Here is a 68,800-nt window from a genome sequence, read left to right on the forward strand (position 1 = left end):
TGTCCAATCCGGTCAAGATCCGCCGTCCTCCTTCCGTGCCACGTGACAGATATGGATCGGTCAATCAACCAACGACGCCAGCAAGATTTCCACCGCCGTCGAATGCCGTTCCGCATGAACGCAAACTGGCACACTCTTGGACCAATTCGACAAATGCTTCTGCCACACGATCATGTCCGTCAACTTCAACGTCGTAATCGTCCCCCTTCTGTGCCAACTCCTTAACCGGCTAGAACGCGGCACGATCAAGGATCGACGGAGTCGTGTTTGGTATCGCCGTCGATGAAGCGGGGTAGTTTGACGATGGTCCGCGAGGACATACAGCCGGTGTGGTTCTTCATGACGGGGACCCTTCCGATACGGCTCATGTCCTCCACCAGCAGCTTGGTTCACTTGACGTCCGTTACGAGGGGATCAAGTAATCGACGGCCAATCTGAAATAGATAAGGAAGGTCTCGCATAGGTTTCCGGAGCATAGAAGTACCACGCGATTTAATTTAGAAATATATTAAAATAGAGTTCAACAAAATTGAAAAAAATGAATTTTTGTGTTTGTAAACATTAATTTTCAAATGTAAATATTGCAGTTCGATCAGTGTTGCAAGTTGATTTTATTTTGTGGGAAAACCGAGGGGTCTCTCGATTTACCGTGAATTTGGTGGCTCACGGTGATTTCACGGGATTCACGGCGGGACCAATTTTTAATCAGATTTTTCCTCCGAGTGTCTTGTCGTGTCGTCGATATAACATTCGTCAAATTATGCATGGAACAGAGCTACTTCCAGTTCAGGGATTGCATCTACCAACAGAGGATGGGAGCATCGATGGGTAACCCACTGTCACCGTTCCTGAGCGATGTTTATATGGCTGCTTTGTGTTGGAAGTCAACCCTAAGTGCGGCCCTGGTGATTAGATTTAGTTAGCTTTAGGCGCAGTAGGCTTTGCCACGCGCATCTTTTATATAAACACCACCCACTCTGTGTTAACCCTCTTTCCCCGAATAAACGCCAACTCGTCAGGTTATGGGCCCAGCAAATCGCGTGGCGCGTCGCCAAGGAAACCGCGAACGGAAGGAAAAAGTTTTTTCCATGTGCGCGAACGTCCGGGAAGGTGACGCAGTTTTTCGCGAACGAAAAGTGAGTTAAGTTTTTCGGGAGTAAGACGCGAAAAGAACAGTGCGATGGAAAACGAGTTTGTGTCGCACGTGTTCGACGGGACGAATTTCTCGTGCTGGAGTTTCCGGATCGAAGCGGATTTGAAGGCGCAGAAACTCCACCACTGTATCGAGCGAACGCTGGAGGAGGAATCGTTTTTCACGGTGGTTGCGGAGGAAGGCGTGGCGGAGCGGGTGCGGAAGGAAGCACTGCAGAAGTCCCGGAAGGTAGAGGACGAAAAGTGCAAGTTGTTCCTGCTCAAGACGATCGCCGAGCCGCAACGGGAGGTCGTACGTGGAATGTCATCGCCGATGTTGATGTGGGAAGCCCTGAAGGAATTATCAGACCGGAAAGCAGCGCGTGCCAGAAGTAACGGAACGTTTCCGTCCAAGTGTCGCATCTGCGAGAAACCGGGGCACAAGAAGGTGGACTGCCCGCTGAAGAAGGCGAAACACGCTGCCGGAAGTGTGCAGCAACCGAAAAAGAGGAAGGCGCATGCGGCGGAAAGCAGTGCCGGTGCCAAGAAAGACGTGCTGTTCGTGCAAGCAGAAGAAACCAAATGTGTGGAAGCAGACGGAAAGTTCCGGTGGGTGCTGGACAATGATGTTTCCGAGCACATGATTGGTGATCGGAATCTGCTAGTGAATGTGCGTCGGATGGAAACCCCGAAGGTGGTCAACGTGGCCGAAGTAGTAGTGCCGCTCGAAAGTCGCTACGTCGGAGAAGTGAAAATGAAGGCCGTCGTCGGAAGAAGGACGTTGAACTGCACGGTTCACGACGTCCTGTACGTGCCGGGATTGACGTCGAACCTGTTCTCCGTGGAGAAGGTGGCTGAGCGCGGAATGGAAGTCTCGTTTGGCCGGAATCATGCTCGAATCTCGAAGGACGGAGACGTCAAGTGCACTGCAACGTGGAACGGAAGTTTGTACGTGCTTGACGTGGAGCTCGAGATTTGTGGATCAGCCGTGGATGCTGAGCAAGACAAAGTGCCGGAAGAAAAGGTGCAACAGGAAGATAAAGTGTGCACGGACGATGAACTCGCCGGTAATGATTCTATTCCGGAAGAAGACGAAGTGGACTTGGAGGAAAAATCTGATCCAGACGACAAAGTGTTTGACCAAGAAGTGCCCGAAGAAGAAGACCAAGTGCCTGAAGAAAACCCAGTGTCAGTGCCAGTAGAGAACGCAGTACCAGAACTGGAGGAAGCTGCGGGAAAAACAAGAGGTCGCATGAAGAAGCATCCGGCTGGGTTCCCCGAACTCGAGTTGGAGCGGAAGTGGCCGGCAAAGCCCGACCACGAGTTGAAGTGGCCGGCAAGGCTCGTGGACGAGATTCCCAACACCAATGAAGCGCTGCAGAAACGCGACGACTCGCCGCTGTGGAAGCGCGCTATCGACGACGAGTCGCTAGAGAAGAACCGCACGTGGGACCTCGTCGAGGCTCGCCGAATTTTGTGCTACAAGTGGGTGTTGAGGATCAAGAAGGAAGAAGATGGTACCGCTGCCAGGTACAAAACTCGTCTCGTCGTGAGGGGCTCGCAACGTGCGGGGTACGACTACAAAGAAACGTACGCTCGAAACGTCGTTCGTGAGCTGCCGGCAGAAGCGGTGGAACAGCTGCACCAGACAGAAGAACGGAAGCCTCCAGGATTTGAGAGGGGGATTAAGGTGCGCAAGATGAACAAATCGCTGGTTGGTGCGAAGGCGCTGCAGAACCGGAAAAAGCGGTATAGGCGTCGAATGCTGTTCAAGAAGATCTCGAAGCTTGAAGGAGCGCAAACGGAACGAGACCGTCGATCCGCTGCTAGGAGTTGCGGACGGAGGCCGGGGAAGCGACGTCGTCGATCGCCGCTCAACATTCGTTTTTGCCTGCGAACCGATCGGAACCGCCATCAACTTTCCGGTGGCAAGTCAAGAGGAGAGCAAGTACACTACGAAGAAGATCTACAAGATCGGAAGCGGATGAACCTCGGAGCATCCGCAACATCAACATCCGTGATAGCTGGCCAGGAAGAACTCACCAAGTTACCATTTCCTCCTGACAAGTGACCAGCTCGCCGATGTGTTCACCAAGGGCCCAAGCTGTTTCGACCGAGAAACATCGAAGCACTTTAGGTTTGAGAGGGGGTGTTGGAAGTCAACCCTAAGTGCGGCCCTGGTGATTAGATTTAGTTAGCTTTAGGCGCAGTAGGCTTTGCCACGCGCATCTTTTATATAAACACCACCCACTCTGTGTTAACCCTCTTTCTTTGGAACACGAACTACAGACCAAATACCTACTACCAGAACGTTGGTGGAGATACGTGGATGACGTCTTCTGCATCATCAAAAGGGATTCACTAACAACGGTACTGGACACCATAAACAGTGCACGCAGAAGCATCAAGTTCACTTACGAAATAGAAGTCGAAGGAAAGTTACCTTTCTTAGACATCCTGATCCTAAGAGAACCAGGTTGCCCATCTTCGTTTTCTTTCGAGATCTACAGGAAGCCAACAAACACCAGAAGAACAATCCCAGCCACGTCAAACCATTCATTCCAACATAAGATGGCAGCATACCATTATTTCATACATAGGATGACAACTTTACCCCTCAGCGAAGCAGGAAAACAAAAAGAATTGGAGTACATTTTTGAAACAGCGGAAATCAACGGTTACAGCAGAACAACTATCCAAGCAATCATCGATAAGAAGGAAAGAAAACTCCACAGAACGTCACTCACAACCCTTACACCACCATCAGAGCCACTACGAAGAGCAGCAGTAGAATTCGACTACGGGATAACACGCCCATTACGACAAAAACTGGCTAAATTTGGCATCTTTTTAGTGTTCAGCAGTAGAAACAACCAGTTGAAATCCATCTTAGGTTCAACGAAAGACCCCATACCGACTTTAGGCAAACCCGGCATTTACGAGGTATCCTGCGGCCACTGTGATATGAGCTACATTGGACAAACTAAGAGATTGCTGCAAACCAGGTTGGGCGAACATATAGACACCGATGTCAGAATTGCCAAGGAGGAAATACGGAAAGGATTTGTCCCCCATTTCAAGTCAGCAGTAGCCGAACACATCATCAAGGAGAAACATAACATCACAACTAGCGACGCGGTCATCTTAAGACACATCAAGGACCCATCAAAGCTTGCTGTCGCCGAAAGTTTGGAAATCTTCAAGGCAGGCAACAAACGTTTACTCAACAAGGATTCAGGTAACGGCTCAACGTGGCTGTTTAAGCTGTTACCTATACAGGCACCAAAGAAGAACAAGGAGGTAGTACCTACAGTAACTACAAATACGGATACACCAGCGATGAACCTTCAGTCGAGAACAGAACACTGATGAAGGCTGCAAGTAGTAGACGAAATACGTATCTGTCAAGATATTTAAAAAATATATAGCGGAATTAAAAGGAACAACTCGTCTCTTTGTATTCATAGTAATGCTAAATGTTATAATTAATTATTGCATAAGACAATTTGAGAAATCATGCGTAATCGGGCGATACTACATTCGACAACTCGAATGTAGATTACGCAAGTGATAGTTTGCTTCAGAAAATTTGTTCCTAACACATTTACTTATTCCAATCCGTTAGTCCGTGATTGGAATAAGTAAATGTGTAGAACAGTTTGGAAGCTCCAAATCAGATTTTCATGTAGACTTTGGAAAAGACGGGTATTTAGTGAATAATATTGAATGGATCCCAACTACACACACAAGCTTTTCGGATTATTATTTTATGTTTGACAGGAAGGAGTAATAGGCTTCATAAAAAATAACTCACCTTCTTATAGAAAGCACCTAATAATGTTGGTAGCCAACGACTTTCTCTCGAATCAGTCAAAAGAAAAATTACATCATGTTGTTTTACAAGTTCTTTAAGCTGATTTATCGAAGAGTTTGTTTCAACTTCTTGTAATTTACCAACTGGATGTCCAGGCATTGGTATTTTTATGTTATAACCTGATGAAATCTAGAAATATGCATATTAATAAATACTATGGAATCGTGATGTATCTTGCCCGCACGTTTCAACGATTTTCCCGATCAGGCGATAATAACATCAATAAAATTTATTCAGATGGTCGGATGGGTAAAAATAACATAGACTAATAACAGAGTTTTTTAGATAAGAAAATAACAAGCTTTGATATTACAATAACAAATTTGTAACAAAAAAATAATAATTTGTTATTCCAAGATCAAAATAAGTTATTTTCTGATATTTTATATTATTTAAAAAGCTGAGACCAATCTCAATAACAACAATCATGCATTATATTGTTGAAATGTTACTGCCGTTTTACGGCGATATGATGTATACGCCATTTTGGACATTTTCAATTTTATTGTACAGTCTGATAAAGAATCTTAAAAGCTACCTCCTGACGAAAGAATTTTTCAAAAAACTGCTCTGGGCCCATTTTATTAAGCAAACAAACAACGTGACGTACTTAATGGATGACACCTTATCCACATCCACGTAGACACTTTTTTGAAAATTCTGGACCCAACCACCTCCCTTGCGGACAATTGTTCATGCAAGAAATGTGTTTATGGAGCGTGGACAATCGCTAAGGGAGCGTTCTTTTATTACGTAACGCAAAAAAATTGGATTTCTAGACCCCCCCTCCCTCGTAACAAAATTTGCATACCAATTTTATATTTTTTTATGGAGCGTAACACGACCTCCGAACCCCCCTCCTCCCCCCCAACTTCGTTACGTAATAAAAGAACGTTCCCTAATACCCTCCCCCCTTAAAGTATCCACGTGGACAATAGAGTTATTTACGTGCGCATATTGTTCCTTGACCTATTTTAGAACTTTGGGCCAAATATGCGCAAAATCGGCCATAATTTACCCATTGATACTCGGAGGTGAAGTTTGCATGGGAAAAATCAAAAAAATGTATGGAAAGCCCAAGTTTTTTACGGTTTGGTCTCCACGATGCGCTACTTCCATCCAAATATTCTAGAAAGAGTGAGATTCTTATTGAAAATTCAATGCTCTACAACTTTGTAGAACACACCAAAGCTGTAAAACTCGATCCTGAAAAGTTATTAGCGATTTAAAAAATTCATTTTTGTATGAAAAACATTTTTTTCGCCAACTTTAGGCTCGGGTATCAATGGGTTAATCTCATCCATTTTCGCTAAAATTTTACACAGATGCTTAAAATAACCCAAAAAACCGTTTTCCGCTTGTGGAGCAGGGGGTCATTTTTTCTGGGCACCCTAGTATACATACATCATTGGGAAGGAAAAGTAGTGATTTTTATTACTATTTTTTTGGCCAAATGATGTTTGTGGTTTAAAATCGTAGAGAATAGGAAAAAACAAGAAATTTTGTAGGGGTCACATTATTATTGTACTTTTTAACAGTTTCTACAGAACAGACCTTAAATTAGTCATTTAAAATTGAAAAAATGAACCAAATCAGAAAATCGTGTCTACAGCAAAGTCACCACAATGGCGTATACATCATGTCGCCGTAAAACGGCAGGGTTATTCTCGTCTGAGGGTACGTACATATAATCGAGTGGCAAGGTAGTATAATCATGATGATGTGTTAAAAAAAAACAATTTACAATGTTAGGATGAATCTGTCGTAATCTTTCTCCGGCCGTGGCTGCTTTCGGTTTCCGGTGAATTGCATCTTCATACAAATATAAGTTTTGGCGAACTGGATTTGAAAGGGACACATTACCATAATCGACAAATGTTATATGCTGAGCACCCCACGCCTAGAAGAAATGTTTGTTAGTCAGAATAACTATATCTATAAACTAATCTCCACGAACAGCACAATTTGAAAAAAAAAAGTAGTCCGGTCTGGCTCAAAATCGGTATTATTTTATTTGGCCATTAGAGAACAGTACGTGCTAACCATCCGGAACCTGTCAAATCCCATACTACGCGTTTTGTTTTTGTTGATCTTCTTCTTCGAATCGCATGGCATTGTTGCCGGGTATGTTTTTTATTGCACCAAAAGTGCAGAAAATCGCTGGCAACAATGTCTGCGGCACATTCTGAAATGCCGCGTGGCGTGTACCTTCGAGAGAAACGGACAATATAAGTGGATTAAGTGAAGGTGTCGATGTTGTATTTTCCAAAGGGCCTCTTTTGCCAAATTTTCACCTGATGGCTCACTTTGATCGATGGCAAATCGTTTGACAACTTGTTTTGTTGTTGATGTCAGAAAAAAAAAACGGAATGAGGGTTTCAACGTCTGTGGAACTATTTAATTAGCTTTCTTCCGTCTTTTTCAGGTTCCAGCAGGATATGAGCGCTTGGCCAGCATTGAGCAACACTTGGACTCGATCTGTGAAACACGACAGATTCAAGGATATTTGTTCAGCAGCTTAATTGGGTCTCCTGTTTAGTGAGGAAGGTGTGTTTCGTGGTGGTTTGTTGAGGTGCTTACATATCGTCACAAGCTCAACCGATGTTCGCGCTCCGGCGATGTACGGGCCGCTAGAGGAGCTTCAATTCCACGCTTCCGCTTCCACCCACTGGGTGGGGGAAAAGCGGGGGGAGGTCGGTTGGCTGATTACACAGCAAAAAAAGTAGTAAAACGCCTGCATGTTAAGATGAGTTGTGTAGTTATTGTTGTGTGATATTACACAATTTAGTAGTACTCTGCTTCACAATTTTGTCTAACACTATTTACACCCCAAATGTGTAAAATTATACACATTTTTCGTTAATATTGCATTCGCGTGTTGTTTGCTTTCCAGCTGTCAAAATATCCCAACAAAACTCAACTCGCGCGAATCAAAAAAGTTCAGAAAATCGAGAGTAAATATTTTGATTGGAAATATAAATCATTAATTTCTATTTTAATATACGCAGGTGAGTGTTTTGCTTCTACTGTTATAAAAAATACAAAAAAAAACACTTCTCCCAGGTTTTGATTAGTCTGGCCATGTCAAGGTACACAGTAAAAAATAATGTAAATTTGGAAGCTGTAATTTTGGAAGGTTGAATATTACCTCTTTTATGATGTAATTTTACCTCAATTTAGACTGAAAAAGTGACATTACACCAGAAAAGTGGTAAAATTACACATTTCCAGAGGTAAAATTACTCCTTTTTTCTGACATAAAAGACGTACCCCTTCCCAGATGTAATATTACCATGATTTTTTTTTCTTTGTAGAAGGAGAATACGCAGCAGTCAAGTTCCCGTCCCTGACCACTCCGGAGATACCTCGAAGGGGGTGGCATTGGCGCTGGTAAGTGAGGTTGTAGAAAGAACAAGTTTGACGACACGGAAGGACGATCTGCAGGTGATCAAGTTGATTAAGACGTCGTGGTTGCCGCACTGTTTTTAGAAGATAACGCGCCGAGTCGCACAGATTCCACATCTGCCCAATGAGAGAATTTACGTGATCATGAGGACCGGAAGCAAGCTGCGCCATTGCTTGTTCAATTTAAACACCGGCAGAAAGGAGCAGGACAGCATGTTTCCCACGGATATTGTCTCGTTCATGGTGACTTCACCGTCGAAAGTGTCGCTGATTTGCGCCGGAAACTGCTCGGGCAGTGTTGTGCTATGGACGCGATTCTTGATTCGAGCTGGCTGACGTTGCCATCGGTTGGGGTGCAACAGCTGGGTGGTTTCGAAGGATTTAGATCGGTATCCAACACCAAAAGCGGCTCCAGCTCGATTTTTTCAGAACAAAAAGCATCAACGTGACCACCAACACCATGATGAGAAATCGCCCGGTGAGTATTCGAGAAGTTATACGACTCAGCGTGAACCGGAAGATTGATGCTTAGAACGCTATAGTGCTCCCTCTCGTCGGGAAGTGACGGAATGCGCTTCAAAAATCTGTCAACGAGACATACATTTCCAACCCGCACGAATGTCGTGCGAATGCTCTGCAAATCGTATAACTTCTATACGAAATCCCATTCTTCAACCCTTTAGGAGGAACCACACTCGGGTCGTTTGCGATCATTGTCATCTCGACCACGCAACAAAGGTTGGCCGTGAAGAAGACACGCACCTTGTCCACACCTGGGCCGTTCGCGGTCATCCGCACCTCGACCACGGAACAACCGATTCGGAAGGAAAGTTGTCCACTCACTAACCGTCTAAACAACAGTAGTTCTGCCTTAAAGTTAGTTCATCTTTCAATTTTTTAAACAACACGTATGGTTTCGTATAAAATTATACATATTTTTTAAATTGCCCTTCACAGATCTGGTGCAATCTTCACGAATCAACTCCTGGTTTTTGAGCTGGCTGCGGTATTCAGGCCGGGTCATTCCTCGAACCGATTCGGAAGGAATGTCGACGGCGACGAAAAATCTAACCTTGTCCATACGCGTGCCGTTCATGCACATCCGCACTCTGGCCGCGGAACAACGATTCCGAACGGAAGTTGGCCGCGAAGAAGAATCGCACCTTTTCCACACCCAGGCCGGTTACGGTCATCCACACCTCGACCGCGGAACATCGATTTGACAGGAAAGTTGGCCGCGAAAAGGATACACACCGTTTCCAATCTCGGGCCGGTAAAGGTCATCCACACCTCGGCCGCAGACCAATTGATTCGAGGGGTAAATTGACCTCAAGGAAAAAAACGCACTTCCGGACCGGTCACGATCCTTCGCAGCTGGACATCTCACTTTCCTTTTCCTTTTTCTTACAGATCTCGTGTGATCATCACGAGACAAGGCCGGGTGTTCGAGCTTGCAGCGGAGTTTAGCCTGGACATTGCTTGGCCGCGGTAAAACCGATTCCGGAAGAATGTTGGCCACGATGAGGAAACGCATCGAGTCCACAATCGGGCCGTTCTCGAGCATCCGCAGCTCGGCAATGGAAATAACGTTGGCCGTAAATAAGAAGCGTATCTTGTCCACACCCGGGCAGTTCGCGATCATCTCGTTCACACCCGAGCATCCACAGGATGCTGCTCGACGAATTATTGGTAATTACACCGTGTGCCGACACCCCGGCCTCAGCAGCGAGATGACACTACCACAACGACAACGCTCGAGCGAGCGCACGCAAGGCATGCTGCGCCTTATTGTTTTCTCATTCCCAAACGAACGCTCAAAGTGTAAAGACGCGAGAAATATGTTTTACCTTTGTTTGATTATCTAAACTAATTTCGCCTTTTATTCCACTTGGACGAAAAGTCCCAAGAGGTTGTGAGCACCAGTGCACTATGGGGTATTTCCATATAAGCGAGCGGCCAAAAATATTTTTTTGCTTTTTTGTGACTTTTTTTGTGTTGATTGTACTTAGTATAATGAAAACAAATGAATTTTGATATTTTTCAAAAAAAAAGTTTAATTTTCGATTTTTTCATATATTTGAGGCCACATGCATTAAAGTGGTGAATTTTAAATATTCTTGCTCTGTCTATTTGATGCACGGAATGGCGGTTTATGCTATGTTAAAGTTTCTGATTTACACAGTAAAAAAAAACATGGTAAAATTACATCTAAAAAGGAGTACATCTTTTATGTCAGAAAAAAGCTTTAATTTTACCTCTTATAATGTGTAAATTTACATCTGGCAGACGCTAGGAAAAAATATCTGTAATCCTAACAAAATATCAAACCGGCGATAGTTATATCTAGATTACTAAGTCCGCGCCCCAACCCGCACGGCTAACTCGTCACTGTGAAAACTGGACGATCAAAGCCAATGTACCTCTATGTACCGTATATGCAGTAAATACAGTATACAATGTACGGAGCACATAGAGCTACATTGGCTTTGATCATCCAGTTTTCACAGCGGCGAGTTAGCCGTGCGGGTTGGGGACACCCTGCTCGGCATCCACGATATTGAGTCCATGAACACGATGATGACGGTGATGCGGAAGATGTGTTCCATGAAGCTGCCGGAAGACGGCAATCTCCCGGAACACCTGAAGCAACTGACGGCGATGCACAACCGGTTGGAAGTGGCGGATGAGGGGCTAAAGCCTCGTCAGTTTGTGGCGGTGATTCTTTCAAGTCTCCCGATGTCCTACGGAACGTTGATCAACGTCATCGAGGGGTACCCGAGAGAACAAATCACAGTGGACTTCGTGAAGAGCAAGTTGCGCGACGAGTGGCGTCGCCGGCAAGAGTGTCAGGAGTTCCAAAGTGGCCCAAGCGACGAGAAGGCCCTGAAGATCAGTGCTAAAAGTGGTTCGCGTGCGAAGCCTAAGGCGGCAGAATTGAAGAAGAAGAAAAGTGGTGTGTGTCATTCCTGCCAAGAAGAGGGCCATTTCATTCGTGACTGTCCAGTGATGGCTGAAAAGCGGAAGGAAGTAATGAAAAGTGACGCAAAGAGGGACAGTGCGAAAGTGAATTTGGCAGCGGAAGTGCACTCCGAAAAGGAGGTGTGCTTGATGGCGACGACGGCGTGCGAGACGAACCGGTGGTACCTGGACTCCGGGGCGACGTCGCAAATGAGGAGCGACCGGGCGGTGCTAAGCAACTGGAATCCGTCCAAACAACCGGAAATTTGCTTGGCGGACGGAACGAAGATAGTGTGCAGCGGTACCGGAAGTGGAAAGCTCGTGTTCGTCGACGAAGGTGGTGCTCGGGTGAAGGTGACGCTGAACGACATCATCCACGTCCCGTCGCTGGCAGGGAACTTGCTCTCGGTGAGTAAAATTTGCGATCTTGGACTGAAAGTGCTATTCGACCGAGACGGGTTCGAGATCCTACGGGGCCGCTTGAAGCAGTTCGTGGAGAAGGCGATGCTTGCGAAGCCGGAGCACCCACAACTGTGCGAACATCTGTGGCACCGACGATTGGGGCACCGTGACCCTGATGCAATCTTTGCGATCGTCCGAGAGGAGCTTGGATTTGGCCTGCAAATGAAGAAGTGCGATATTCAGTGTGTCTGCGGGGTGTGCTGCGAGGGCAAGATGAGTCGCCTACCGTTCCCGAAGGAGTCCCTGAGCGAGTCACGAGAAGTTGGAGATCTGGTCCACTCTGACCTCGGGGGCCCCATGGAAGTTGCGACGCTGGCAGGGAACCGATACTTCATGACGATGTTGGACGATTTCAGCGGGTACACAGTGGTCTACCTGCTGAAGGCGAAGTCAGAGGCCGAGTCCAAGATGCGGGAGTACTTCAACTTGGTGAAGAACCAGTTCAGTCGTCCTCCCAGAGTCCTTCGCACAGATGGCGGCGGCGAGTATTCCGGATCGTCGTTGAAGAAGTTTCTGGCCGAAAGCGGGACGATCCACCAGATGACGGCTCCGTACTCACCCCAGCAGAACGGAAAAGCGGAGTGGAAGAACCGGTACGCTGTGGAGATGGTGAGGTGAATGCTCGCCGAGTCTGGCCTTGGCTACCAGTACTGGGGCGAGGCGATAACAGCTGCGAACTACCTGCAGAATCGCCTACCTTCGTCGTCCGTCGAGAAGACTCCGCACGAGGTGTGGTACAACAAGAAGCCATCGTACAGCCACATCCGATTCTTCGGCTCGGAGGCATTCGTGCACGTGCCGAAAGAAAAGCGCCTGAAACTCGACATGAAGGCGGAGAAGATGGTCTTCGTGGGGTACGCTAAAGGGCGGAAGGCCTACCGTTTCTTGGTCCCAGACACCAACCGGATCGTGAACAGCAGAGACGCCAAGTTCATCGAACAGAAAGGTGTCACGGAGTTGCAGAGGAATCGGCCCGAACCGGCTGAAAAAGCCGACGCCGTCGAGATGGTGCAGCTACCATCTTATAGCGCCGCGCGGAACGAAGGATCCACAAGCAGAGAGGTCCAGACGGAACCGGTGGCTGAGGTCGAAGAGCCGGAGACCACTGACACCGAAGAACCGGAAGACACCGCAAGCGAGGAACAGAACGAGTCGGTCTACGAGAACGCGTCCGAGGGCGAACTGTCCTTCCACGGGTTCCCACTGGACGAGATCGCGCGGCGGTCGCTGCGACCGAACCTTGGAGTTCCACCGGCTGATCGAGGAGATCTTCGTCGCCAGAGAGGAGGAGATGGAACCGATAACGTTGAAGGATGCGCTGAGCTGTGACGACAGTTCGGAGTGGAAGCGAGCTATGTTGGAGGAGCTCAAATCACACGCGACGAACGGTACCTGAGACTTGGTGGAACTACCTGCAGGCCGCAAACCAGTCGGCTGTCGGTGGATCTACATGCGGAAGCGAAACGCAGCCGGAGAGATTCTCAAGCACAAAGCGCGCCTGGTGGCACAGGGGTACTGCCAGAAGTACGGCGAGGATTACGACGAAGTCTTTGCCCCTGTAACGAAGCAGACCACGCTCCGCGCGTTGCTGGCCGTCGCAAGCAAGAAGAAGATGATCCTCAAGCACTTCGACGTGAAGACGGCTTACCTGTATGGCAAACTCGAGGAGGAGCTGTACATGAAGCAACCAGCCGGTTTCGAGAAGAAAGGAGCCGAGAAGCTGGTATGCAGACTCAGGAGGAGCATCTACGGGCTGAAGCAGTCCGCCCGGTGCTGGAACCACCGACTGCACGCCGTCCTGGTTGGAATGGAGTTCGTCCAAAGTGGTGCAGATCCCTGTCTGTACACAAAGGACGTCGACGGCGAACGGACGTACATCTTGGTGTATGTTGACGATATCCTCGTCGGCACCGCGCAGAGACGAACATCCAAGAAATCTACGGCTGCCTGAAGAAGGAGTTCGAAAAGACGGATCTCGGAGACCTGAACTACTTTCTGGGTCTGGAGATTCATCGAGAGGACGGCAAGTACAGTGTATCGCTGGAGGTACATCGAACGAGTGGCCGAACGCTTTGGACTTCGTGACGCGAAGGTCGCCAAGACTCCGATGGATGAAGCGTTCGTCAAGGTGGAACCCGAAAGTGTCGCACTGCAAGAATCGACCACGTACAGGAGTCTCATTGGAGCACTTTTGTACATCGCAGTATGTGCAAGACCGGACATCGCGGTGAGTACATCACTGCTTGGTCGCCGAGTGGCCTCGCCAACCGAGGCAGACTGGACAGCCGCGAAGCGCGTCGTGCGCTACTTGAAAGGGACAAAGCACTGGCGGCTGCACTACGGCGACACTGAAGCTGGTCTGGTCGCGTATTCTGATGCCGACTGGGCCGGAGACCTGAAGACACGAAAGTCCACGTCCGGAATGGTGTTCTGCTAGCTGGGGGCGCTATTTCCTGGGCAAGCCGGTTGCAGAACTCTGTAACCTTGTCTTCGATGGAGTCGGAGTTTGTGGCGTTGAGCGAAACGAGCCAAGAAACTGTTTGGCTACTACACCTGCTGGACGATCTTGGCGGACTTTGCCGCTGTTAGGGCATATCCAAGCTATGTTAGTTCCACTAACAATAACGTGAACTAAACAACTAATTTTAAACAAAACACCTCCTCAGCACAAAAAAAATCGAGTCGTAGGGTCAAAAACAAACAAAATCAGAACAAATAATGATCGATTAAGCATCTATCTCTTTCTTACTTAGGCAAATAAAACACAAAGCGAATAAAAATTGTCGTATCGTCTAAATAGAACAATAGAGTAGTATCGTATCGTATCGTAACGCAAAATCTAGAGCAGACACAAACACAAAAACAAATTCAATAGTCCGAACAACTGCAGTAAATCAAATCTCCGGATAAAACACTGAAACTGTTTGCCAATGGAATTGGAGGATTGACCTCACTTTCAGAATCAGAATCAGACCTCGGATGAGGCTGTTTTCTTTTTCTGTTTCCGTTAGCCGATTTAGCGTTCAAACGCTTCACCGACGTAACGACCAAATCTTCAGAAGATTTGCGTTTACCTTTGTTTTGACGCATTTTGCAAGCAAAACTCTCTTAAAAAGATGGCTTCGTTTGTAAAATACAAAAAAAATCAGGTGGGGTTAGTCTTGAAAAGACTGTTTAGAATTTTGGAAAATAACTCAGGTAGTCTTTAAAAAGACTGTGAATTTTGTTTGAAATAACTCTGAGCTTAAGTAGTAAAAAATACCGCAGCTCTAGTGTCCGTTCACCTCGAAGGTTCGCAAGACACTAAGTCGCAAGTTTAGTTTTACCCCCGATCACCGTCGTCGCGAGTAAGGAGTGTAACTGCCAAAGCATCCCGTCAGCTCGGTCTGGTGATCCGTATGACACGCCACTTCACCGACATCCACTGCTTGAAAACGCTCTTCTGCTCGTTGGTCCGGTCCTCGCTCGAATATTGCTCGTCGGTTTGGACTCCGCACTACAACAACGCCGTTTATCAGCTAGAGAGAATTCAACGCAGGTTTGTCCGATACGCCCTGAGACTGCTGCCCTGGAGAAATCCCCAGCAGCTGCCGCCATACGAAGACCGCTGCCAGCTCATGCATCTCGACACTCTCCAGCTGCGTCGTGACCTGGCCCGTGCGTTGACAGTTTCGGACGTTTTGACCGACAGGATCGATTGCCCCTCTCTTCGAGAAAAGATCACCCTGACTGCACCTGCCCGCCAGCTACGCCACACGCCAATCATGCAGATCCCTTTCCGCCGTACCAATTACAGCGCCAACGGAGCCATCGTCGGACTGAAGCGAGCCTTCCATAAAGTGTCCTCTGTTTTGACGTCAGTTTGTCCCGTGATGTGTTAAAGTCCAAGTTTTTATCAGTGTTAAGACGAATGTTCTAGTTTTAGTCTTAGTTTTTAAGTTCATTTGGGCAATAAGTGCCTGTTGAGAAATAAACAAACAAACAAACGATACTAAACGTAAGTTTGTACTCGCTAGGTGTTCGCGATCTAATCCGCTTCCCCACCTCAGGCCCAGAATCGTCCCTGGTTCGCCGCGTGCTACGGCACGGTCAAAAGCGTGATTAAGCCAAAATTATCGTAAGTGATTAAGCGCTAAAACAGTTAAATCGTAGTTAAAGTTGAACCAACCCATTAAACAGGTGCGGACGTCACCATCGCACTAAACCAGCAAGTCGCCGTCGGCGACTTCGCCGCTGTTAGGGCATATCCAAGCAGTAAGTTCACTTAAATGGTAGAATTGATTCGAAATTAACTGTAGACACGACTTTAAAGGTTTTTTTATTAGACGGTGATCGAAAGTGCGAAAGATTGTGAAAGTTCTCCCCAGAAGCCAACTAAGAAGAAGGTAACTTGCGACCAGGTAGAATTGCGGTTAAGTAAGTGCTAAGATAACCCTCTCATTCAAAGGTTGACGTGCGGGGCTCAAAGAGCGCGGCGCGCACGCGCACGTGGTAACGCGACAATTTCGCACCCGGGCTGACTAAGCCCGCGCACAGCACGTGCCGGCAAGTACGACTCGTGCCATCTAGCCATCAGCTTCCAGCAACCTGACCACGTGTAGCACCACTAACAGCATCGATTAAGCCCCCCGCGAGGTTAAGGCAATAACGCGTCGTTCACAGTGCAGCGCCGGTTCCCGTAGGAGTCCACACTGCCGACTCTGAGCCAAAGGGCCACGGCGCACGTGAGTTTTGCTCTCCGTAGGAGGCCGAGCCAAACCCTCTGAGCAAAAGGAAGCAACAACTCGCACGAACGGCAACAGCGTTATCCTTAACCACCTCGCCAAGCAACGTCAACGCGCACGATCGAGACGGCCAGACAGCCGCCGGCCAAGGCCCGCGATACGTGATCGCCTCGTGAAGGAATTGTTTATCTGCCAACTGTACGTGAAGCACCATTGGGTCCAGCGCGTCGTCACACGTGCCTGGCGTCAGACCTGTAGGAGTCCACGCCACCAGCTCTGAGCAAAAGGGTCTCGACGCAATTGAGCACATCTCTCCGTAGGGGCCCCTGTCAACCGCCCTGAGCAACTGGAATTTGTAGCTCGCACGACGACAACAGCGCTCGACACAATCACTTCACCCCGAGCGCAACCTTCGGTCCAGTGCCACCCTTTCGTTCCCCAAGTGTCCTGCGTTGAATCCCGTAGGAGTGCACCGTCCGCACCTCCTAGCAATTGGGGCAGCGCGCCAAGATTCTGCAACCTGTAGGGCCCACCCGCAACCGGGCCCGAGTCAGTGGGTAGCAGCGATCGACACGAACGAAGTACGTGGGTGTACAACACGATCGACGGTTTGACTAGGTAGCAGCACAAGCAACACCGCGCTCGACGAGTGCGCCAAACCAGCCCGCCACTCAGACGTGGGCGTATCAACTAAGCCACGAACGATTCCACGAGCAGCAAACCGTTCACGGGACGGCATTCAGGACCTGCCGGCCAAGCCGGCGAAGGCGGCCCTGTAGAGTACGAGGAGCAGAAGCACCGATCAGCAGCGCGCAGCAGAGCGAGAATCAACGCGAGCAGCAGTCACCACCGCAGACCAGCCAGGACACCGACGTAACCTAGGTTACCACCACAAGGTAAGATCTTTCCTTTATGTGTACACATAACTAACCCATTCATGCGCATTAGTATTAAGGCCCCTTGTATTTAATAAATAAGCCGGAAGAAAAGTAAGCTCTAAGTCAAGGTGTCCAATTTGTAAGCGTGGACTGAGCTGACTTATGACTATTTCCCTCGCCTAATCTCTCATCCTTTCATGGCAATAAATTACAGGGTTGTTACGGACGGCGCGGATCGCGCGGATGGCGCGTTTCGCGCGGATAGCGCGGATCTGGCGCGGATTTGCTGGCTAATTTTGCTCAGGCGCGGATTTCGCGCTGATGGCAATTTTGATAAAGAAATTAATTGAGAGAGATAGAATCAGGAATAACGATGATTTGTTTTTTCCTTTGAGTGCAATATATTTTTTATTAATTGAATTTTCTTCTGTTTGTTTGTATTTAATTAGTACGAAACGTCGAAAAATTAAGATGAAGATTATGTAGAAATTATTTTTTATATGTTTCTAGTCATTTCTTAACATCTCCGGCTCTGAATGTTTAATTTCTTTTGAGTTTTGAGTAATGATTTTTAACCTTATTTATTTTTAATTTTATACTGGATTTATTCAATTTTTAATGTTGTAAATCAAATATTAAAAACTTTTCCCGAAGATATAGACATTAGAATGTGTAACAAAAACTATTATTGGGGCTTTTTCTGGTGGACGCCAAATATGAGCTTGATTGAACGTAACAGAAGCTGGCCTCCACTTTCGAATTTTAGATGGAATTAAACGTAGAATATTTTTCTTAATTTAAACATTCTTGGCGAAAATAAAAAGATCACAACATTCCAAATTCAAAGCTTCAGAAATTCAAAAATTTGAAACTTTTTTTTTCAAATAGTTGTTTTAACAACAAAAATCAAAATACATATTAAAATTCAAAAATTGTAATTAAAAAAATCTAAAATTTCAAAATTCAAATTTTAGAAATCTGAAATTCAAAATATCTAAATTTTGAAGATTAAATTATTAATTTCCAAAATTTTATAATTTTTAAATCCTTAAATTCTTAAATTCTAAAAATCTTAAATTCTTAAATTCTTAAATTCTTAAATTCTTAAATTCTTAAATTCTTAAATTCTTAAATTCTTAAATTCTTAAATTCTTAAATTCTTAAATTCTTAAATTCTTAAATTCTTAAATTCTTAAATTCTTAAATTCTTAAATTCTTAAATTCTTAAATTCTTAAATTCTTAAATTCTTAAATTCTTAAATTCTTAAATTCTTAAATTCTTAAATTCTTAAATTCTTAAATTCTTAAATTCTTAAATTCTTAAATTCTTAAATTCTTAAATTCTTAAATTCTTAAATTCTTAAATTCTTAAATTCTTAAATTCTTAAATTCTTAAATTCTTAAATTCTTAAATTCTTAAATTCTTAAATTCTTAAATTCTTAAATTCTTAAATTCTTAAATTCTTAAATTCTTAAATTCTTAAATTCTTAAATTCTTAAATTCTTAAATTCTTAAATTCTTAAATTCTTAAATTCTTAAATTCTTAAATTCTTAAATTCTTAAATTCTTAAATTCTTAAATTCTTAAATTCTTAAATTCTTAAATTCTTAAATTCTTAAATTCTTAAATTCTTAAATTCTTAAATTCTTAAATTCTTAAATTCTTAAATTCTTAAATTCTTAAATTCTTAAATTCTTAAATTCTTAAATTCTTAAATTCTTAAATTCTTAAATTCTTAAATTCTTAAATTCTTAAATTCTTAAATTCTTAAATTCTTAAATTCTTAAATTCTTAAATTCTTAAATTCTTAAATTCTTAAATTCTTAAATTCTTAAATTCTTAAATTCTTAAATTCTTAAATTCTTAAATTCTTAAATTCTTAAATTCTTAAATTCTTAAATTCTTAAATTCTTAAATTCTTAAATTCTTAAATTCTTAAATTCTTAAATTCTTAAATTCTTAAATTCTTAAATTCTTAAATTCTTAAATTCTTAAATTCTTAAATTCTTAAATTCTTAAATTCTTAAATTCTTAAATTCTTAAATTCTTAAATTCTTAAATTCTTAAATTCTTAAATTCTTAAATTCTTAAATTCTTAAATTCTTAAATTCTTAAATTCTTAAATTCTTAAATTCTTAAATTCTTAAATTCTTAAATTCTTAAATTCTTAAATTCTTAAATTCTTAAATTCTTAAATTCTTAAATTCTTAAATCCTTAAATTTTTAAATTCTTGAATGCCAGATTTTGAAATTATGAAAAGACAATATTTTAAATATCGGAAATTAAATATCTTTCGTAGTGATATTTTAGCGAGAATTCTAGATTAAAAACTGTATATAAAATCGTAGATTTTGAATTTTTGGACTTTCTAAATTTAAAATTTTATAATATTAAAATTTTAAATTTTGATTTAATTTTGAGCCTATATTTTTGAAGTTAAATTTTTAGGTTTTTAATATATTGTATTTTTTATTTTGATGTTTTTTTTTCATGACCCTTGCCTTGACCGTCTCTTGATGTATTTTTAAAAATTGATTTATTGCTTTCATTCTTTTGGAGCCATAGAACGAGTTTTTTTTTATCAAATTCTTTCTGTATAAGTTTTTCTTCATAAAAAAATTTAATTTCTTAAATAATGGTCGCGATATTTTTTTATATAGCGCGGATTTCGCGCGGTTTTGGAATTTAGGTCGGCGCGGATTTGGCGCGGATTTTTTTTCGACTCTCCCGTAACAACCCTGAAATTAGTATGGACTTAACCACTTGTTTTCGTCAGATCTGAGTTAAATTGAGTTGGGTCGCTTGCAGTCAGACCCGCCCTGAGCGAGCTAGTCCGGGCAGGCTTCATCTCGCGACTTCGTACGCGTCGTGTTGTTTCATTCTTACAGTTCGATAAGGGTCGCGGTCAAGCCGACCTTGTAGCATAATTGTTCCCACGGTGTATTTTTTAGAACAAACAAATCATAAAAATTTCGGTATGTCTGATATTTGGCACCGTGAAAGAAGGGCTCTTTTCCGACATTTTGCGGGGTATACCGAAATATTTCGTCGGGGGGTCTAGTGCAACTTTTTTTTTTGAAGATTATTTTTCGATTTTATGGGATATTTGTTCAAAAAAGTCACAGAAAATCGGTGCATTCATGTTGATATCACTCAAACTTCTTATGAATAAGCCTTAAAGACTCTAACCAACTATATTTGACCAATATTTGACCTCCAATAATAAAAAAATCGAACTAAATTTACCAGATTTCTAGCTTTCTTTGAAATAACCACAAAATCCAAGCTGGAAACCCCGATACTACCGAAAGAAAACCTTTTCTTTGTACAATTTGTCATGAAATAACAGCAATATTGCCAGGATACAAATTTGAGCATTAAACAATGCAAAACATAGATTATTTATTTAATAAGCTGTTTATTACCCAATAGGATCCGAAAATTATTTTTTTCAATCCTCTGCCACATAACGCCATTACATTTTAAAACATTTTCGAATCAATCACATTGTGGAGAACAGTCTTCTGAACAAGTTCCATGAAAAAGTATCAGTATTGGTTCAATATAAGCAGAGATATGCCCAATTTCCTGAAATAAATAGTGCCTTTCTCCAAAATTTCTTAATTTAATTACCTTTCACATGATGGGCACTGCCTACTGAGTTTTGTAATGAATGCTATAGAATAATTTTCATGAATTTCGTCAAAACTTGTTATAATTTTTATGTTTTAATAACATATTATCATCATAAAAAAATATCTTAGTAGGCAGTGCCCATCATGTGAAAGGTAATTAAATTAAGAAAATTTTGGAGAAAGGCACTATTTATTTCAGAAAATCCAGGTTTTTAAGCGAAGATGGCGTTCGAATGTTGAACGTCCGATATGTCAAAATTGCGCAGTAGCACCAACATTAGACAAAAAATGTGGCTGTCATGCCATGGGACACTTTTTTCGCAATGTTGGTACCACTGCGCGATTTTGACATTTCGGGCGTTCACCATTCGAACGCCATTTTCGCTTAAAAAAGCTGGATTGGGCATATCTCTGCTTATATTGAACCAATACTGATACTTTTTTATGGAACTTGTTCAGAAAACTATTTTCTACAATGTGATTGATTTGTGATTGATTCTAAAATGTTTAAAAATGTAATGGTGTTATGTGGCAGAAGATTGAAAAAATAATTTTCGGATCCTATTGGGTATTATTAAATAAATAATCTATGTTTTGCATTGTTTAATGCTCAAATTTGTATCCGGGCAATATTTTGCTGTTATTTCATGACAAATTGTACAAAGAAAAGATTTACTTTCGGTAGTATCGGGGTTTCCAGCTTGGATTTTGTGGTAATTTCAAAGAAAGCTAGAAATCTGGTAAATTTGGTTCGATTTTTTTTATTATTGGAGGTCAAATATTGGTCAAATATAGTTGGTTAGAGTCTTTAAGGCAGGGGTGACCAAAGTATGGCCCGCGGGCCAAATGTGGCCCGCGAGGTTATTTTTTGTGGCCCGCGGACCCATGTTGGATAGTCATCTAAAATTCGTAATTTGGACAAAAAAGTTATAATTCTTAAAATTAAGGTTTAGTGAATATTTTTAGTTAATATGAACCAATGATTTATCCATACTTTGATCCTGAATATATGAAACAGATATTTTGTAAAAAAAAACCCAACTTATTGAAACAATTTCACACGTGTTAATGTGATTGAAAACAGTAAATTTTGTCATAAATTTCATCAAACATTTTTGGAAATGAGTTATAAAACGGTCAAATTTGACTAAAGTGAAAAACTGTAAAGACAGTAAAAATAAAGGTATTCAATGTTAATTGAGGATTCATGACGCAATATTTTTATAGGCTGAGCACCAAACTTTTTTGCACCTATAAACTGCCCACCTCGGGATCCGAACTCATTTCATTTGGTTTACGAATTGTGACTAAGTACGTAACATCTGATTCCGGCTGACCAAAATTTATTGAGATATTATTGAAATTGGAGGAATTATTGTTGAAAAATCTCTTTGCAACGATCTTTAATTTTAGTAGCAATTTATTTGAAAATAAAATTACTCCACTTTTCAAGAATGAATCATCTCTCTTAAAATTTGTTTATAGAACAAATGTGAAAATACATGTTAAAGATTATTTAGTTTATTTTGTGAAATATTATTTTTACAAAGTTATTGTATAACCTGATCTGTTAGTTGAGGTATAAAAATAGCAAAATTTATGCATATTTTTTTTATAAAAAAATGAACCAATTGAATAAAACTGCTGGAAAAATTACTTTTTTTGTACTCTTAAGACAAAAATTACCAAAAAATACCTGGAAACTTATTGTATTTTTAATTTTATAGTTTGAAATAACGTTATTTTTTAAACACACATTTTTTTTTCACATTTGGCCCCCCAGTTTATGTGAGCTTCAAATTTGGCCCGCCACTCAAAAACATTGAGCACCCCTGCTTTAAGGCTTATTCATAAGAAGTTTGAGTGATATCAACATGAATGCACCGATTTTCTGTGACTTTTTTGAACAAATATCCCATAAAATCGGAAAATAATATTCAAAAAAAAAAAGTTGCACTAGACCCCCGACGAAATATTTCGGTATACCCCGCAAAATGAGCATGAGCATGAGCATGAGAGACCACCCATGGTTGTCCTTCTCCGTTGCTGAACAGGACCATAATATCCCATCAGCACAACCGGTCACACGCTTCAACGATCAAATGATGTTTCCCTTATCAACAGCATGCATGAATGCGCTGAAAAGATAAAACATCTCGATCATCAAAACTAGAGCCGGTGCGAATAGGAAACAGTCGTTGGCCACCAACGGCGCCCGCCATGTCAGTTTGTAGATCTCGAGGGAATGGGACGGGAATGTTAGTTAGCACAGGCTGCTACCAAGGGTGGGTTCTATACGATATCCACACCCCCGCGTGTGCCGGAAAACTACTTCTACTTGGGATTTTGTTAGTGGGTAAGGGTAATGGCCAGGATTCAACATAGAGGATGATGATGCGACCCAATAATCAATAAATTTTGTTTAATGGTGTGATGTATTATGCATTCTCAAGGCAATCAGTCGGAGTATGCGGATGAGACTTTTCCCGGTTATTTGATGTTAAGTTTAGCATAAATGATTTAATCTTAGACAGCCGGCTGTGGAAAGATAAAACCAACTAAAATGCGAAAACGCGAAACCGCCCGGATCGAAATACACACACAATCGGGGGGACAACAAAGACGGAAACGGCAACGAAAATCCTGCGCGAGGACCGCGACGCACACCGTTCAAATTCTCCAACTCAACTGTCAAACATCCCGAAACCGCCCGGATCGAAATACACACACAATCGGGGGGACAACAAAGACGGAAACGACAACGAAAATCCTGCGCGAGGACCGCGACGCACACCGTTCAAATTCTCCAACTCAACTGTCAAACATCCCGAAACCGCCCGGATCGAAATACACACACAATCGGGGGGACAACAAAGACGGAAACGACAACGAAAATCCTGCGCGAGGACCGCGACGCACACCATTCAAATTCTCCAACTCAACTGTCAAACATCCCGAAACCGCCCGGATCGAAATACACACACAATCGGGGGGACAACAAAGACGGAAACGACAACGAAAATCCTGCGCGAGGACCGCGACGCACACCGTTCAAATTCTCCAACTCAACTGTCAAACATCCCGAAACCGCCCGGATCGAAATACACACACAATCGGGGGGACAACAAAGACGGAAACGACAACGAAAATCCTGCGCGAGGACCGCGACGCACACCGTTCAAATTCTCCAACTCAACTGTCAAACATCCCGAAACCGCCCGGATCGAAATACACACACAATCGGGGGGACAACAAAGACGGAAACGACAACGAAAATCCTGCGCGAGGACCGCGACGCACACCGTTCAAATTCTCCAACTCAACTGTCAAACATCCCGAAACCGCCCGGATCGAAATACACACACAATCGGGGGGACAACAAAGGCGGAAACGGCAACGAAAATCCTGCGCGAGGACCGCGACGCACACCGTTCAAATTCTTCAACTCAACTCCCGACCAGGACGGTCCCACAGCATCAAATTACTATTGGGCTGTGTCTGGATCGTAAGCGACTTCAAGTGTCTCCAACCAGGGAGCAGAAAACGAATTTGTTTTGAATAAAGTCAGTCTAACTTAGAACCTCAAAGAGTTGGGACATAAATTAATATCACGTCCCGACTTCATCGTTAGATTCCGTACACCATGAAGGATGAGTACGAAGCCCTCATCTTGAACGGAACGTGGGAGCTGTGCGATCTACCAGAAGGACGTTCAGCGATCAAGTGCAAGTGGGTGTACAAGACCAAGCTGGATGTGAACGGGGACATCGACCGGTACAAAGCGAGGCTGGTCATCAAAGGATACTCGCAGCGAAAGGGGGTAGATTACGAAGAGACCTACGCCCCGGTCGTTCGCTATCCAGGTTTTTAACAATATGGACGAATACCGAAGGTAACGCTTGTAACGCTACGGGGGTACTGTCAAACCAATTTGGTAACGCGTGTAACACGCCTGCTCGCCATGCTCGAGCTTATGTCAAAAAATTTCACCAACATGGCGCCCACAAGTCTTTGCATTCACAACGTGTTCGTCTTTCGACCGCAACGTAACAAGGAGAAAAACATCCGAGACCGACGCTGAACGCAGACAATTTCCGAGTCTTAACCCGCTGGCTGCTGGCCGGAACCCGCGGCTGCTGGCCGGAACCCGCGGCTGCTGGCCGGAACACGGATCACAGTTGAGACCGCCCCCGCAGTGCGACGAAAACACCCGACTCTAGACCCGCGGCTGCTGGCCGGAACACGGATCACAGGTGAGACCGCCCCCGCAGTGCGACGAAAACACTCGACTCTGGACCCGCGGCTGCTGGCCGGAACACGGATCACAGCTAAGACCGCTCCCAAAGTGCGACGAAAACACCCGACTCTAGACCCGCGGCTGCTGGCCGGAACAGCGGAAAACATCTGGGACCGCCGTCCGACATCTCTGACAGATCGCCAGCGTACTAGGAAACCAAGGAAAGCAACCGTTGGCCGGATCAGGGTGGGTGGAAATCACGCCAGCTGAAAATCGCAGCAGGTTTTCTCGACAATGCCTCGTAAATGTGTCGTTAATGGATGTGGATCTGTGGAAACAAAAACCGAAATTAGTTTTCATAAAATTCCTAATGGAAATATTGCAAGAGAAAAGTTGCGTCGTGAATTGTGGATTGAAGCAGTCCAACTTAGAGAAACTCACAACTATGACTATGTCTGTGGCCGCCACTTTGTGTCAGGTTAGAAACAGGTTTATATTTTTTGAGTTTTAATGAAATCGATTTGTTTTATTTAACAGGTAAACCATCTGCTCCCAATGACGGGGGCGGTCTTAGCTGTGATCCGTGTTCCGGCCAGCAGCCGCGGGTCCAGAGTCAGATGTTTTCGTCGCACTGCGGGGGCGGTATCAGCTGTGATCCGTGTTCCGGCCAGCAGCCGCGGGTCTAGAGTCGGGTGTTTTCGTCGCACTTTGGGAGCGGTCTTAGCTGTGATCCGTGTTCCGGCCAGCAGCCGCGGGTCCAGAGTCGGGTGTTTTTGTCGCACTGCGGGGGCGGTCTCAACTGTGATCCGTGTTCCGGCCATCAGCCGCGGGTCCAGAGTCGAGTGTTTTCGTCGCACTGCGGGGGCGGTCTCACCTGTGATCCGTGTTCCGGCCAGCAGCCGCGGGTCTAGAGTCGGGTGTTTTCGTCGCACTGCGGGGGCGGTCTCAACTGTGATCCGTGTTCCGGCCAGCAGCCAGCGGGTTAAGACTCGGGGATTGTCTGCGTTCAGCGTCGGTCTCGGATGTTTTTCTCCTTGTTACGTTGCGGTCGAAAGAGGAACACGTTGTGAATGCAAAGACTTGTGGGCGCCATGTTGGTGAAATTTTTTGACATAAGCTCGAGCATGGCGAGCAGGCGTGTTACACGCGTTACCAAATTGGTTTGACAGTACCCCCGTAGCGTTACAAGCGTTACCTTCGGTATTCGTCCATATCGTTAAAAACCTGGATAGTTCGCTGCGATATCTCTTCGCGCTGGCTGCCCGTCTGGACATGAAGGTCGACCAGATGGACGCAATTACGGCCTTCCTGCAAGGAGAACTGTCGGAGGAGATCTACATGGAGCAACCCCCTTGCTTCGTGGACGGCAAGAAGCGGTCCAAGGTCTGCCGACTCAAGAAGGCGCTGTACGGGCTCAAGCAATCCAGTCGTGTCTAGAACAAGAAACTGGATGCTGCCCTGAGGAAGTTCGACCTGGTATGCACCGATTACGATCCGTGTATGTACACCAAGGTGCACGGCGACAAGATGCTGTTCGTCGCTGTGTACGTCGATGATGTCCTGATCTTCTCGAACTGTTACCGCTGGAAGACGGAGATCAAGGCCCAACTCAGCCGCGAGTTCAAGATGAAGGATATCGGACCTGCGAAGTACGTTCTGGGAATCCGGGTGAGCCGGAGCAAGGACGAGATTGCCCTGGACCAGGAGAAATACGTGGAAGCGATCTTGAGTCGGTTCCAGATGACGGACTGCAAGCCCGTCAGTTCCCCCATGAACGTGAGCGAGAAGTTGACGCGCGACACGTGCCCGTCGACTGACCAAGAGTTGGAGAGGATGAAATCCGTGCCGTACCAAGAAGCCGTTGGGTGCTTGATGTACTTGGCCCAGAGCACCAGACCGGACATCTGCTACGCGGTCAACATCCTCAGCCGCTTCAACTCGAACCCAGGTGAGAAGCACTGGTGTGGTGTGAAGCATCTGTTCCGCTACCTGCGCGGGAACTCGAAGTATCGCCTGACTTACAAGAAAAGAGGAGCTTCGAAGATCGAAAGTTTTTCGGACGCCGACTGGGTAGCTGATCTGGAGGACCGGAAGTCGATCACGGGGTACGTGTTCACCGCCCAAGGTGGAGCCGTGTCCTGGAGCTGCAAGAGGCAAAAAACCGTTGCACTCTCGACCTGCGAGGCCGAATACATGGCGTTGTCGGCTGCGGTGCAGGAGGCGCTCTGGTGGCGCCGGTTGCGGGTGTAATATCCTGACTTCATTCTCACAAGTCTCTTGTAACAAATCATTTCCAGACCTCACACTTTTCTCGTCGTAGGTCATTAAGCTGAAAATTTCCATCAGCTAGCAAACAACTTCAAGAGTCCACTTGAGGTCCTAGACCCTTGTACATAGCATTTCGCTTCAAGTGTTTACCAAATGTGTCAACTCAAGTATACCCGAGTCGACCGTTCTTAACTGCTTGCGTTCAAAGTTGAATGGCCATAAATTATCGATTGCGCCATCCACGCTGAACCAGCAAATCCTTCAATAACAACCATGACCATTCTCATCATGTAAAACCATGGCTCTGTCCTTTTTTTCCAATTATATATTTTATGCCAAGCCAGCTTATCCAGCTGAGCGAAGTAAGTATGAAATCACCACAAATGAACTTAAGTGATTTCTCTATCTCTCTCTCTCTCTCTCTCTCTCGTTTCAACCCACAATGCATACGATTGGTTGAACGATACATAATGCCATTCCATTCTTGGTACCTCCCATTAAATAAACAGTCAAAATAATCATTGTAAACCTTCTTGTAAGAAAAATCAAACAGAATAAACAAGTTTCAATTTGGATTCAGACCGAGCATGTCTTATTATAACTTGCGATGACAATTCCGCTGAATTATGATGCAGAGTGATTACACGGGGACGTATCGAGTCGGAGGAGGCGATTACGATCCACTGCGATAACCAAAGTGCGATCGCTGTCGCACGGAACGGTGGCTATCATCCGAGGACGAAGCATATCTACATACGACACCATTTCATCCGGGACGCACTGAGTATCCTCCCTCTTGCGCAGGGTACTTCTTCCGGATGATTTTGGCAGGTTCCGCGACCATCCGGAAGTAGTCCCCTGCACAATAGAGAGGATGCGGTTTGGCCTTCCGGATGATCAGAGAACCGGCAAAAACCATCCGGAAAGAGTTCCTTGCGCAAGAGGAATGATGATTCTTGGCCTTCCGGAAGGTTGTTGTCGGTCCCGTAACCATCCGGAACTAGTTCCCTGCACAAGAGGGAGGATACTTCTTGGCCTTTCGGATGTTTTTGCCGTCTCCGTGACCATCCGGAATGATTTCCTATCGCAAAAGGGAGGGCTTTCTGAAAGTTTTTGCGGGTTCTGTGGCCCTACACTTTTCCAAGGGGGAAACGCTAGGCGGAAAGATGAATTTACCCCAGTTAACTTATTTTTCTTCTTCAGATATTAGGCGACCCCCTGCGAGACTTTTTGCAGGGCACTTTTTGGAACCAGTTCACGTTCAAGAACCCGAAAAAGCAAAAAACGGATGGTGCGAAGGTGGCGAGCAGGTGCCGAGGCGGAAGATTATCGCGTGGCGCAGTAGAATGGCGACTACGTGCTGAGCGGATCGCGCAGGTTGCCGGTGCACTCCCTCACCAAGGATCATTGCACCGAGGACAAGCGGTTGAGCTTTAGGTGAGTCCCATTTTTAACTTGATCGGATTTTTGATATTCTTTTCGAAATTCCAGATTCCTTAAGACAAAAACGCAAATGCATGCGTGAGGCCAAGGCCAAGGATCGGGTGGCCGCCAAAAAGGCTGCCGGCGGTGATCAGAATAACGTTTCCGACCTGGAATCCCAGTACAAGGACGAGTTCGATTCGTATCTGGAACGGCTGGACGAAGAGACGACAACGCCGACGATTTTGACTACGAGGTGAACTTTATGAACGAGTTCGAACAGGAACTGGCCAAAAAGCGCGAGAAGAAGAAGGAGCGAGCGATTAACGTCATCGCAGGTAGGCTTGGTGGCTTGATTTCTGAAGCCTATTTGAGATTCACAATTTTGATGATTTCAGGAGGACGGCGAGGATGGTCTAGAAGATCAATTTCAGCATGCTGGCGAACTACGACGTACTGAAGCCGGTCCAGAAGTACGCAATTCAGATCTTCTTGAGCGGACGGGACGTGAAAGCCTGCACTCGAACGGGTTCCGGCAAGACGGCCACTTGGAAGTAGTTATGGCCCCGATTCGTGAGTTGGCTAAACAAATCTGTACGGTAGTAACAGAATCCAGAAGCATATGGGCAAGTTGGTCCGCTGCTGCCACGCCGGGTTGCCTAGACCCCTTGCTGGACGATGCAGACCGTAGGCTATTATACATGAGATTCGAGGACTACCAGAAGAGTTGCATCGAGTGCTTATTCTAAAATTGTGAAAATATATACTTAAGCATCAAATTTGTTGTATTTATTAATTCTAAAGAGAAATGAAACTTCAGCATTCAACAGCATTTTTCATTGTAAAATTTACAGCAAAATCCATAGTAAAAGCACCAACCATTTGGGACCATCCATAAACCACATGGACACTTTTTTTTTATTAACTTATTTTTATTAGGTGCTTTCAGGTGCTTGGACCAGGTTAAGACCGAGGGACAGTTTCTGAAAATACATTATAATACATTACAAAAAGATGTTCATTTCCCTCCAGACTTGCCGAGCATGTAACTAACGAGTCTTAATTGATCCACACGGGTCTATTTCGGTATACCCCGCAAAATGTCGGGAAAGAGCCCTTCTTTCACGGTGCCAAATATCAGACATACCGAATTTTTTATCTTTGAGGTCTCGAAAAAATACACCGTGGGCATTCTTTAGGTCTCAAATATGATGTTAACATCAAAACAATCGATATCTATATATATAAAAAATTTCGACGGTTTTGTTCGAACGCGCATCAGTTGATAACGGAAAGTCGGATCGGAGCGCTCTTTGTTGCGTTGGGTTCGTATAAGCCCAAGGAAGGTTTTTACGCTAATTAGTTGACACTTTGCCCACTCTGGAACCGATTCCGGAAAATCTGCAGATTGTATGGGAAATGAAACGAAAAACTAAATTTTGATCATAGGAGGCGTCAAGATATTTTCAAACAAAAAAAAAAAAACAAAGCGTCAAAACGGAAAAGTTTAATGTAGAACGAGGAAGAAAATAAAGCTTTTAGTAGGACAAATAATGAAGCTAAAAAAGTAAAGCTGTTTGGTCAGTCGAAATACTAAACCTATTTGGTGGGTAGAATAATTTTTAACTGACAAATTATTATTTTAGTTTTTAGATAACAAACCCAGCCAAAAAACAGATAAAAAGGAAAACACAAATCAAAATGAATTCAATGAACGTTTAAAAACTGGAAAAATGAAACAGATCATGAAAGATAAAAACAACCCTCAGTTTTCAGAGCACCCAGGCAGCAAAAAAAATGAAAGAGTAAAAATAGATTGCAAAAAAGCAAACGAGGAACAAAATGTACAAAAGAATACACTAATCAACGAAGCAAAACAAACTAAGAAAGGTACTCCGTGATTTTTGTACCAAACCAGTTTGTACCTATCAAACTTCGGAAACATCAATGTATTTTATGAAACAACAAAAAAAATTATGAAAAAAAGTATAAGGATCAGTTCGATAAAAGAACAATTAAAAAATTATCTTCAGAAGAAAATAAGAAACAAAAGCAGACAATTAAACAGGTCATTTCAATAGACTATATGAGGAAAGAAGGAGGAGGTCTAACGAAAAACCAAATGAGATTTGTAATACATTGTTGGGATTAATTTTGAACAATTAAGAAAAAAGAGGAAAAACATAAATAGGACACATCATGGAGCAAAGAATAAAGATTAAAAAGTTAAAAAAAAGTGCTGACAGAACAAAAAGTAGCAAGTTATTTCAAGTTTCTTGCAGTTTTTGCCCGTGACAGAACTTATTTAGTTGTTTATTTAAGGAGAATCATATGGTTTTCTAAATAGTAAAGGTAGAACATGCAAAACTGCTATATGAAAGAAAAAAAGTAAAGGTACCAGAACTGTTGGGATAGTAACCACAAAAAAGAAGAGAATAGTAGAAAAAAATGACAAGCATAAGAATCTCAATTAAAAAAAAGGATGGGAAAATAGAAAAAAAGAACTCATTCGGTATGAGAAAAAGAAAAAATAGATAGACCAATTTATTGCTTCAAAACAAAACACAAAGAACTTAATCAACATATGTTCGGAGTACAAAGCGGACATATTTCAAACAACAAACCAAAAAAAGGGTAGGACGAGGTTTGCAAAAAAAAGCGAATAAGAATAAATATGATAGTAGTAGTATGTACATTGTGTACGATAAAGCAAGGTAAACGATAGAAGTCCAAATAAGATGTCTAAACCCTAATCAACGAAAAAAGAAAAATCATGTTCATTTAGGCATCTGACTGAGAATATTAAAATAAACCCTAATAAGCATCCTACAAATTGTTTTGAGAAGAAAAAGTTCGAGTATAATAAAAAAATGTAAAAATAAAAAGTAAAAAAACGAAATCTTAAAAAACAAATGAAAAAAGGGCAAGACGAAGTTTGCCGGGTTCACCTAGTTTTGTATAAATAATTCCGCAGTAACAGTTCAATAGGGCGTATCTGCGTTTGTAAACAAGCAGTCTATCCCTGTCTTACTTGATGTGAACTGTCACTTGAGCAAAAGGGATAGACTGCTTGTTTACAAACGCAGATTCGCCCTATTGAAATGTTACTACGGAATTGCTAGAATTTAAGGATATCAGAACCACAAATTTCTGCTTTGCCTTCCCGGTGCTTCGGACGCCTATGAAATATTTTAGCAGAAATGTTTCACATTTTTGGAAATCACATGATTTAAAATGAAAGTTGATGTTAGAATTCATCAAATAACACAATTGAGACAATAACTATGCAAACTTATATCCACAGAATTGATAAAACAAGATGATCCCAGATACGAGATTTTCTTACAGAATTGGTTCTGTAAGAATCCTGCTAGAATGATTCTAGCAGCCCTGTCAGAATTTTGTAAGAATTTTCCAGCAGTTAAAATAAATACTACTCACTGATTGGCTGGCGTGTTACCGGTTCAAATCATGTTGCAACAAGATTAACTTTCGTTCCATTTTTAACCATTTGAACAAGATGGACGTATTTTTCCCCGAAAAAATACCTTGCCCGCTTCAATTTGCCAGGCCGTTGGGAGTGAAAATCAAACTACTGTTATGTTTTAGAAGTGGCCACTACGTATGTCCATCCCAGAAGTTGGATCTCATCGGAGTGTTTGGTTAAACTTCCGTATAGCTGGCTCCGAGGACAATCTGGTGATTCTGTCGGAAATCAAAACTCAGCTGGCAGATTAAAACACACCATCGCAAGTAAGCCATCACTCCCACCATTCCAGCATACTTTTCGAAAAATTTAGGCATGATAAAACTTAACCTACTTTTCCGCTCTTTGCAGGCATGGCTCTGCAGTTTTGGCGACATCCAGACCTCGGATCTGATGTCTGGATTCTCCCCTCTGCATCATTGGCCGCGACATCGTCTAAAAATATTCCCAAACCGGGCTTCTCAGACATATTGACAATGAAAAGCAGAGTGCGCTACCGAAGGATCAACAGCCGTCTCCGTGGTGAATTTGAAAGTGATGTGACCAGCATTAAAGCAGAAAATTACTTGTAATGATAAGTGAAACAAATTTTGTTCGAAATTAAATTTTATTTTGCTTAAATGTATTCAACAATAAAATTCCGACAAAATTCTAGCAGGATTCTAGCAGAAAATTTTGCCGTCTAATTCTAGCAAAATTCTTACATAATTCTAGCAGGATAGCCTGTCAGAATAGTTCTAGCAGGATTCTAGCAGGGTTCTTACAAAACCGGTTGCTTTCACCGGATTCTGCTAGAACCGGTTATTGCATTTGAGTTTTTTTGGCTGATTTTAGCGTGACGTACTTTATGGATGAAGCCTTAGAAGGAATGGCCCTCAGCTTCTTCACCTTCTTCCCCCTTATAACTTCCAGCGCCCTGTTTGGATTTATCCACAATATGACAAAAGGTTTGAAAAAACTGTTGTCGCGATCTTCAACTCTGTCTCTCCTCTTTCTATCCTAGGTTAGTTTAATATTTCTCACAGATAATTGCCAATATCAGCAAATAATTATAACATACATAAATATATACTGACCAGTAGTGATCGAGCCACTCCACAACCAAGTGTACCAGCTCCAAGAAGCAAATATTTTGTCGTGCTTATGATATCTAGATTTAAATTCGGAACTAGCCTCCATTTCATTAGGGTTAAATTGAGATTTATTGATTTCTCGACCATTCTAAAAAATAAAAATAAAATTAGCGATGCTATGAGTTTGAAACCAGCCTCAGATGTAAAAGTATCAACTGAATACTGAGGCTCTACAATCGAAAGCTTTGTTTTGAGAGCGAGTCCACGAACAGGGCATACCCCTTTGTGTGGGACGTCGTTTGGACCTCACCAATCTGCCTGAAGGTGTTTTTTTGTACATAGAATATGAGCATTCTAGGTCAACGGGAAGTGGGACAAATCGGGACACAAAGTTTGAAGGTTCAAAAACGTCAAAAATCTTAAAAATGCTGTAACTTAGGCAAAATTCAATATAATTTCAAAATTCAAAATGCATCTGAAAAGGCTTGAAATGTGATTCGAAGATTTTTGAATTTTATTTTTTTAAAGAGATTTAATGATGAAAATAAACATTTTTATGCTTGTTTCTATTGTGAAATTGTCTCAGGAACACGAATATGATAAAAAAAAATTACCAGAAAATGGGATCTATGGGGGACCCCAGCAAAAATTTACAGCCAAAAAAATCACTAAAAGAAAAAGTGTCTATCTAATGTGTTATACTTCGTTACCCAAAGCGTTCTCAGTTTCAGATGGTAGTCTCAGATGTCCCCTACATGCTGCAGGTCGAATCGAGTTGATATCTGGATGGAAAACTTTTTTATTTGAGTTTGAAAATTGTGCTATTTTTTCACTAAAATGCCAATAACTCCCTTTAGATATAATTTTGCCTATGTTACAGCATTCTTAAGATTTTTGACGTTTTTGAACCTTCAAACTTTGTGTCCCGATTTGTTCCACTTCCCGCTGACTTAGAGTGCTCATATTTTGACCAGATGCTAGTTCTATATGTAAACACAACCCCTGAAAATTTCAGGCAGATTGGTGAGGCCGATGCGAGATGGGTATGCTTTGCTCGTGGACTCACTCATAAAGGTTCTAACCATTTTTACAGTGGTTATTTTCAGTGGTCCCGCGCACTGCGTTTTGAATGCGTTTTTTGTTTTCTGTATTCCAGCGGTTCTCAAGGGGTACCGGAAGACAAACCCTGTAATGGCGGACATTTGAATGATATCCCGGACAAAATATTTGAGAGAAGCAAAAACCAACAGATTAGAAACAAAAAAATAACGCAACATTTTTTTTTTGTAGATTATTCAATTTACTTCGTTTTTGCTAATCGAAAAAAAAGCAAAGCAAACCACTTTAACGACCCCCGGGTCTATTGTGGTCTCTGTTGCAAGTTTCTGCTCATTTCTAGGCGTCCGAAGGTTATGTGTGGTGAGTCACTCAAAACCTCTTTTACGCTAATGGACCGACGTTTTACTTCCCCATCCGATAGAAGGCAAATTTCGTCTCGAAAAATGCCACCGGGTCTTTCTGGGATTGAACCCAGGCCATACTGGGGTGAGAGGCTACCACGCTAACCACTGCGCCACCGGACCCGGCGCTAATCGATTATCATTAAATTTGAAAAACAACTATTTTGCCTTATAGAGCATTCTACGTGCGTATGTATTGCGTGTACGTACACGAAAATAAAGTGAGGTTAAATTTTGTCAGCCAGCAAAACCGAACGGTGCGCTAGTGTGCGTACGCGAAACGTCATAAAGCTCTATTGATTGATACATACATACAAAATGGGGGCTGTCCATACACAAGTGCTTTAAATATTTTCGAAAATCTGTACATTGAGATGGCATGTTCTGATCACAAATCTTTGGCAAAGTTTATGATATGGTTTTCCCAGAAACATTTTTTTTCGAATTGTTGGCCAAATTTTAAAAAATCGACAAAACACATAGCAAATATTTAAATGAGAAAAATCGCTTGCATTCGATAAGAAATTTTATTAATTTAAATAAAGTGTACCTTTTTTTTAGATTATTGTCCTTTTTTTCTTTAAATTTTTGTCTCATATCTGGAAAAGAAACTACCATCTCTTAGAAAAATTCAATAGGTTGGTAAAAGATTCTAAAGTTTCATTATTTAACATTATTTTTTCGACCTGTAGGACCGGCCCGTGGCTTAATGGCTACGGCTCCCGCCTCATAAGCGGAAGGTTCCGGGTTCGATTCCCGACCGGTCTCCTTGAAATTATTTGACTATAATTGAACTTTGAATATGAACAAAAAACGATGGAATCAGGTGGGATTCGAACTCACACCTTTGGATTGGTAATCAGATCTAGCCACTCGGCCACCGAGGGGTTAACACCCCTTGAGTGAATTAATCCGTAGTGGTAAAATAATGTCACAAGGTCATTTACTAAATAATACAACAATCCCTCTCCCAACGATTCCCCTACACACATCACACACCATATTCTATAAATAACTCGAAGTGGTTGGTACGGTATGTCCCCACTTCTTCTTCTTCCCCTGATGATTCCATGAAATGTGGGTTCCGTTCATAGAATCTGTCTCTTGCGGTTAATGCAACGCAGTAGGCCGGACCGCTTTAGTGAATGTAATACATTTCGTGGGTTCTCGAAAGTACTGCAATCATTAATAATGACAAGAAAGAACTCAAGGCGTAATCTAACCATAAGTTCTCCATAAGGGTCTTTTGTGGTCTCTGTTGCAAGTTTCTGCTCATTTCTAGGCGTCCGAAGGTTATGTGTGGTGAGTCACTCAAAACCTCTTTTACGCAAATGGACCGACGTTTTACTTCCCCATCCGATAGAAGGCGTGGTCAGGCAAATCTCGTCTCGAAAAATGCCACCGGGTCCGTCTGGGATTGAACCCAGGCCATACTGGGATTCAGAGGCTACCACGCTAACCACTAAACCACCGGACCCGGCTCGTAAAACCCACCATTTTTAAAAGCCAGATCTGTAGCCGTGGGGTCGGAGACGAACATTTTATTTTTCGATTCACAATTTTCGACCCGTAAATGTGGTCAAAGCCATTTTCAGAGGTATTTTTTGGACTGTTTTACAGATAACACTATCAAATTTAAAGAATTCTGTTTCAAACAAAAAGCCATTCGAAAACATGCGCCATAAACTGTTTGGGCCCAAAATTTGAAGCTTTTCCAAAATGTATTTCCAGAGATATAGCGATTTTAGTGTTTTTCGTTTTATTTTTACCCTATTTTTTCCTATTAAATTTTTGGATTTCTGCAAAATCATATACTGAACATCAAATTCGAAGTCCCGGCTCGTTCTCGCTCGACAAGTCGTCAAGTCGAAGCTTCAACGCCATCGCTTTTACGCTTGCGCGTTTTACGCTGCGCGTGAAAGTGTTCCGCGTAGATAAGTGTTCTTTCTGGCTTCACATCGCTGCGCGTGAAAGTGATTTTTTTTAAGTTAATCATAGACTAACATTATAAGTTAATCATAGACTAACATTATAGACTGAGTACCCTTTTTTTCTTTCTAATAATGTCAATCCAATATGTTTTTCTTAAATAAATTCAAATGTCTTGCGACAAATAATGTAAATCTGAAATTAAAAAAATTGCATTTGAGGTTTAGCCTTAAAAGATTCGAAGCATTAGGTAAAATTCTCACTGGATGGTATCATTATGTTTTTGAAAAAATAATGCATCAATATATTTCTCGGAGTTTCATCATTTTGTAAGAAAGGCTCTATTTCACCTCTGGTGATATTAAATCGGGTTTTTAAATATTTAATAACATATTTTTTCATTTTAAGTGTTTTTTAATAAACCAATGCGGTTTCAAAAACACCCAGGAAGCAAAAAAAAAAATTGGTCCAAGAAAATTCCAGATTTAGTTTAAATTCTATCAATGTCTCCCGAGTTAGAGTTACAGAACATTTAAACAGATTTTTTTTCTCCAAAATTTATGTTTCTCATACAAAAAAAAAAACGATATTTGGAATTTAAAAAAAAAACTCTATAAGCGAAAAAAATTCATGTTTAAAAACTAAGGGGTACCAGCAGCTTAAGCAAAAAGAAAAGGGGTACCTAGCCAAGAAAAGGTTGAGAAACGCTGCTGTATTCGATCCAGGGGGATGCTAAAGGCCGCCATCTTGGGTGATTGAGATTAATAACTCGCGCAAACTGTGCACAGTGAAAACAAAACTATTTTTCAAATTTTATTATAAGAATTACAAGCAAAAGTCAAATTATACGAAAGTTAAGTTAAATGTCCCATGTGATAAAAGTACAACTTTAACCTTCGGGAAGTCGCGTGTTTTCGCCTTTCTTACAAGTGCCCTTACAAACTGTGTACAAAGTACACGTACGCGACCTCCGGTGGGTTAAATGAGGTCATCGGACCGAAGTGTGCTTAATAATCCCAACTTGAGTAGTTTATTTTGCAAATAAATTGATAAAAATTACCTCAAAAACAGACCCTAACTTTTAAACTTATATTGTGTGTGTGTGTGGTCCAATCCAATACCCGCTGACCGGCAGCGAAATTATGGAAAAGTATAATTTGTATCAGACTTGGGTTATGCTGATACAGCTTATCTCAGTCCCGGGTATTAGGTGGTGACAGCCCTCGCGCTGCTTCCAATGACCCATTTCAGAATGGCAGAGATCCTAGCGGCCCAATTCCGAGGTCATTGGGCATTGTCTGGCCCCGCCTAAACATAGAACAAGAACCAGACGGATCCTCGAACTATCTTTAAACTTCCAATCCCATCAGGCAAAACAGGGATCAGCGCGTATATAATGATAAATAAGTGGCATTTGGGTAAAAACACTTTTTCTTTCTCTTTTCCCGCGCGAAACAGCGACGCAGGCCAAACACGATCGAAGCAGGCCTTGCCTCGCAAAGAGCAACGACGAGACTGGCCAGCTTCTTTCAAAATCACTTTTTTCTTCTTTTTCTCCCGCGCGAAACAACGACGCAGGCCGAACACGATCGAAGCAGGCCTTGTCTAGCAAAGAGCAACGGCGAGACTGGCCAGCTTCTTTCAAAATCACTTTTTTCTTCTTTTTCTCCCGCGCGAAACAACGACGCAAGCCGGACACGATCGAAGCAGGCCTTGCCCCGCAAAGAGCAATGGCAAGACTCATTTAGAATTTAATTTTACTTTGTCCAAAAATTACAAACGAATTGTTTAAAATAGATTCAATGAAACAAAATCAAGAATACTTTTTTGATAACCATCCATGCGCTACGGATTTGAAATGAAGTTAGGATCTTTTAAGAAAATAAGCTTGAAATAATAATGATAGTACCACCACAATTAAACAATATTGACATGACACTAAATCAAGCAAATTTCAATGATCGTAAATAAACCAATGCTTTTATATTGCACTAATACATTAGCACTGGACATTATGAGGCGTTTCACCTTAAGTTATACTTCGGCTACTAACCAAACAGGCTCAGTTGGAACATACTATTATCACAGACAAACAGACGTGACTCTCCATACAAATTATTTTTTAAATTCATCGTCCTTCATCAAACCACCAAATCACGCCGACGCCAGCGCTGTCGGTGAGCTTATGCCGAAGCGCAGCCCAAACACACCAATACAAACCCATTACTGTCATGTGTCATGTCAGTGTATGCGTGAGACAATCAAGCCTTAACGATTGTTTTGTTGTTGCTGATCATCAGTAACAAAATCAAAATAAATAAATCAAGAGCGACGACCGAATCCGTTTCCAATGGCAGAACCTTATGAGGCAAATCATGCGGCAGCACCTGCAGCGATGCAAGACAAACACAATGACAGAAACCACACCACTGCCCCCCCCCCCCCCCCCCCCGTTGCTTGCATTTTTCGTCTAAGATTCCTCCTCCACCGAAAACATGAACCCATCATCAACAAGATATCCCGGTCACGAAAACACCAGTAGTGGACGCCGGAAAAGGAAAATCCAATTCAAAACTAACGGAATTGATCCCCACGATGGGCGTTTGGAAACATCTGCGGGAAAGTGTCCCCGGCGCAATTAAGTTGCCAGCCAACAAAACCAAAAAAACTTATATTGCGGTAAAATTTTAGATAAAAACAATAATTACTTTATTTCCATTTTATGCCAGCAGCTTTTGTACATTTTTTTACAGTGCGCAGTTGCTTTGTTTTGGTTCCGTAACGAACAGCTGTTCTTTTGTGCTGGCGCCGAAATTGACAGCTTCCTTTTGTTCTGGTGCCGAAGTTGACAGCTTGTGTTGGCTGCGGGCGAGCTGCCTGTAGTGAGATATAGATCTCGCCCCCTGATTCGATCAAACCATGGCTTTCTACCTACACAGAAAAAAAAGTGTAAAATTACACGACACTGAATTGATGTTTCCCATTTAAATAACCTTAATTTAAAATTGACATTCATCGTAAAGTGTTAAATCACACCTAAAGAGGGTTCATGTAAACTGAAATTAAACGTAAAGCGTGTTTCTCATGTAAACGATTTTGAATTTGTGGCCTTTTGCCAAAATTTGAATTATGAAAAGCATGTAAATTATAATTCATCGTAAATTTTGCCCCATGTAAAAGTGAAACAAACACAAATTTCAATTGAAACCTTAGCTGTTGTTATTGACAGTTCATTATTATTTACGGTTGGTGGGGAACGGTGCTGGAGTGTTTTGAAGAGAAATTGCCAGTTTGGCTAGAAAAAGCAGAAGTTGCACATTCATTTACATGTTTTGCTGTAAACAAAACTTGAATGGCCTTCCGGAGGTTGTCAACAACGGTAGCAATGCAAATGCAAGAGTTGTTTTCATCGTGCCGGTCCGAGCTCATAAAAATCAAAACATTCTTGCTGGAAGCTGATTCTTCCGAAGCAATCTGATGTTTATGAGCGGAATTCCAATGGAATGGAATGAAACATCAATGCTTCCAGCTGAATCGCAGCGGGATGAACGAGAAAGTAAATTTTAGTTCTGATTAATACTTACAAAATAATTTTAGTTTCAGCAGCTGCTAACACTGTCCCCTGCGAGCAGGTGCCGTCTCAATTTCCTTGACTACCAGCTGCTTCTTGCTGCGGTGGCTGCGAACTCCGTCAGCATCCTTTTCCGGGTTTCTTCGTCGGCGGAGGCACGAACGGTACGGGCAAGTTTGTCCGAAACAACGGCGCCTTACGGTGGCTTCACTTCATCGTCCGGTAGATCGCTTGGTCGAAAGCTCCCTCAGCTTTAGCCATCGAAACATCCGGACCGGGTGGCTGATATTTTTGCACGATCGTGACGGATGGAGTGGCTGCGGGTAATTTTGCCTTGGTTCACATCCGTATCAGATTCTGGTCATTCCTACCGGTAAGAATATTTCGCGGTATTATGGTCATCCTGGCACTAGTGGCCGAATTTGGTGATAAATACTCACGAATTAGAATTTTCATATTTATTTTCAAATTTACAGGAATCACTCTCAGTTTCTAGAGTTATCTACGTGCGCATGTATTGAGTGTACGTACACGAAAAAGATTGAGGTTAAATTTTGTTCCGTCCAGCAAAACAAATGGCGTGGTAGTGTGCGTGAGAGCGGGCTTAGATAACTCTCTTGTCAGATTGTCACAGTTTCTTGTCAGCTTGTCATCTTGACAGAACACAGAAACAGAACGTTAAAACTGTCGGAGTACAATGCACGGTAATCTTTAAATGCTGAAAAGTTAATCCACGCAACTCCGACAAGCTAAGTAACCCAATTTGGTTAGTCAACGATGATATTCTATAATGAGTATTATTTTTTTAGGAAACTTTTGAAAAGTTGCACATCATCAAGCAGAGTGTTGCAGAGTTGTACAATGCTAATGCAAATTTCTACATTAAGCAGTAATTTTTTTTCACCCTGTTTTTTGGGAAGTATTTTTGGTCAAACTATCGTAGCATTGATGAGAGTTAGGTACTTTCATTTGGTCCAAAAAATAATGCTTAAATTTGAGATACTATTGTTCACAGCGATAAAACTTATTTTTCTAAGTATAATGCCCCTTTGTACGATCGCAAAGGATTTAAAATTAATGTTAAACCAATTTTAAAAAATAACTACGCGGCCCTTCTTGACAGAAAAGTTCCTACTTGACAGCTCGCTTCTAGGAGACCATAGCCCATCGAAAAAATGTTGTCTTGTCACTTTTTGTTGCTTTATAATAAAAAAAGTGATCATAAATGATTTTTAGTCATGTTTTATATTTTATTCTGGAAGATCGTCATCTGGGTCGAATTGGAACAGCTGTTTTAGCGTTGTTACTGCACAATATTTGGATATGACTAGTTTCGGATAGAACAGACACAAAACAACAATAATGGTGCATCGTTTTCCATATTTTATGCTTTAAGTGCCTCAAAAACTGCTGTCTCTGTTCAGACTGCAGTTGACGGTATTTATTTTTTAAAAGTATTTTTGTCAGCAGCTGTACTCACATAATTTTCTTCTTATGTCGCCCCCCTTCAAAATTGGCCTGAGGGCAAAAAAAAAAATCTAAAAAAACTTCAAAATTTTAATAAAAGTTAAAGTTTTATCAAATGAAAACCAGTAAAAATGCATTTTCTTACGTTTATAATTATATTTAGCAAAAAGTTTTTTTCGCGTAAAAAAAATTTCCGACTATGCCTCGATATTTTGAAAACTAATGATTGTAAATCAACTGGCCGCGAGTAAAATGCATTTTTTGCAATTCCGTCCTGCAACTACTTACTTTTCCTGCCATTCTTGAATGACGAAATAGCCTACTTATCTGTACCAAAAATAACAGAATCGAATAGCAACACTTTTCAATATAAATGCTGAAAAGTTCTACTTTTCAGCACTGAAATGGGTGCTGAAAGGTTGAACTTTTCAGCACTTGTTTCGAAAAGTAACACTTTTCAACATTTTACAAATTACAAATTTAATTTTTTGTTTATTTAAACAATTTATTGACAAAATACATGAAAATTTGACTTAAAATTTCATTCAATGAGTGTTTTTGGAATTGCAAAAAATGTTGTATGGAACTCGTTGCAAAACTTGATTTTTTCAGCACTTTTCGTATTTATCCAACTCGGTGAACCTCGTTAGATAAATGTACGACCTAGTGTACGACTCGTGCTGGAAAATCCTCTTTTTGCAACTTGTTGCATAAAATACTATTAAAACACTTTTTTCATCCAAACCTAGGCTTGTGATTTCAATTTTTATATTTTTTTTAAATTTATGTTGATATGACCGTGGGAGAACCCCAGAGTAATACAGAGTCACCACTGCGGCCGCATGACAGCAGCAGAAAAAAAAAATTTGGCTGTTGTCAAAGGTTGCCTTGACATTTTGAACTGAAATTTTGGAAAATATTCAAAACACGCCAAGTTGTCAGCCTAATCAACGCTGAAATTCAGTTCATCTTGCTGATTTTGACACCGCGGTGGTTCGGCGGGTTTAACGTCCTGTCAGTTGAAGCAAAGGAAAAACGAGATTAAATCTCGCAATAAGCAATAAGCTGTGTATTTACCCAAAATTGAGTAGATGCGAAAAAACACCAACTCCGACAGAATCCAGAAAGCCAGTCTACTATTTTAACAGGTCATTGATTTATAAATGTCAAAAATGCTATTCAAAACAAATGTCAAATTTTACAGCCAGGAAAAAAATCTTGACTTGCAGTAAATAAGTAGCTTAGTGTGTCTAAGACAGTTTTTTTTACTAGAAATCAAACTTAAACAATGTTATCAGGTACGTAGCCGGTATGAGAAGTTGAAACTTCGTGAATATTACATTTTTATTTATGTTGTTTTCATTTCTAGGTGAAACGGTAAACCTAACTCTGAAACCGTAACCACTCCCTGTTCACCACGGTCAGCAAAAAGCTGTGTTGTTGCGTTTGTTAAAGAGGATTTAAGGTCAGGATCACCTGGACGCTAATGCGAATCGAGGCTGCCCTGCACCAGCACAAGATCTCCTGGCCGGAGGAATCGACCATCCACATCACCAGCAGCCCCACGATCTATTGACAGGTTTGCCACGATTCGAGCTCGCAAATCGCCAACCTGTACGACGCCGACCCGCGGACGCTGTTCCCCCAGCCGGCGAGCATCTTTAACCGGGCCTCGTTTAAGTCGGCCGAACCGGAGCAACGCGAATCGATTTTCCCGCTGACCTCATCGAGCGGTTCCGTCTGCCAGGGGGCGCTGATACGAACGAAGATGTCTCGAGTGCAAGGACTTCCGCGACTCGACCGTCTACTGCGGGGACGACAAGCGGGCGGACGCCAACGACTAGGCCGTGTACGCGTCGACCGAGGAGGTCATTCAGCAGCAGCAGAAGCATCTCCTTTAACCTCCAACATCTTTAGCGCTGTCGTCATCGTCAGCTTCGAGCAGCTTCAACGGTGCGGGACCACCACCGGTTCCGGTCAAGCCGGACCACTTAGAGGGACGAAGGGTTGCCGTAAATATTGAAGGACCTCGGTAGAGTGATGAAGTACGTCTCCAGTCATGTGATGACGTTTCTGTACGCCTGTTTTTACGTGTGAGTATCTAAAATGCTTTTGTTTTAATTTTTCTTAATCAAAATCTCTGTGATAAGCTTATATTTACGTTTAGTGGTTTAGAAACCAACGAAATAATATCAAAACCGTTTATTTCTGAAAAACTAAATTGAATATCTTATTTTGATCGTAGTTTGCGGATTGCATTGTGATAAGTTTGTTGATAAGATATTAAGAACACACACTTAGATAAAAATTAAAATTCTAACGCTTAAAACCTCCGATAATACAAAAACAAAACCAAGCTCCACCGAATCTGAATTCCGATACAACATTTATACGCTTTGTTCTTAATAAGACCAAATGAATTGTTTTCTAAACAATAATCCACAAAAGCGTTTGAAATTTACATCGGATTTTGGATTCAGTGGAGCCAAACAAAATTTTTCTTTGGGTAAATTTACGTTATTTTCATCGGAAATTTACACGATTTCGATAAGTTTTCTCAAGGCACATTTACATCGGATGAAATGTATATTTACAATGAATGTATTGTAAATTCGCATCATTAATGACGTGCACTTTTGGTACATCATAAATGATGTAAATTTACCGAATTTTTTTTTCTGTGTAAGGTACTCGCGGTTGAGTGTGTAGCACTGCGGTTGTCAAAATCGCTATCTCTGACTCTCTCACTCCACTGACACTGGCATTGTTTATGTTTTGGTTTTCCTGGAACGGTCCATTGTTCTTTTGTTATTGTTTTGGTTTTAGTGGCACGGAGTCATGCACTCATGCAAAGCAAGATGGCTAGTACCTATGACATACAGCCTTGCGATCAAACATCAGCACCGTGTGTGCACGCGTATATAAACAAACCTACCCAATCAAATCGTTTTCTGCTTGACGGGTTCATTCCGCTTCGAAAATTGGTTCGAAATATTCTAAACAGATTGTCTGATTGGGTTCCGCTTCGATTCCGTTTGAGCATTTTTTGCACAAGGGCGACACCTGCTGGTGTACGGCGGAACCTCGATGACATTTCGCCGAGTTTCGCCTAAGCGGTTTTTCGTCAGAGTGTGAGGTGACATCAAAAGAAATGAAAAAACGCGTTTCATCTTGAAATTTTTTACGAGCGTCAACGGAAGAGCATCGAATTTTTTCAATCAGATTTTCTGAATTCTGATAGAAAAATTAAAGTTTGTGGCCGGATTTGTTGATTGCCAAGTGCCCCACGCCCGGGACGGGCGGAATGACCTGTTTAGACGACTATCATCAACGTTATTTAGGCCAACTACTGTATTAAATACAAACAATACAAAGTTCATTCCAATCAACGAATTTATTTCCAGAGACATTGTTGCGATACAGATGGAGGTCCCTACGGTCAGAGGAAGTACCTGGATGTGTGTGGCATCTGCTTACTTCCCCGGCGATACCGAAGAAGCTCCGCCTGTTGATGTGACGATGTTTATTTCTTACTGTAGGAAAATGAATAAACAATTTATTGTTGGATGCGATGCCAATGCTCACCACACAGTATGGGGCAGCACAAACATCAATAAAAGAGGAGCAAACTTGCTTGATTATATATCATCAAATAATATTGATATTTGCAATATCGGTAGTTCCCCAACATTTGTCACAGCAACAAGACAAGAGGTTCTTGATCTCACTTTTTGCAGTGAACCAATATCCGAAAGAATATCAAATTGGAAGGTTTCCAATGAAATATCACTTTCAGATCACAAACAAATTGACTTTGAATATGATGCAGGAGAAATGTTAGTAGGAACATATCGAAATCCTAAAAAAACCAATTGGGACAACTATAAAGTTCTTCTAAATAACTACAACTTTAATGCCGGGGATGTAATCCGCACTGTTGAACAGTTGGAAAAAGCATCATCGGAATTGACTAACGCAATTACTAATTCCTACATGGCTAGTTGTCCAATTCAACACAAATCCTCCAACCGTGAGGTATCGTGGTGGAATGAAAACCTGGCAGTGTTAAGGAAAAAATCCAGACAATTGTTTAACAGAGCAAAAAAATCTGGAAACTGGGATTCTTATACAAGAGCCCTGACTAAATACATTCGCATTCGCATTCGCATGGAGATGGTGATCTTAGCGGGTTGCAGACTGGATTTTGTCATGTTTGTATGATGATTGTCTAGCCCAGGTTGCTTAGAAATTGATTAAAGGGAATTAAAACCAATTCTACCAGAACAGGACAGGCAGCACCATGAGAGCCATCCATTGCCGGCCGCTCCCATCTCCACCATTCACCGGGGAGGAATAAGGATTTGGAGCACGGGAAGTGTTGATGCTAAACTTACTTAGAAAAAGGTAGCGAAACCGCAGGCTCTTTTTCCCAACCCTATTGTGGAACTTGATCAAACTGACCGTTTGACCAAATTTGATCGAATTTAAACAACAGGGTTGCGTAAGTGTCGCGGGGAGTTGGTAGTTGTGATGGGTAGAGGTCTAGGATTCGCCCTAAGCAAGCGATACGACCTTTGGCATAAATGAGTTTAGTCGGTAAGATTTTTATTCCCAAGGCAAGCAATCGGATGCTGCTGTTGAGACAATTCCCGTTTAATCAAGGTAGTGAATTTAGTATTTTAAACGGATTGGAATTTTATTCTCAAGGCAAGCAATAAGATGCTACTGTTGAGACCGCTGTTATTTAGTTGATGAATGTTTAACTCTTTATCCCGACGCGAATATGTTTATTTAAGGTCCAATATTAGACAGCCGACTGTGGAAATAAGGGATCCTATTAATAAATTAAAATGTTGACCAAGACATACAGACGATTGTACAAGAGCCCTGACTAAATACAATACAGAAATAAAACGATCTAAACGTAGCGACTGGAGACGTTCTTGCGAAAAAATCGAGAACTCCTCAGTAGTTGCGAGATTACAAAAAGTTCTTTCCAAAGATCATTCAAATGGCCTAGGAAATTTAAAAAAAGATGATGGCAGCTTCACGAGTAACGCTTCTGAAACACTAGACTTAATGATGAAAACTCACTTTCCTGGCTCGACTGAGGTAACGAGTGGTATAGATCAGGCCGAGGGCGAAAGACCGGCAAAAGATTGGTCTGTACTCGCACACAATCAAGCCTGTGAAATATTCACCTGTTCCAAAGTTGAGTGGGCGGTGAGCTCTTTCAAACCATTTAAGTCAGCGGGTAGGGATGGAATTTTTCCAGCTCTTCTTCAGAAAGCAAACGATTCTATAAATATACGATTAACTGACCTATTTAGAGCCAGTATCACTCTAGGTTATATCCCAAAAGCCTGGAGAGAGGTACGGGTCATATTTATTCCGAAGGCAGGAAAAAGGGACAAAACAAGTCCCAAAGCCTTTCGACCCATAAGTCTTTCTTCAATAATTCTTAAATCAATGGAAAAAATACTAGACGATGTTATTAAAGCAACATTTTTGAAAACAAATCCTTTAAATAAAGGACAATTTGCTTACTAAAGCGGCAAGTCAACAATTACTGCTTTAAATTGCTTAATTACAAAAATTGAAAAGTCCTTCAAAGCAAAGGAATTGGCTTTGGCTGCATTTCTGGACATTGAAGGAGCTTTTGATAATGCATCTCACAGCTCTATGCGCTCTGCTATGGAAGCGAAGGGCTTTGATTCATGTATTATCAACTGGATTGAGGCAATGCTAATTAACAGGGAAATTTCTGCTGACTTAGGAGAAGACAGACTAGTTATCAAACCTCGGAGGGGATGTCCACAAGGTGGAGTTTTATCACCTCTGCTATGGTCACTAGTTGTCGATGATCTCTTGAAAAAGTTAGCGAATCTCGGTTTCGAATTGGTTAGCTACGCGGATGATATCTGCATAATAGTTCATGGAAAAATAGGAAAGTTTATTTCAAACCAAATGCAATCTGCGTTGAATTTTATTTCAAAGTGGTGTAAAAGAGAAGGTCTTGGTATAAATCCCTCTAAAACAGTTATTATACCGTTTACAAGACAACGATCGATATTTATCCCTGAACTTGTTATTCGTGGGATAACAATAGATTTTTCCAACGAAGTGAAATATCTAGGAGTCATCTTGGATAGTAAACTAAATTGGAATGCTCATTTAAATTATTTTATTAACAAAGGAACTAACGCTTTATGGGTATGCAAAAGAACCTTTGGGAAAAAGTGGGGCCCTCGGCCAAAAATGATTTATTGATTATATACGTGTATAGTTAGACCAAGAACAACATATGCTTCACTTGTGTGGTGGCCTAAAGTTAAGTTAAAAAATGCACAAAACAAATTGGCTAAACTGCAAAGATTAGCCACTATTTCAATAACGGGAGCTATGCACAGTACTTCGTCTGCTGCACTAAACTCTTTGTTGAATTTACAGTATGTAAAAAAAGTATTTACACCCCTTGGGCACTATGCACATTTTGTGATGAAACATGTAAAAAATTTAAAGTTTGACAGGAACCTAGTACTACGTTTTGTTCAGAAACTCATGCCAAACATTTTGCTAAAAAAAGCTCATGAAAAGATGATTTCTATAAAAAGTTATATAACAAATACTATTACGAAAATAAAAAAGGTGCAAAAAAAGTTTGTACACCTTTCGAAAAATTAACATAAATAATGTTATTTGTTGACAAATCACCATAAATCCAGTCTCCCAACTCCAAATAGGCATCCTTGACTGATTAAAAAAATAATTTGGATTGAATATAAAGTTTACTAACTACTTAGTATAAAAGTTTATATAACTCTGGAAATTCTATATAAAACTTATCTAAACTTAATTTTGCAAACTTTTAATTCAACTAAATGTCAATATATTACCATAGAATTGCTAAATAAACATTTTGGAGTGGGTATAACACCGTTTTGGGGGTATTTGTATCGATAGAATAGATTTTTCGTTGGAATTTCGTACCAACCCGGAATTACGTCGTCGGAAAATCCGCCGGCATCTGAACCGGTCCTCAATTCACAAGTCAACCTATGTGGCATCAGAAAGGGCATAAAATTTGCGATCTTTTGATACCCATACATCCAGGTTTTCTATAAAACCCACGTTTTTAAATACCTAAGCAAAAACGTTGTTATGGTTTCGTTTGAGCAACCTGCCAAAAATGTATGGAATTTCGTAATTTTTGTTCTCGTGGATCAAACTTACTTTTTGCCCAGGTATTTAAAAACGTAGGTTTTATAGAAAACCTAGATGTATGGGTATCAAAAGATCGCAAATTTTATGCCCTTTCCGATTCCACATAGGTTGACTTGTGAATCGTGGACCGGTTCGGATGCCGGCGGATTTTCCTACGACGTAATTCCGGGTTGGTACGAAATTCCAACGAAAAATCTATTCTATCGATACAAATACCCCCAAAACGGTGTTATACCCACTCCAAAATGTTTATTTAGCAATTCTATGGTAATACATTGACATTTAGTTGAATTAAAAGTTTGCAAAATTAAGTTTAGATAAGTTTTATATAGAATTTCCAGAGTTATATAAACTTTTATACTAAGTAGTTAGTAAACTTTATATTCAATCCAAATTATTTTTTTAATCAGTCAAGGATGCCTATTTGGAGTTGGGAGACTGGATTTATGGTGATTTGTCAACAAATAACATTATTTATGTTAATTTTTCGAAAGGTGTACAAACTTTTTTTGCACCTTTTTTATTTTCGTAATAGTATTTGTTATATAACTTTTTATAGAAATCATCTTTTCATGAGCTTTTTGTAGCAAAATGTTTGGCATGAGTTTCTGAACAAAACGTAGTACTAGGTTCCTGTCAAACTTTAAATTTTTTACATGTTTCATCACAAAATGTGCATAGTGCCCAAGGGGTGTAAATACTTTTTTTACATACTGTACTTCCTCTTCATAAATTTATTGAATTAGAGGCATGTAAAAGTGCCCTGTTAATGAATCGATCCACAAAGATTCAGGAAAAAGATTTGACGGGCCACCTAGAGGTCCTTAAAAACTTTAATCTGAATCCTGCGTTAAACTCAATAGTAGACTGGATGCCGACCAAGGCTAACTATAACATTCCGTTCACAGTGGACGCTAAAAGTCGCTACGAGTGGGATAATGGTGGGCCTAATCTTCGTCCAGGATCGATTGAGTTCTACACGGATGGTTCAAAAATGAATAACAACACGGGAGCTGGGGTTTATGGCCCGGGAATAAAGAAATTTATTCCTATGGGACATTACCCAACAGTTTTCCAAGCTGAAGTTTATGCAATAGTTGAATGTGCGTGTATTTGTCTGAAAAGGAACTACAGATTTACAAACATTTGTATTTTCTCTGACAGTTTAGCAGCTTTGAATTCCCTTAAAGGGTATACCTGCCAATCAAGATTAGTTTGGGAAGGTGTTAACTTACTGAAGCAATTATCTCAAAATAACGTGGTAAATCTATACTGGGTTCCTGGGCATTGTGGAATTCTAGGAAATGAAATAGCGGACAGCCTTGCGAGGAAAGGATCGGAGACTGATTTTATTGGTCCAGAGCCCTTCTTTGGTGTTCCAGACTGCTCTATGAAAATGGAGCTTAAAATTTGGGAATTATCAACAGTTAAATTTATTTGGAATACTACAGATACTTCCAGACAGGCAAAAAGATTTATTTTCCCCAATGAGAAATCATCCCGGGAATTACTGAAACTAGACAAAAAAAATTTTAGGGTGATAACCGGTTTATTGACCGGCCACTGCCCTTGCAAATACCATTTATTTAATATGGGAAAAACTGCAGATTCAATATGTCGATTTTGTCAAATGGAAACTGAAACATCAGAGCACTTGCTATGCAGTTGCGGTGCCTTGATTCAAAGTAGAATTTCAATTTTTGGGAAAGGGGTCTTACAGCCCTCCGATATAATTAGGTTCCGTCTCGGCAGGGTCATAGACTTCATCAAAAAAGTCGACCCTAACTGGGACAAAACGCAGTAAACAGGAGCCGCCTATCACCGTTCCATGGTGCTGGGTCAACCTGATTTTGCTATAAAAAATGAGTCATACCACAATATTCCTATAATTGGTCGCAGTGGTTTCAAGGCTCTACAAAAAAAAAACATTTAAACATTTAAACATTTAAACATTTAAACATTTAAACATTTAAACATTTAAACATTTAAACATTTAAACATATAAACATTTAAACATTTAAACATTTAAACATTTAAACATTTAAACATTTAAACATTTAAACATTAAAACATTTAAACATTTAAACATTTAAACATTTAAACATTTAAACATTTAAACATTTAAACATTTAAACATTTAAACATTTAAACATTTAAACATTTAAACATTTAAACATTTAAACATTTAAACATTTAAACATTTAAACATTTAAACATTTAAACATTTAAACATTTAAACATTTAAACATTTAAACATTTAAACATTTAAACATTTAAACATTTAAACATTTAAACATTTAAACATTTAAACATTTAAACATTTAAACATTTAAACATTTAAACATTTAAACATTTAAACATTTAAACATTTAAACATTTAAACATTTAAACATTTAAACATTTAAACATTTAAACATTTAAACATTTAAACATTTAAACATTTAAACATTTAAACATTTAAACACTTAAACATTTAAACATTTAGACTTTTAAACATTTGAACTTTTAAACATTTAAACTTTTAAACATTTAAGCATTTAAACATGTTCGGCCCAAGCCGAAGTTTTGACCCAGTTTCGTGCTAATTTGCCCAGTGTGCGCAACCCCACCCCTGCATGGTTGACAGCTAGGCGCTGCCAACCTGACAGAACAAAAAACAACGGCGCGACAACGAGAGTTCGCGCGAAAACGAAGACAGCGAAACGGCGCGCAAAGAACAGTCGAAAAGAGGATCGCGAAGAGAAAACATCGACTTCTTGTAAATAGCATCGGAAATAGAGAAATTTTGTTGTTTTTTACGGAAGTGTCGCGTGTTTATTTGTGCCGGAAACGTAGTCCACAAAGGCTTGGGTTTTTACAGTCCGCTCAAGTCGAAGGAAGTCCACATCGCTCAGTTTACCGTTGCCATACGCCGCAACATTTGGTCCATTCGAACCGGACAGAGGACCCGAAAGTTCGCGAGTGAAAGTGAAGAGTGGCGGCGGACCAACCGGATGGTCGCCATTTTGAAAATCTCGATTCCGCAGAAGAAGAAATTTGGAGTCGCGATCAATTCAAACGCCTCGCGTGCCTCTGGATGAGGAAAAGCTTATCCTCCATCCCGCGATCGTCTCGAGTGCTCCGCGTGAAAACGTGCCGTGTATCTGTGTCCTGCAGAACGACGGATCGGAAGACGCTGACGGAAGGTAAGCGGACCGCGTCGAGCGAAAAAAAGTGAAACGGAGGTGGCCCCCTGGCCACCGAAAGAAGAACTGAAGAGAGTGCGCTCGGCGAGAAAACGGCACGCGCCGCCATCTTGCCGTGGAAGAAGAGTGCTCTATCGGGATCCGGAAAAGTGACAGTTCTAGGGCTTTCCGGAAGGTGACTCCGTGGCCTGAGAACGGCGGAAAAGTGGCGGCAAGAGCCCGCAAAAAGTGAAGATGTCTTCGTGAATCTGTGTCTGTGTGTAGTGCGCGAAGCGACGCCATTTTGTGTTCCCAAGAGTGGAAAATTCCAATTCGCAGTACCGCTGCGGATTTGGCGGTCGCTCCAGCTGCACACGACAGAAGAAGAAGTGGAACGTGGCCTGCTGCAAGTGTCAGCGGGGAAGGTTCCAGAATCCAGCTGCGTCGAGGTCACAGCACTGAAGGAAAGGGCCTGCTGCAAGCGCCAGTAGGAAGGTTCCGGAAGGTGTGGCTGCGACGAGGTAACCCGGGAAGAAGATTGTTGCGCTTAAGCAAGTGCGACACCCCGATCAGAAGTGTTTGATTGCAAGAGCAGAAGAACCTGACCAGTGATTCTCGCTGCACGAGCAGAAGAGACCCAGGAGAAACTTGTGCCAGGAAGCTGCAGCTGTCGTGTCGCCACGATCGCGACCACGGTGGAGCAACTTAATCCCGTGAGTACTAGAACCACCTAACCAAGAAGATGAACCCAACCGGACCGAGAACCACAAAGCGCTTGGCCAACAAGCGACGCCAGGTCAAGGATAAGATCCTGCTACTTCAAAGCAGACTTACTGAACTGGAGGAAGATCACCAACTGCCATCCATGCCGGAGTTCCGGGTGTTCGCGAAGAACATCGAGCGATACTACGGTGAGTTGGATCAAGTGCTGCAAGATGTGAAGGAGAGTGACCTTTTCGCTGACGAACGAGACGCCCACGAACGAGACGCCCGTGCGCAGAAATTGAGGGGTTACTCCAAGGAGCTAACCAGCGGATCGTAGCCCTCAGTCGCGCACTGCTGTCCCAGCCAGTCCAAGCCAATGAACAGCAAGCTCAGCCATTAGCAGTCTCGCAGCAGGTTGCCATCCCAACTCCGCTTTTCACGAGCGAGGCTCGTGGTGAAGGCGAGTGTACCGGTGACGGCGATGTTCCGGAGATAACCGACCCAGCTGCAGCTGATGCTAAGGTATGTGACCCAATCCAACTCCTCTCGAGCCCATCCAACGCAACCACAGAGCGTGGCGACTCGTTGTGCACGCGGTGCAACGGTTTCCACTTGTGTACCGACTGCTTTGCACCCATCAAAGTACCGCTCGGACAGAGTCCCGAGACGAACTCCAACCTGAAAGCCAACCAAAGCATGCCAGAAAGATCCCTCCAACCAGAGAAACCTCCTGCAGAGCATCAAGAGATGAAACCACCCGCCGAACTTGAAGTGGTTCGACACGAAGCCTCGACAAGAGTTCGAGGTGACGTCGACATGTCCGGCGATTCGGGCGTAACTCCTACGCTGCGGTCAGAAGAGAGGATCCACGGTGACCTCGACGTTGGCTGGTGTCAGCCAGTGGAACTTGGTTCACTGCTACCAGCCGACGCAGAACGAGAAGACGCCGAGTCCGATGACCCGCAAGCTGTTCCAAGGCCGGAGACAGCTAGACTGTTCGACGAAGAACCCGATATCGAACCAAGCAGTGAAGGACGAGGAAGCTCGCTCATTGCAGCCTACCGACGCCGACGAAGTGAACGTCGAGGAACAACCGCTTCCAAGCAGTGAACAGCCAGTTTGCACTGTACTTGCCGTCCAAGAGGACAAAGCCAAGAAGCCAAGCCACGAGAGTGAGACGTACAGCTGCCAGTTGATCAACGCCAACGTCGCACGATCAACCGATCGCAACCACAACAGTAACCGTCCAGCCAGAAAATTCGCAGAGAAGTTCCAGCAACCAGCAGTCCTCACCAAGAGCGAGAAGCAGTTACGCCTGGTTTGGGACCCGGGTGTGTAGCCGAGCTCTGCTCCAACAATCAACCGACCGAAGAATACCACCAGACCTAACGTAGCAGACGCATCCACGAACTTGAACCACAAACGAATTCTGGCGAGACGAGAGGTGAAAGGCCGATTCACTTCCGGTGCGTTTGACTTTAGAAGTCACGAGACTTCAACCCGGGGGAGAATGTTCGGCCCAAGCCGAAGTTTTGACCCAGTTTCGTGCTAATTTGCCCAGTGTGCGCAACCCCACCCCTGCATGGTTGACAGCTAGGCGCTGCCAACCTGACAGAACAAAAAACAACGGCGCGACAACGAGAGTTCGCGCGAAAACGAAGACAGCGAAACGGCGCGCAAAGAACAGTCGAAAAGAGGATCGCGAAGAGAAAACATCGACTTCTTGTAAATAGCATCGGAAATAGAGAAAGTTTGTTGTTTTTTACGGAAGTGTCGCGTGTTTATTTGTGCCGGAAACGTAGTCCACAAAGGCTTGGGTTTTTACAGTCCGCTCAAGTCGAAGGAAGTCCACATCGCTCAGTTTACCGTTTCCATACGCCGCAACAAAACATTTAAACATTTAAACATTTAAACATTTAAACATTTAAACATTTAACATTTAAACATTTAAACATTTAAACATTTAAACATTTAAACATTTAAACATTTAAACATTTAAACATTTAAACATTTAAACATTTAAACATTTAAACATTTAAACATTGTTGCGGCCAGAGGCAACGTTATTTGGGCGAGGTGGACGGTTTCGATTGAGCGGACTGTAACACTCACCGGAGATTCTTAGACCACTTTTCGGACAAGTCAAACACGTCAAAGTTAACCTTTCTCTTCAAAACTTTCTCTATTTCCGATCACTATTTACAACGTCGATCTTCACGCTTCGCGTTCCTCTTTGCGACTTGCTTTGGCGCGCACTTTCCGTTCGGTTTTCGTGTTCGTTGCGCGCGAACTCTCGTCGTCGCGCCGTTGTTGTTGTTCTGTCAAGTTGACAGCGCCGTTCTGTCAGTGGCGCAGGGGTGGGGTTGCGCACACTGCTTCAAACTGCGAATTTCTTGGTGAAATCTTCGGCATCGGCCGAACATTCTCCCCCCGGGTTGAAGGCTCGGCTTCTAACATCAATCCCGCTAGAAGAGAATCGGCCGCTGGCCACGCTGGAATTCGTTGGTGGTTAAGGATCTCGGACCAGATGCGCATGCTTCGTCCCGAGCTTGCTGCCATCTGGTGGTGTTCTTCGGTTGGTCGAATTGTTGAGCGGGAGGCAGAGCTCAGCTGCAATCCCGGGTCCCAAACCAAACGGGACTGCTTCTCGTTGTTGGTGAAGAGACTGCAGCAGCTTCTCCGCAAACTTTCTGGCTGCACGGACACGATCGGTTGATCGTGCGACGTTGGCGTTGTATAGCTGGCAGCTGTACGTCTCACTCTTGTGGCTTGGCTTTGTGGCTGCGTCCTCTTGGACGGCTGGTGATGTGCAAACGGGCTGTGCACTGATCGGAGGCGAACGGTCCTCGTCGTTCACTTCGTCGGCTTCGGCTGGTTGCAGTGAGCGAGCTTCCTCGTCCTTCACTGCCTGATTCGTGGTGATATCGAGTTCTTCGTCGAACAGTCTAGCTGTCTCCGGCCTTGGAACAGCTTGCGGGTCATCGGACTCGGTGACTTCTCGCTCTGCGTCGGCTGGTAGCAGTGAACCAAGTTCCACTGGCTGACACCAGCCAACGTCGAGGTCACCGTGGATCCGCTCGTCTGACCGCTGCGTAAGAGTTACGTCCGAATCGCCGGACATGTCGACGTCGCCTCGAACTCTTGTCGAGACTTCGTGTCGAATCACTTCAGGTTCGGCGGGCGGTTGCATCTGGTGATGCATTTCAGAGGGTTTCTCCGGTTGGAGGGATCTTTCTGGCATGCTTTGGTTGGCTTTCAGGTTGGAGTTCGACTCTGTCCGAGCGGTACTTTACTGGGTGCAAAGCAGTCGGTACACAAGTGGCAACCGTTGCACCGCGTGCACAACGAGTCGCAACGCTCTGTGGTTGCGTTGGATGGGCTCGAGAGGAGTTGGATTGGGGCACATACCTTAGCATCAGCTGCAGCTGGGTCGGTTCTCTCCGGAACATCGCCTTCATCGGCACACTGCTGCGAGGTTGCCAAAGGCTGGGCTTGTTGTTGTTCAGTGTCTTGGACGGGCTGGGACAGCAGTGCGAGACTGAGGGCTACAATCTTGTTGTTGACTCCTTGGAGTAGCCCCTCAATCGCCGCACACTCCAAGTCGTGGGCGTCTCGCTCATCGGCGAAACTGTTGCACTCCTCAATTTCTCGCAGCACTAAATCGAACTCACCGTAGAATCGCTCGATGTTCTTCGCGAACACCCGGAACTCTGGCAAGGATGGCAGTTGTTGGTCTTCTTCAAGGGTGGAAAGTCGGTCTTGGAGTAGCAGGATCTTTAACTTGAGCTGGCGTCGCTTGTTGGCCAAGCTCTTCGCGGACCTCGGTTGTCCGGCGGGGTTCATCTTCTCAGGTGCGATGCTTTATCGGGATGTTGGTGCTCCGCCGTGATCGCACTCTTGGCGACACGACAGCAGCAGCGGTCTTCAGCTGAGCTCACTGAAACGCTTCTTCCTCGGGTCTCTTCTGCGCGTGCAGCAAAAAACACTTTTGGTCGGGGTGTCACACTTACCCTTAAGCGCAACACTTTTCTTCTCGGGATGTCTCGTCGCAGCCACACCTTCCGGAACCTTCCTACTGGCGCTTGCAGCAGGCCCTTTCCGTCAGCGCTGTGGCCTCGACGCAGCTGGATTTGCGAACCGTCCCACTGACGCTTGCAGCGGGTCGCGTTCCGATCTTCTTCCGTGTGCAGCTGGAGCGACCGCCAAATCCGCAGCGGTACTGCGAACTGGAATATTCCACGCTTGGGAACCACACAAAATGGCGTCGCTACGCTCACCACACACACACACACTCACACGTACCGGTTTTTACGCGAACATCTTCACTTTTTGCGGGCTCTTGCCGCCACTGTTTCCGCCGTTCTTTAGGCCACGGAGTCGCCTTCGGGAATGTTCTCGAATCTCACTGTCCCGAATCGTGTTGCACCTTTTGCAGTGACAAGATGGCGGCTCGTGCCTCCTCCTCATCAAGCATACAACAAACAACACTTTCCTGCCGGTGGCCAGGAGACCACTTCCGGCTCACTTCCTTCTGCCCGACGCGATCACTTTCTTCAACCTTCCGTCGGCGTTTTTTTCCGGTACGCCGTGCTGCAGGACACAGAATCACGGCACGTTTTCACGCGGAGCAATCGACACGATCGCGAGAAGGAGGTCAAGATTTCTGCGGAGTCGTTTTACACAAGATGGCGACCATCCGGTTGGTCCGCCGCCACTCGTCACTTTCACTTTGCGCGTACTGTCCGATCCGTCCGTTGGCCTTCTGTCCGGTTCGAATGGACCAAATGTTGCGGCAACTGGCAACGGTTTATAAGCGAGGTGGACTGTCCTTCAACTTGAGCGGACTGTAAAAACTCAAGCTTCTTTTGGGAGTTCAATTCCGGGACGAAAACACAGTTTTTCACTAGCACTAAACTTGTATTTCCGATGATATTTACAGGATTACGATCTGTTCCCTACGCGATCCTTCGTGCGACTTGCTTTGGCGCGCACTTTCCGTTCGGTTTTCGTGTTCGTTGCGCGCGAACTCTCGTCGTCGCGCCGTTGTTGTTGTTCTGTCAAGTTGGCAGCGCCGTTCTGTCAGTGGCGCAGGGGTGGGGTTGCGCACACTGCTTCAAACTGCGAATTTCTTGGTGAAATCTTCGGCATCGGCCGAACAAACATTTAAACATTTAAACATTTAAACATTTAAACATTTAAACATTTAAACATTTAAACATTTAAACATTTAAACATTTAAACATTTAAACATTTAAACATTTAAACATTTAAACATTTAAACATTTAAACATTTAAACATTTAAACATTTAAACATTTAAACATTTAAACATTTAAACATTTAAACATTTAAACATTTAAACATTTAAACATTTAAACATTTAAACATTTAAACATTTAAACATTTAAACATTTAAACATTTAAACATTTAAACATTTAAACATTTAAACATTTAAACATTTAAACATTTAAACATTTAAACATTTAAACATTTAAACATTTAAACATTTAAACATTTAAACATTTAAACATTTAAACATTTAAACATTTAAACATTTAAACATTTAAACATTTAAACATTTAAACATTTAAACATTTAAACATTTAAACATTTAAACATTTAAACATTTAAACATTTAAACATTTAAACATTTAAACATTTAAACATTTAAACATTTAAACATTTAAACATTTAAACATTTAAACATTTAAACATTTAAACATTTAAACATTTAAACATTTAAACATTTAAACATTTAAACATTTAAACATTTAAACATTTAAACATTTAAACATTTAAACATTTAAACATTTAAACATTTAAACATTTAAACATTTAAACATTTAAACATTTAAACATTTAAACATTTAAACATTTAAACATTTAAACATTTAAACATTTAAACATTTAAACATTTAAACATTTAAACATTTAAACATTTAAACATTTAAACATTTAAACATTTAAACATTTAAACATTTAAACATTTAAACATTTAAACATTTAAACATTTAAACATTTAAACATTTAAACATTTAAACATTTAAACATTTAAACATTTAAACATTTAAACATTTAAACATTTAAACATTTAAACATTTAAACATTTAAACATTTAAACATTTAAACATTTAAACATTTAAACATTTAAACATTTAAACATTTAAACATTTAAACATTTAAACATTTAAACATTTAAACATTTAAACATTTAAACATTTAAACATTTAAACATTTAAACATTTAAACATTTAAACATTTAAACATTTAAACATTTAAACATTTAAACATTTAAACATTTAAACATTTAAACATTTAAACATTTAAACATTTAAACATTTAAACATTTAAACATTTAAACATTTAAACATTTAAACATTTAAACATTTAAACATTTAAACATTTAAACATTTAAACATTTAAACATTTAAACATTTAAACATTTAAACATTTAAACATTTAAACATTTAAACATTTAAACATTTAAACATTTAAACATTTAAACATTTAAACATTTAAACATTTAAACATTTAAACATTTAAACATTTAAACATTTAAACATTTAAACATTTAAACATTTAAACATTTAAACATTTAAACATTTAAACATTTAAACATTTAAACATTTAAACATTTAAACATTTAAACATTTAAACATTTAAACATTTAAACATTTAAACATTTAAACATTTAAACATTTAAACATTTAAACATTTAAACATTTAAACATTTAAACATTTAAACATTTAAACATTTAAACATTTAAACATTTAAACATTTAAACATTTAAACATTTAAACATATTAAACATTTAAACATTTAAACATTTAAACATTTAAACATTTAAACATTTAAACATTTAAACATTTAAACATTTAAACATTTAAACATTTAAACATTTAAACATTTAAACATTTAAACATTTAAACATTTAAACATTTAAACATTTAAACATTTAAACATTTAAACATTTAAACATTTAAACATTTAAACATTTATACATTTAAACATTTAAACATTTAAACATTTAAACATTTAAACATTTAAACATTTAAACATTTAAACATTTAAACATTTAAACATTTAAACATTTAAACATTTAAACATTTAAACATTTATACATTTAAACATTTAAACATTTAAACATTTAAACATTTAAACATTTAAACATTTAAACATTTAAACATTTAAACATTTAAACATTTAAACATTTAAACATTTAAACATTTAAACATTTAAACATTTAAACATTTAAACATTTAAACATTTAAACATTTAAACATTTAACATTTAAACATTTAAACATTTAAACATTTAAACATTTAAACATTTAAACATTTAAACATTTAAACATTTAAACATTTAAACATTTAAACATTTAAACATTTAAACATTTAAACATTTAAACATTTATGAAAAAATGTTTATAGTTTATTTAATTTAGTTTATAAACTTTTTAGTTAATAAGTCACTACCTCGGTCACAACTTTGCCTGAAATTCGATAAAATTAGTTTTGTTTATAAAATTATCGATTCATATTGCATTTTGAACTGAATTCGAAACACGAAACAAAAGTTTTCACTTTTTATATGGAATTTGAAAATGCCTATAAATTTGAAGTTTATTTTTAATTATATTTCAAAACACATAATTTTTCTTATTTACACAACTTATTTTACCTTTTCCTTATGAAATACTGTCCAAAGAATCCGAAAATGCATTCTATTTTCAGATTCGAAATCACGTTCATTGAGAAAATCATGACACTTTAAGAATATTAAAATAATGATTTTCATCAACTATTTGAAGTTTTCAAAATTTTATGAACACTTCTTCTTGAAACACTTTGAACACTTCTCTATCATGGTCAGTATGATTCCATAGCATTCCGTACGTATTTAATTTGTACTCTTCATGTTGCGGAAAAATCTCAAACCTATCAGAGTCACCCGCTAACAAAGTCACCCCGTTTTACGGTATATGAACTTGTTACAAAAATATTTACAGCGGTCTTATATAATTTCAATGTTTGTTGAGACATGCAAATTGCAATAAAAACCGTATGGATAATATTTATTGAAAATTTTGGTTTAGCCCGCATGCTCACGAGAGCTTCAATTTTTTTTTTGAAATTAAATATGTCTTTATTGAACTTTCTTATAATAATTACATTTCATTTACATTCTAAGTGGTATGGCTACATGCTCTTCATCTTTGTTATATTTTTCGTTTTCTTATTAACTGTTCACATTCATATATTTACTTCAAATTATTTTACATTTTTGCATTAAATCGAATACATTTGGGTAAAAAAAAAAGAAAAAAAATCGCTTTAACAACTAATCCTAACTTAAAACTAAAAAAGTAAATTCATTGAAATATTCAAAATCATTAGAACGAGTAAACTACGAACTGTATTTTAAGATAAATCCTCCAAGCGTTCTTACTTGTTCCGCACGAGTTTTGCAACCACGCAGTGTTGTTGTCATCTCGATGAAAATGTTCAGAAGTTCTTGAGGTGAAAACAGGTCACTACTGCCTTCACCCTTTGATGCTGGTTGGTTTTCCTTCGTTTGCTGACTGAAACCAGGAGGTGTAGTATTCTCTGCAACTTTTTGCCGCTGATTCAACGGCAATGGCTGCAGATTTGGAACCACTCGAACAGATCCCGCTCCAGGTGACGCCAAAGCAGGAAAATCCACGTCCGTGAATGTTGGTGGTGTTTTGCGACGATTTGGTTGGTGCCTCGTCGTCGCTTGCTGCCGAATTTTTACAAACTCAGCTCGTTTTGGGCAGCTTCGATTCTTGGTAGAATGGTCACCGCCGCAATTGAAGCATTTGGCTTCGATGTTCTCGTTGATTGTTTCGCAAGCTTGTGTTTTGTGCTCACCTCCGCAGGTTGCACAACGACTCTTGATGAAACAGTTCCTCCCACCATGTCCAAACTGCAAGCAGTTCGAACACTGTGTCACGTCACGGTGCACTGGACGATAACGTTCCCAAGTCACGATGATGTTGAAAATTGCCCGAACTGCTTTCAGCTCAGACGGCGTTGTCGATCCTTTCTCGAGATGAACCAGGTACAGTTGATCACGATACTTGATGTCCTTGTTGTGTCTCGTCATCTTGAAGACTTCGATCACGTTCAACTTAAGAGTTTTGAGCTCTTCTTTCAGCACACTCACATCCATGTCGTACAGGCCTCGGAGGACCTGCTTCATGGGGCGTTTACCTGGATCGTCATGGCTGTAGTATTCAATCTTTGTGTTGTTCAGGAAATCCCGAACGTAGTTGTAATCCTTTCTGGTAGGTAGCAGAATTTTGAGTCCATCATGGAAGCTCGTAAAGCACCAGATTTGATAAACCCGGTCAGCCACTTTCGCACCGAATCCGATGACGACGTTTTTGGCCAAAAATGACCTCTCGAAAAAAAAAATTCTAATATTTTTGTTAGAATTGCTCGAAAACTACCCAAATGTTTGATAATCTCCACTTCAAACATTGCAGCGTGTCAATACGATTCCCTCGAACAAGAAACGCTGTTGGATGACTTGTTTTTACCATATCGTTGTATTTGAGCATCATTTTAGTTTCATTTGACCCAATGTCACCCCATCTAAGGGGTGAGATTGGGTCAATTTTCAAACTATTAGCATTTAAGGTAGTGTTCATCAAAATCCACCATATTTTGGGAAAATGTTAGTAATCTATCTAAGAACAAATCTACGTTGAAAGATTTTCGATGTTATTTAAATTGTTTTTGTTATTAAGAAATTTCGAGAGGTGTATCGTTTTTTGACCCATACCCAAGTAACCGTGGGACTGTACATGGTAGCTTTAAATCCCCTCTATATCAACATATAAAGTATGCATACAGAGTCTCAAAACTTTATATTCACTTTATACGCATGGAGGTAAAATTGAGTGGCGACGGGTAGAGTTGATATAAAGTTATATCGCGGTAAAACGTCAAAATACTACTTTACCGACAGTACTTGAAATAGAATAAAAAGCTTTGCGCGCAGCTCTCTCTCTCTCTCTCTCTCTCTCTCTCTCTCTCTCTCTCTCTCTTGGGAGAGTGCTTTTCACGCTGGGATGACGGTTTTTGAAAGCTTGTTTGCGTTTTTTTGCTGTGTGGTGCTTCATTCGAGATTCTAAACTGCGTGTTGATTTCTAGATTAAATTTTCAAAAGGTCCTATCTGCATAGGAAACCCATGAGGGATAGGTTGTTTTGAAAATTTAATCTAGATTTGATGTTCTGAGATGTTCCACCTAGATGCCCTGCGCCAACCGTCTCGTCCGTCCTGAAATATGTTTACACGTATGATTCTTGTCGATAGAGTCTTCCTTCAGTTAGTTGCATGAAAAAAGAATACGCTAGACAGGTTGAAACAAAGTATTTATTAATCAATACACTTCAAACTTTTACAAAATATTGTCAATCTTCACAATATTCATCGACGAACGGGCCAGGGCACGGAGCGCTGATTGCGCACCCGGTCCCGGGGTCTTGGTGCAGTTTTCGCCGGCGGCACGCAGCTTCATGTGCAGCGCGGTGATTCCGAGGGACTTGCACTTTCCGCCGACGTACAAAGCGGCCACATAGCAGCGTAGGGCGAGCCTCGTCACGATCAGCCTTGACCTTCATGCCACCGGTGCTCCACCAGATAGTTGCTTGCCCAAAAGATCCGTAACGTGGACGAAGGTATCGTTGAAGCTGGCGTAGACGTATGTCACTCCGCACACGATCTCGTCCGAGCAAAACCTGGACCTCCTCCAAACGATTTTTCCTGCATCAACAAAAATACCACCAAATACTGCCAAACTTTCCTTGCCCTCACTAATGTTGAGTTAGTGTTTTGAAACATTTGAAGAAATGTCAAAGTGCGATGTAACTTTAAAAGCTCACTTTACATTGATATATAAAGCTTACCATTAATGCTTCGAAACATTATTGAGCTAAATGCTTTGAAACTTTAATTGGCTGTTCTATATGTCATTATACAGTAGGTAATAATGTTTCAAACAATAAATGTTTCGAAACATTGGGAAAGGCTATTTAAAGTGTCATAGCAACGGGAAAGTTTATTTAGAGTGGATTTAGAGTTTTGATTTAGTGCTTCTGGTTACTTGGGTAGTCACCCCCACTGACGGTACATAAATTATGTCTAATTAAGAAATGTTTTGTTATAAACCACTAATAATTTGCTGCATGCAAAAATATTTCGGTTGATATAACGAAAAAAAATTGTTGAAAAATAGTTGAAAAATATGTCCCAGCCAGTTTTTAACAGAATATTCCACAATATTTCAGCTGAAAACAAGAAATGTTTAGTAAATTTTCTGAAAAAAATATTCTAGCAGTCGACTGCTAGAATTTTTTTCGGCCGTTTAACCTACAAAAATGGCAATTCCAATTATTTTTTTTAGTTAATTTTAGTTACTGGTGGTCAGCAATTTGGGGTAAACAAAATCAACAATTGATTGTTGAAAAAAAGCTATGTAAAAAATTTACCCATACTTTTAGTTAAATTAACCAAGATTTTCTTAGATTTGCCCCGGCCGGTCTCTCCGTGTATGCTGTGCTGCTGTATACCACTCTTCATGTAAAGCCCGCAGTACCGAAACGAAACTATTGGCACTACGCCCCCCGGGGCATGGCCTTCCTCTAACGTGGGATTTCTGCTTCAGCGCCTCTGACGAGACAGGAGAAACCGGGACCGACGTTTTACTTCACCATCCGATAGAAGCTCAGTGGATAAGGCGGGAATCGAACCCGCGTCTCATAGCATCATCGGGATCGGCAGCCGAAGCCGCTACCGCATAAAACCAAATATTATAAAATTTACATCGGATTCTAAATTCAACGAGGAAAATTTGTTCTTGCCTTGGTAAATTTACATCGATTTCATCGGAAAATTACATGTTTTCAAAGCCCTTTTTGTACCGCACGTTTAAATCAAATGGCATGTAAATTTCCAATGAATTTGATGTAAATTCGCATCATCAATGACGTGCACTTTTGGTACTTCATAAATGATGTAAATTTACCCGATTTTTTTTCTGTGTAGGCGGCTATTGCATACCCTAGCTCTTTTCAACGTTTTTTGGTTTGAATATTTACACACGTTTTTCAATGCTAATTGTTCAATGATGTACATCTGTTCTCTGTGATATAGGTTTAAGAGGGCCACGAGCATAAAAAAAATTACACGCTGTACACGTACACGAACCTCAAGGTTAAACCGAACCGTGCAGAACGACGACGCAGAAAAGTGACAAAAATAGTTCCCTCACGCTTACTCTGCTTTAAAGTAGTGTTTCATTCTCCGTTGCCGTCACACTATACCGTTCGCGACAGAGAGAGTGAGAAGCAGTAATTTTGTCTCTTTCGATATTCGCTCGCATGGCGTTGAACCCGAGGTGTGCAACACATGTTTAAACCGCTTGCAAACCTTGAGTGAGCCGTTTGGGTACAACTCGAACATCGTGGCCTTGAGTGTTTGAACTTCGCATGCACTGAAAACTTGTACGGCGTGTAAACATACAGTGCGTTTCGGGAAGACTGGTAATTTTGTTTAACTAACAAAGTTTTTTCGTGTCATTTCGCGCTTTTAATTTTAATCATTTTCAAATTCAGCTAGGTATCTTTTTAGATGTTTGTGGTGGTCATACTTACTTGAGAGGATCCATTATCTTTGACATATCTACAGAACGTGGAATTAATCTCCCATTATTCGTTTCCCATCCAACCCAAAGCGGTTTTTCTAAATTGAGATCGGTAGATTGAATCTCGAGGGTAAATACAATACTGGATGCTACATTATTTTTCAAGCAAATGCAATTTATGGTTTTCTGCGTAATCTGTGGGCTTTAAAATATAATAAGATTTACAGAATTAAATTTAAGATACTTTGTTATACCATGACATCGCAATATATCCAAGAAACTGTCGCAAAAGCCAGCTTGGATCTTTATCAAAACACAAATCAGTGCAGCAGAAAAACGTGTAATTCAGATCAACACTTTTTAAATTCTTAGATAGATCCTCATGATTAATTATTTCTGAAAGCCTATAAAACCTACTTTCTTTTGAATTGTAAACAAAGAAAAGCTCATTTGATTTTTCTAAAAACATTTTGAATTGAAGCTCAAAACTGAATAATTTATCACGTTGAAATTTTGATGATAATAGTGTATATGTCTGTCCTTTTTTAAAAAATACGTCTCGAAATACAGGAAATGCGAACCAATACAAATATTTATGAGTTTTCAAGTCCTAAAAACAGAAAAATATTAAATTATGCATATTGGTGGTCCAAATCGGGATACCCCCGGTGGTAACATGAAAATTATACAGGAGAAAATCAGCAATTATTTGTTTGGTTGATTTTTTTCAGGTAGTTTATTTATTTAACAACAGTCGTACATTGTATACAAATAGCTATTCTCGACCCTACGTCTACAACTAAGCATTTAAGTCCCAATTCTTTCCTTTTTCCTAGATCCGTTCCGAAAGAGCCCAGGGGTAGTCTCTCATCCACTCGGACCAGACATGTGGTTGAGTGCAACTTCAGCATACATAGAGCCATTTTCCAAATTGGGCTTTGAACCAAAATTTGTCATTCGATCTAATTGTTCTGATACACTCCGCGATTTCATTAAAATCACGCCAAATCGCATCAAATTCCTTCATCTTTGCTCATCGTACCTTCATCGCGATCGTTTTTCACTCATCGTGCCAAATCGCGCCAGATCGCGCTCATCTTGCTTATATCGTGCTCGAATGAAAATTTTCATTCATGCAGTCAGAGTTGCCAGAAAATATTCGTTCTAGCAGTTTTCCATAAAATTGGGAGCACTGCTTCATTGTTTATTTTTGTTGATTCGAGCAGCCTGATGTTAATAAACAGTTTAGGCTAGTACGCGTATCGGAAGGAAAGGGGTCAAGAAACAGCTTTACAAACAGCAGAACAAAGGAGAGGGAGCGATTTCTTGGGGCTTTTCTTCACCCTCTCTGACTTGCTTGCGCTGTCGCTGCTGCTCATTTGATTTTTTTCTTGACCGGTTCCTTTCGAAGAGCGTATACCGCTTTTACTGAGTTACTGAATTTCTTGTTTTTTTTTCAGGACAGATTGCGATTCATTGGAACGTTAAGCCGGAACCAGGCCGGAACTATTTCGCCTGCCTGGAGCCAGAATGCTTCGATTTTTATTATTTGTTTTATTGTTTCTCTTGGGGCAGAGGTGGAAATAACACGTCTAGCGTGGGTTACGGTTTCGAACAGAATAAAAAGTTTTTATTGAGCTGCCAGGTAACTAACAAACAAGTACAAATCCATAGGTTGCTTGATCATCTCCAACACTCCTCCTCAACCTAGGGATGCTGCAGACCAAGTTGATCTCGGCAGATCTCCATCTTGTCGATGTGCTTCGTCCTCGGATGATAGCCACCGTTCCGTGCGACCGCGATCGCACTTTGGTTGTCGCAGTGGATCGTAATCGCCTCCTCCGACTCGATACGTCCCCGCAACCGGCGCCACCAGAGCGCCTCCTGCACCGCAGCCGACAACGCCATGTATTCGGCCTCGCAGGTCGAGAGTGCAACGGTTTGTTGCCTCTTGCAGCTCCAGGACACGGCTCCACCTTGGGCGGTGAACACGTACCCCGTGATCGACTTCCGGTCCTCCAAATCAGCAGCCCAGTCGGCGTCCGAAAAACCTTCGATCTTCGAAGCTCCTCCTTTCTTGTAGGTCAGACGAAACTTCGAGGTCCCGCGCAGATAACGGAACAGATGCTTCACACCACACCAGTGTTTCTCACCTGGGTTCGCGTTGAAGCGGCTGAGGATGTTGACCGCGTAGCAGATGTCCGGTCTGGTGCTCTGGGCCAAGTACATCAGGCACCCAACGGCTTCTTGATACGGCACGGCCTTCATCCTCTCCTTCTCTTGAACAGTCGACGGGCACGCGTCGCGCGTCGACTTCTCGCTCACGTTCATGGGCGTACTGACGGGCTTGCAGTCCGTCATCTGGAACCGACTCAGGATCGCTTCCACATATTTCTCCAGGTCCAGGGCAATCTCGTCCTTGCTCCGGCTCACCCGGATCCCCAGAACGTACTTCGCAGGTCCGATGTCCTTCATCTTGAACTCCCGGCTGAGTTGGGCCTTGATCTCCGTCTTCCAGCGGTCACAGTTCGAGAAGACCAGGACATCATCCACGTACACAGCGATGAACAGCATCTTGTCGCCGCGCACCTTGGTGTACACACACGGGTCGTAATCGGTGCAAACCAGGTCGAACTTCCTCAGGGCAGCATCCAGCTTCTTGTTCCAGACACGACTGGATTGCTTGAGCCCGTACAGCGCCTTCTTGAGTCGGCAGACCTTGGACCGCTTCTTGCCGTCCACGAAGCAAGGGGGTTGCTCCATGTAGATCTCCTCCGACAGTTCTCCTTGCAGGAAGGCCGTAATTGCGTCCATCTGGTCGACCTTCATGTCCAGACGGGCAGCCAGCGCGAAGAGATATCGCAGCGAACTATAGCGAACGACCGGGGCGTAGGTCTCTTCGTAATCTACCCCCTTTCGCTGCGAGTATCCTTTGATGACCAGCCTTGCTTTGTACCGCTCGATGTCCCCGTTCACGTCCAGCTTGGTCTTGTACACCCACTTGCACTTGATCGCCGAACGTCCTTCCGGTAGATCGCACAGCTCCCACGTT

General features: G+C 41.7%; 3 protein-coding genes and 3 pseudogenes across 5 annotated transcripts; 4 read left to right on the forward strand and 2 right to left on the reverse strand.

Annotated features, from left to right (window-relative positions):
* LOC128092309 (CAD protein-like) overlaps positions 1 to 129 on the reverse strand; it is a 1,270-nt pseudogene extending 1,141 nt beyond the window's left edge.
* Positions 130 to 13,937: 13,808 nt separating this feature from the next.
* LOC128092310 (uncharacterized) lies at positions 13,938 to 14,267 on the forward strand. The gene has a single exon (XM_052705945.1). The coding sequence runs from the start codon at positions 13,938 to 13,940 to the stop codon at positions 14,265 to 14,267; it is 330 nt and encodes a 109-aa protein (XP_052561905.1).
* A 12,533-nt stretch (positions 14,268 to 26,800) lies between these two features.
* LOC120429306 (uncharacterized) lies at positions 26,801 to 31,466 on the forward strand. 3 transcript variants are annotated; one of them, XM_052706571.1, is made up of 3 exons: positions 26,801 to 29,334; positions 29,395 to 30,576; positions 30,643 to 31,466. In XM_052706571.1, exon 1 carries the CDS (start codon positions 26,807 to 26,809, stop codon positions 27,554 to 27,556), a length of 750 nt encoding a protein of 249 aa, XP_052562531.1. In that variant the 5' UTR covers positions 26,801 to 26,806; the 3' UTR covers positions 27,557 to 29,334; positions 29,395 to 30,576; positions 30,643 to 31,466. The 3 variants fall into 3 exon arrangements, with proteins under 3 accessions (XP_052562531.1, XP_052562532.1, XP_052562530.1); XM_052706572.1 differs by having other exon boundaries at positions 26,801 to 29,011; positions 29,066 to 29,334; positions 29,395 to 31,466; XM_052706570.1 differs by having other exon boundaries at positions 29,395 to 31,466.
* Positions 31,467 to 39,883: 8,417 nt separating this feature from the next.
* On the forward strand, positions 39,884 to 51,126 carry LOC128092544 (uncharacterized). Its single transcript, XM_052706569.1, has 2 exons — positions 39,884 to 43,281; positions 43,353 to 51,126. Exon 2 carries the CDS (start codon positions 49,977 to 49,979, stop codon positions 51,009 to 51,011), a length of 1,035 nt encoding a protein of 344 aa, XP_052562529.1. The 5' UTR covers positions 39,884 to 43,281; positions 43,353 to 49,976; the 3' UTR covers positions 51,012 to 51,126.
* A 631-nt stretch (positions 51,127 to 51,757) lies between these two features.
* LOC128092543 (uncharacterized) lies at positions 51,758 to 54,985 on the forward strand (annotated as a pseudogene).
* Positions 54,986 to 55,419: 434 nt separating this feature from the next.
* LOC128092311 (uncharacterized) lies at positions 55,420 to 58,283 on the reverse strand (annotated as a pseudogene).
* Between the last annotated feature and the right edge of the window lie 10,517 nt (positions 58,284 to 68,800).

Source organism: Culex pipiens, chromosome 1 (assembly GCF_016801865.2).
Source record: "Culex pipiens pallens isolate TS chromosome 1, TS_CPP_V2, whole genome shotgun sequence".
In the NCBI taxonomy this organism is placed as follows: domain Eukaryota; kingdom Metazoa; phylum Arthropoda; class Insecta; order Diptera; family Culicidae; genus Culex; species Culex pipiens.

Bases quoted from the DNA above. Each gene is read 5' to 3' on its own strand.
- LOC128092544 (XM_052706569.1), top strand. From the start codon at position 49,977: ATGAATCGATCCACAAAGATTCAGGAAAAAGATTTGACGGGCCACCTA.
- LOC120429306 (XM_052706570.1), top strand. From the start codon at position 26,807: ATGTACACCAAGGTGCACGGCGACAAGATGCTGTTCGTCGCTGTGTAC.
- LOC128092310 (XM_052705945.1), top strand. From the start codon at position 13,938: ATGGATGAAGCGTTCGTCAAGGTGGAACCCGAAAGTGTCGCACTGCAA.